Raw genomic sequence first — 72,089 nt, forward strand, 5'->3', positions numbered from 1 at the left:
TCACGCACAATTAATACTTTTCTCTAACTTATTTCTGTAATTTTCAACAAACTACGCTCAAAGAGCGCTACCCGGTACGCGAACTGGAAGCTAACCGCCCAAAATTATTTAAAAAATGTTTTTTCTCTGCACATATGGTCCTCCTCAGCCACCCTCAGAAAACCTGGGGGGTCAAAATACTTGTACCGTGTCCCCTTCTACCCTTTCTGAACATTATTTAACCTCCATTTTATATGTTAATTCGACCGAAACACAAAATGGTGGACTCCCGTTACGCTTCTAGTTCGCGGACTAAACTGCTTCCCGGGAAGCGGCCCAAAGAAAAGGTGGGAAAGTAATTCAAAGAAAAAGGACTGGAGACACTCTCACCAAATATAGATTAACTCATACTACATAACAATCCCTTTCATTTTCACAAATTTGATTGAAATTCCATTTAGCCATTAAGCCTGTAGACCTCTCTAAATACCTTGAGGTAAATTACTTCACAAAACACATCTGAAGTGTTGGAATTGACAACCAATAAAAATCTTACTTTCATTTTCTACTTTTATTACCTGATATTTGATTGGTTATATACCTGAATATATATAAAGGAAGAGAAGAAAACACAGCCATTTTGACTGCTACTTCTTGTTGTACATCACATTTCAATACTTACCTAAGACTTCAACTTGTTTCTGAAGGTAAGTTGTTATTTTTAAAAATGAAGTATATTGTACACTATAACTTGATATGGTAGACTTTTTCTGATACATATACACTATCCCTCTGTAGTAGTTATGGATTTAGATAGACTTCTCTGTTATAGTTAGGAATGGAGTTAGGCTTCTCTTCGTTAAATTACATACACTTTTTTATAGTTATATTTCCACTCTGATACTATACACTGCCAAAAGAAAAATTCACTGATAAAAACTACCTATCTAAAATTAATCCCAACAGTGCCCAATCTCTACTAATATATATTTTTTTATTCAAAATTTCAGGCAAAATGGAAGGCGAACAACAAGTTACATTTTCAATTGAACTGAAGGAGAGCAGCCAAGACAAAATTGATGACTTTATGGATGACAGTAGAGACCACGAACTTCTACAATGTGTTGAAGCAGTGGACAACCTGCTTCAAAATGAAAAACAATTACACCCTATAATAAATTATGACATTTCTGACAATGAAATGTTAGAAAATTTAATAAAGTATGAAACACAATCATAATAAAAAAAAAAAAAATAAAGAAAACAAAAAAAAACCAACAAAAACAACAAATAATTAACATACAGTATTAAAAAAATCTATCATTCTTTTATCCTTATAGTACGCTGCCCAGAGCGCTACCCGGTTCGCGTACTAGGAGCTCACCACGCATAAATAATTTTTTTTTTTTTTTTTTTTTTCCCCTGCAGAAACCTTTTACAACCTCCACATAAAACCTAGGGGGTCAGGGAGGATCTACTAGGCCCCCTTATCGAAATTTCCCCCTTTGTTTTGGCCTCCTCTTATCTCTCGATCCTACCGAGAGACAAGATGGCGGCCGCTCCGGACTGTTTAGAATGTTGACAGGCACCGGAGAGCCAATCAGCTTCGCTTCGCAAAGTTCCGATAAGCGAAAAGTACGCGAACCGGATCGCTGCCCGGAGCGCTGTTACAGATATATATCTTGATTTAAACGTTAATTTCTCAAAATCCACTGAAGCACATATACTGAGACCTAGCAAAGGCACATCGGGCTAACAGTCCCTACAATTTTGCCAAGTTTCGTGCAAATCCATTCAGCCGTTCGAGCTAAAAGTGAGGCCAACCGCCCTATGGAAAACTCAATGTTAAAAACGCGTTTTGGGACCCCCCTTTTTTCTCAGCCCCCCCTTGACGAAACCCCCCCAAATTTCTGGGAGCTGCTCAGAAACAAAATGTGCCATTTTCCTGAAAATTTCAGCCGATTCCGTCCACAAACGCCAAAGTTATTAGACATAGAATTTTCAGAAATCCCATAGAGAAAAAATCCTAACTATATATACCTACTGGCGACCGCCAGTAGGTAATATATATATATATATATATATATATATATATATATATATATATATATATATATGCATGTATATGTATATCTGTATATATATTACCTACTGTCGGTCGCCAGTAGGTATATATAGTTAGGATTTTTTTCCTATGGGATTTTTGAAAATTCTATGTCGAATAACTTTGGCGTTTGTGGACGGAATTGGCTGAAATTTCCAGGAAAATTGCACATTTTGTTTCTGAGGAGCCCCTGAAAATTTGGGGGGGTTTCGTCACGGGGGGACCGAGAAAAAAGGGGGGTCCCAAAACGCGTTTTTTCCATTCATTTTTCCATAGAGCGGTTGGACTCATTTTTAGCTCGAACGACTGAATGGATTTACACGAAACTTGGCAAAATTGTAGATATGGTTTGCCCGACGTGCCTTTGCTATGTCTCAATATATGTGCTCTAGTGGATTTTGAGAAATTAACGCTTTACAAAACAGATATATTGTCACAGCGCTCCGGTTAGCGCCCCGGTTCGCGTACCTGACGCGTAACGGAACTTCGCTAGGAGAAGCGGATTGGCTCCTCGGTGACTGTGAACATTCTAAACAGTCCGGAGCGGCCGCCATCTTGTGTCTCGGTAGGATCGAGACACAAGATGTGGCAAAAACAAAAGGGGGAAATGAGTATAAGGGGGCAGAGTACATCCTCCCTGACCCCCTAGGTTTTATGAGGGGGCTTTAAAAGGGCCCCGCGGGGAAAAAAAAATATAATTTTTATTATCGTTTTTTTTGCGGGGGGAGCGCTTGGTACGTGCACCGGGAAGCGGTCGGGAAGGGTAATATTGGGAAAATAGGATGAAAGAATGTTCAAATATTGTATGTTTATTGATTGTTCTTTTTGTTTTTTTGTTTTTATTTTTTGGGCAGTGTATGGTATCAAACTGGAAGTAGAAATATAATAAAATGTATGTGATAAAGTCTAAGTCAATTCTTAATTATACAAGACAAGCTTAACTCCATCCATAACTAAAACAGAGAAGTCTATCTTATTCTATAAGTATTACAGAGGCATAGTATATATCTATCAGAAAATGTTTTCCTAATTAACTAAAAGTGCAGAACATACTTCAGTTTTTAAAATTACATCTTACCTTTCACAAAGAAGTTTAAGTTCTCAGTTGAAAAGCACTTGATATGTACTTCAGGAAGTAGTAGTCAAAATGGCTGTGTTTCTCTCTCTTTTTTTATATATATTCAGGTACATAACCAATCAAATGTCATGAGATAATAGAAGATACTGAAAGTAGTATTTTGATTGGTTGTCAATTCTAACACTTTATAAGTGTTTTTGTTAGGTAATTTACCTCAGGATATTTAGTCAGACTTACAGCATAATTTTCTCAATGGAATTCCATCAAATTTGGGTAAATGGTAGGGACTGCTATGTAGTAGGGCCTATTCTATATTTGATGAAAGTGTCTCTAGTGGTTTTTCGGTAAATTACTTTCCCACCTTTTTTTATCGAGCGCTTACCGGTGCGCTCCCCGGTACGCGAACCGGCAGCGTTACGGGAGTCCTCCATTTTGTGTATCGGTAGAATTGACACATAAGATGAAAGACAAACAATGTTAATGGGTTGAAGGGGGCTCGGTAGACACTTTGTGACCCTCTAGGTTTTCTCAGGGGGGATTAGGACGCTGATATATGCAAAAATTGAAAAAAAAAATTAAAAATTTTGCGGCGGGAGCGCCCGGTACGCGCACTGGTAAGCGAACCGGGGAGCGTACTTTGGTGAAAAAAAAAAAAGTTAGAAAAAGATAAACGTTTTGAATGATCAGAGGTAGGGTAGCTCTGAAAAGAGCTATTGGGTTCTGTGGCTAATTTAGGTACCTACAAGTAGGTTCCAATGCACACTTTTAAGTAAAGGACGAATATTCTATTCCCTTCATCGGGGAAGTGCACACCATCTCTTCTGTACATGTCTTGAATGTTGTAACGCAAGTTATTGTTGTATATTAAACCCATTCCATAGTCTCTCATGTAAGCAGAAACAGATTTATTCACATGTTTCCGTTCTTTCTCAAATTGTGGAAAAAAATGGTTGGACCACTTACATTTCTGTCTTTGACATATATTGGAATATACCAAGGCAGTTTGGGGAAAAAGTGTCATCAATTGAAGAAAGGTGTTCTTTAAAAGCATTTCCAGACCAACCCCAGTCATAGTGCCCAAATCATTTCCACCACAGTGCACTATTAAGAGGTCAGGGTTTGGCAGATGCATAATGTTTTTTTATTAAAAACATATAAAATATATTTTTGAATTAAAATAAGAATACATTTTACAGCTTTTGATATTTACTATTAAAAAACCATTGAAATTCACTGAAAAAACCATAGGTTATAGACCATATTTAGTTAGGAATTAGCATTTACAAAACCTTAAAAATTCACTGAAAAAACCATAGGGTATAGATCATATATAGTTAGGGATTAGCATTTACAAAACCTTATTTTACTCGCACAAAACCATTGAAATTCGCATGTATAGTTAGTTCCACTAACTATATATCGCGCACCCGCAATCCACTGCTAGTGATGTCACATATTACATCATTCATGACATGGTCAGTGACATCACTGATGACATCACTGATGACATCTCAAATGACATCACTGATGACATCACTGATGACATCTCATTTGACATTACTGATGACATCACTGATGACATCTCAAATGACATCACTGATGACATCTCATTTGACATTACTGATCACATCACTGATGACATCATTCATGTGATAATACGATGAACCTATGGGACTTAACATGCATGAGGACTTGGCTGTCCATTTAATATAATTGAAATGATATATATGATATGTGTATGATTAACCATATTCTTTGCTTCCTTCTATGTTCTAGTTTATATGATGAATTGTTGAATGTTATAAATAATTCGGTTGATATATTGTACCATCACATTATCTCGACAGGGAGGATCATTAGCCCATACAGGGCAGTATAACAGCACCGTTGGTGCGGGTCTGAGGATAGTAGTGTATACATTGTATAGCCCATCCTGGGCGTGATACGGACAGTACACGTTATTGAGCCATAATACGATCTAGTTTGATTTTGAGATACTTATGAATTGCATGTATCTTGTGGTATTCTTTATATATGGTATATCATTATTTAAGTACAGACCAACTCTAAGATGGTGGCGATCTTTCCATCATCGAGTCCTATTTCCATGTCGAGTTGATTTGACACGTGATGGTTTACATGGAAAGTGTTTACCGCGTTTCCCGTTTCATTACTGAGGAAGGCCGAGTGCCGAAAGCGCGTTTTGTGACAATAAACAACTGTGAATTTACCCTGTGAGTGCTGCTTCCTGATTCCCGTTTGATCGCGAGGAGGGACTTTGGAGCTGATATTGTTGTCGGGTGCACCCCCGACTAGCAGGCACCAGCCTATGAGTGCGACAGGCAGGTGCAAGTGGAGCGTGGATATATCTATATATATATACCTGAACGTATATGCGTGAACAAGGGCTCTTTTGCTCGAAACGCGTCGCTGGTTTTCTTGGATTAAATAAACAAACATCTTGCTGACTTCGTTGGTCCGCTCCTCATTCTTGCTGGCGTGGAAGCGGTGTCTGCGAGCGCAAAGCGTGCTGAGGAGGAGCTTTGTTTTTCATATATATATCTCATCTTTACAAGAAGTCCCCCTGCAGGGAGGCACTCAGAAACAGCCGAGTCCTGCATTTTTGTAACAGCACTCTTTATTAGACAAACAGGTAAGTATGGGCGAATTGTGAATTTTGCAGATTTGCGGTCCGCAAATTCAGGCGAAATTGCACAAAAATCTGCGAGTTCGCACAGAAGACTGTACTTCTACTGGCTTATCATTAAGTGCTGCCTCGTTGGGTATAAATGTATAGTGCTTTTCCTACACTACAGCTGTGTAAAGGGCCAGAAGAGTTGTCTCCAGTGACCATGTGTGTGTTACTATGCCACCGCGCGGAAGGGCGCAGGGGTCCCTGGAGTGAGCTGTCCATCATAATTTTTGTGACAGGAGCATCGTGCCAGAATGAACCCTCCCCTATCTTATTTATCCAATTAGATGCCATTGTTTTGCGCAGGGGTCCCTGGAGTGAGCTGTCCATGATAGTGGGTAAATAGCGGGAAGATGGTGCATACAGAAAGTGTGTGGGCGGGGCCAAATGGGCAGGGCCATACAGGCGGGCTTCTATGCAGGTTCACATGCCTCTTGTTGTATGGTCAGAGACCAATCAGTGCAGCAGATGAGGAGAAAGAAGCCCCTGGTCACAGGAATTGCACAGGGATTGGCCTCGTGAAAGTCAAGGATGCAAAGGCCTCTATCCAGCATGACAGCTAATTTTCAAAGGTTGATATGGGGAGAAAGCACACCTGCCCAGCCTCGACAAAGCTCACAATTGTTTTTGGGCTGATGAATGCGTTACTGAATTTGAGCTTTAACTCGAGCACCTGCTTTATATATATCTGTAAGTGCCCTTCATATTCATCCAAGAAGACGGCACCAGTTTGTGCGATACCTCTACTCAACACTGTCCAAAATCCGCCCGAGAGCGGATTTGCAAATTTTTCGGCAATTTTGCGAGATTCGCAGATCACAAAATTGCCAAAAACCATGAGCGGAACAGATTTTGCGCCCACCCTTACAAACCGGCATACCAGGTCAGAGTAAAAATTAAAATAAAAAGCACTACGCGTTTCAGAGCTCCTGCTCCTTTCTCACGGGCATAGTGCAAGCAAATTGGTGGCACAGGACAAAACCAACCGAGTCACTTTAAACAGTCAATTTTATCGCCCCCTGGTGGGCCTCATGAATTTTCAAAATTACACAGCTTTCTGGGACTCGTAGTGTTGTTACTCCACAATTACGTCCTCCAGTGGACTGCGACCCATTTGCAGAATTATCGCTGAATTAACACTCTCCGGTGAGCCTCTGAAAGAGAGTATCCTAGTTCCATTTCTTTAGAACCACTCCTCCGCACACACAAACACAGTCCAGTCTGTGCAAAGCGAACCACTTTTCTTTCAAGGCAGTGCGATCCCCTGGTCGGAGCTGGTCGGATTATATCATCTTTGCCAGGTGGCCCCCTGCAGGGATTCACTCAGGAACAGCCGAGTCCTGCATGGGGGACACCTCGTAAAGATGATATGTATATATATATATATATGGCTGTTCTTCTCAACATTTGGGAACTGTTTCAGGAGAGCGCTCTGAAGTTTCTGGGTGGAGCGGACTACTATCCAATCCGGAGGTAGCAGGACATTCAAAGTTGTGTAAGCGCACAAACCTCCTGCTTATTCCCGATGCTGAAGAATGCTACACAGCCGGAATGCATTCGCCGAATTGTTGAATTTGGGAATAAAGATTCTTCATGGTGTCCCCTACTGTGGCCTCTGCTTTTTCTTCGAGGAAGGTTTGCTCTTCATATTTTGCACGTCAGCCAGAATCGTGCTACAGAGGCCCCCGCATGGTACGTTGGCCTGGTCGTCACTGGCTTTGCTTTGGCGAACTCTGTTTGGCTCCAAGTTATTGGAAGGACCAGTGCCCCCACTGCATCCGGGAGGAGAGGAGGCGGTGTTGGGGTCATTTAGCTCCACCCTGGGCGAGAAGCATTGTCTCTTTACCTCCGCCAAGAATACACCTGGATGCAATGGTCATGCGGTTTGGGGACCAAGGGAGGTTTGAACTTTCTGTTTGCAACACAGGATATGGGTTTGATTGAATAATGACATCTTGCTGCCCATATAACCACTGTGTTTTCCCCGCATCACTTACCTGGTTAGCACTACTGCATTTTGGGACTGGCAGTTCTTCTCAACATTTGGGAACTGTTTCAGGTGAGCGCACTGAAGTTTCTGGGCGGAGCAGACTACTATCCAATCCGGATGTAGCAGGACATTCAAAGTTGTGTAAGCCCCCAAACCTCCTGCTTATTCCCGGTGCTAAAGAAGGCTACTCAGTCGAAATGTATTCGCCGAATTGTTGAATTTGGGAATAAAGATCCTCCATAGTGTCCCCTACTGTGGCCTCTGACTTTTTCTTCGAGGAAGGTTTGCTCTTCATATTTTGCATGTCGGCCAGAATTGTGCTACAGAGGCCCCCGAATGGTAGGCTGGCCTGGTCGTCACTGGCTTTGCTTCAGCAAACTTTGTTTGGCTCCAAGTTATTGGAAGGAACAGTGACCCCACTGCATCGGGTAGGAGAGGAGGCGGTGTAGGGGTCATTTGGCTCCACCCTGGGCGAGAAGCATTGTCTCATTGCCCCCGATAGAATACACCTGGATGCGATGTTCATGCGGTTTGGGGATCCAAGGAGGTTTGAACTTTCTGTGTGCAATACAGGATATGGGTTTGATCGCATCATGAGGTCTTGCTGCCCGCATACCCACTGTCTTTTCCCCGCATCACTTACCTGGTTAGCACTACTGCATTCTGGGACTGGCAGTTTTTCTCAACATTTGGGAACTGTTTCAGGTGAGCGCACTGAAGTTTCTAGGTGGAGCGGACTACTATCCAATCCGGAAGCAGCAGGACATTCAGATTTGTGTAAGCACCCATACCTCCTGCTTATTACCAGCGCTGAAGAAGGCTACACAGCCCAAATGCATTCGCCGAATTGTTGAATTTGGGAATAAAGATCCTCCATGGTGTCCCCTACTGTGGCCTCTGACTTTTTCTTTGAGGAAGGTTTGCTCTTGTGGAGCGAAACTCGTCTTGGATGGACATCAGTCCTTTTATTTGTTTGTAAATAAATGTATCACTCTGCTACCTATCTGAGGTTTTATATCTTTGTGCTCTGATTGCTGCGAGCGCGGACGGTGAATGTGAGGTCTACACCTGATCTCCTTGCGTTGTGCACTGGCGAACAGGAACATTGTTTGATATATATATATATATATATATATATATGTAGATGCAATTCACCCCTCACAGGATGAATAATTAGGACGAACTCTCGTGCATCAACGATTTTACTCTTTTTTTAATACATTTCCGCCTTCAGATAGATGTTATGGCAAGGTAAAGCAAACACAGATCAACACGTTTCGGGAGCCTTCTCCCTTGACCCTTGATGTCATTTGAGATGTCATCAGTGATGTCATGAGTTATGTCACTGACCATGTCATGAGTGATGTAATATGTGACATCATCAGCAGTGCATTGCGGACGCGCGAGTTATAGTTAGCTGAACTAACTATCACGGGGGAATTACAATGGTTTTGTATGAGTGAAATGTCCAGCTAACTATAACATGTGTGAAACCTATGGTTTTTTCAGGTGAATTTTTAAGTTTTTTTTATGCTAATTTCTAACTATAACGTGTGTGAAACCTATGGTTTTTTCAGTAAATTTGCAGGGTTTTTTAAATGCTAATTCCAAACTATAACGCGGCTCAAACCTATGGTTTTTTCAGTGAATTTCAAAGGTTTTGTAAATGATAATTTTTAAATGTATTAATTATTATATATCTTTCTTTTTATACTAATTTCCTACATTTTTATTACAACTATTTATATATTTTTATTTCTTTAAGTTACATTTCATATTTTTAATGTAAAATAATAACAAAAGTAAATTCAAAAAGTTTTTTTTATTAATGATTTTTTTTCTCAATATTTTAAAATTAAATTCTATATAAGTCATTTTTCATTGGGTTTTTTTGGTTAATGGTACAGTACAGTGTTTGCACTATACTTTGTATGGCAAATCGTACTCTGCGCGTACCCGTGCAAACGTTACGAATGCGCTTTGCCGTTACATGTAGCATCCACGTTTCCATGTGACGTCATATACGGCGCCCCATACGCGTACGGCGCGAAAGTTTCTAATTGTTCAAAAACATATATTTATGTATTTAATGTACATATTAAGGGAAGAGGTTATCTGACATTATAAAGCCCTGCGCCAAAAGGCGGCTTTCCTGCGCGGGGGTCGTTCTGGCTCTTGAACGCCTCCTAAAAGTGACTGAGTGAAGTCTATAAGATTTCATGCAGTCCCTTTTCAGCTTATGCTGCGTCAAAACCTTGCACCTGCTTGAAGCAGGTGTCAGGATTGACACAGCATTGTGAGCATAGGGCCCCAAGAGCTTTGCTGGAGCTGTGTTGCGCTTGCAACACAAGTCATGCAATGCACCGCCTTCACAACACAAATACATCACATATCTGTGTTGTTTTTTCCCCATACTGCACCACATTGTAAATACTGTGAATCCATAGTGCTGATGTCACAGTGCACAATATCTGGCATATCTCTGGGAATGTACTACTTATTGTACATCTGTTGATTAATGTTTTAATGTGCTGAATGGAATACTACACACTGATCAATTAGTCACTACAAAACTATAACAGGAGTGACAGAGTGTTTAGTGACAGAGACTGGGGAATTGAACATACAAAAGGCAAATTTGTAGGTTCATAGAACAGTGCATGTATAGTTTATAGGGGTTTAAAGCAGTCTATGCCCTAAGGCCCACTTTGCACCATGAGTACTTGAGTACTAGCTGAATGATTAAAATTCAGAAAGGAGAGTGTCTGCCTGAATGTATAGAAGCTTAACTTTTAGAACAATGTATACATAAGCACATACTGCTCCAAGATTCATTACAATACTGAAACATTAGTGTGAGAGTGTTTGATGAAACTGTAACAATGCAGCGGGAGCATGGCGGCCGCAGGCTAGTGCGGCGCGCGTGTCATACGCCGAGCTCTGCACCACGGAGTAGCCCTTCCTCACTCTGACCTGCTACCCTGTCGAGGTCTGCTTCGCGGGAATATGCCCTTTTGAAATCCTGTCAGAGCTTTGTGCTGCATCTTTTCAAACCTGGATCGTAACCTGAAGTTGCCGATTGTTGGTGGTTCCTTCCTCGGATGTGTCACGGATGTGTCACGCCTCGCTACCTCCTTCCGGCAGCTCTCCCGGCAGCTCTTCGCCCCTTCGGGGCCCGTGACACAGAGCAGCCGTAGAGCTTCGACGGGGCCGTTCTGCGCGGGGTCAGCTGCGAGGTAGGTTGGGCTGTGCTGGTTCTGGGGGAGCGGTGATTCAGTTGCTGCAGAAGCAGGCTGGATCCAAGTCCACCGACCGTAGCGGACGTGAGCAGGAGGTCAGGACCGGGGAATCAATTACTCTCAGGGAAGGGACTCGGGAGGCTTCTGTGTGCCTTGAGGGCCCTGCGTGCAAGAGTGGTGTGAAGGTTAAGGAAATCTCTCGTGGAAGGACAGACACTATAAGTTTTAAACATGTAATTAAAAACTTGAAAGAGATACAAAGGGTTGGCAAGGAAACACTACAACTCCCAGAGTCCCCTGTTTCAGGGAAAGTGGCAGCAATTGAGCCCTCAACCAATACTTTTGCAACAAGTGAGCCCTCTACTTTCACCTGTAAAACCTCAATAAAGGGAAAGTCAAGCCAGAATCTTAAGCCTAAGTCCAAACCTAAAGGAAAAAGAAGCAAAAAAAGCAGTAAAATCATTCTCCAAGAGGGGTGCAAGGCTCTGAATCCAACTTGTAGTGCTGGGAGAGTAACCCCTTCTTTGCGCTCTTTTTTCAAGGTGCTGCCCCAAGTATTAGACCTGACACCAGTAAACAACCTGGACGAGAGCATCAGAATAGATACCCCTCCTGTCAGTTTGATTACTACCAACATTAACTCGAACATTTTTGACCCTACCAGAGCTCCTGATATTTCTGCCCCAGCCCCTGCCCCAGTATCCGACATGGCCGACCTACTGCCTCCACCTCCACTGATCGAAATAGCAAACGCCCCGGAAAATGATGGTGAAGTGCAATCTTCGACTCACACAGGTCTTTCACACAATCTAGTGGCTAGTGACAAAGAAGAAGAAGGAGACATCCTTAAGGGCTCTACTAACACCGAGTCCGCATTGGTGGCCCTGGCAGCCTCATTTGCTTCAATGAGAGAAGAGATTCGTAATGACTTTCTAGTCTCCAAGACAAATCCGAACGACATTCGGACATCCTGCGAAGCACTGGAGAGGAAAGTAGATGGCTTGGGGGAGAGAACAGAAGCTTTGGAGAGCTCGATTGGAGAAATGAAAGCAAACCTAGATGCAGCCGAATCAAAAATCCAAAAATTACGGAGGGAAGGGGACACAATGAAAGATAGAGTGGAATTGTTAGAGAACTATTCACGCAGAAATAACTTGCGCCTTCTTAAGATCCCGGAGGGAAAGGAAGGCGGAGACCTTAAAGGCTTTATAGTTAAATTATTGAAGGAAGCCTTAAACCTCGAGGAGTTGGATAAAGACATACAGAGAATCCACCGCGACCCGTTCCGATTAAACTCCGGCAGGACGAAGCCTAGGAAAATCCTTATAAACTTCTTGACGTATGCCCTGAAAGAGAAAATTCTCAACGCTGCGCTTAAACTTAAAACCACAAAAGGCCCTGATTTCCCCTTCGAAATCCGCTCCGATCTATCTAAGACTACGCTTGATAGGCAGTGGGAGCTGGGCCAGAAGATGGATAAATTCAGAGCAGCTGGTGCAACGGTCCAGATGAGGTTCCCGGCTTTCTTGCGCATTATGTATAACAATAAGATGCACAATGTCAGATCACCTTATGAGGCAGATGAACTCCTGGAATCCATTTGTAATCACTCTCAGGGTAAACTTTAAGTGAGCAGAATCATCAATCATACTCTTCTCTTTATTTCCCCTGTTTACCTCATTCTCACTTGACTTGATGTATTATTGTTGGGAATGTAGTTTGAAGTGGGCACAGTATTAGGGGGTGCTTTATAGGGCTTTAGGAAAAGTTCTAGGAAAAGAATTGGAAGGGAAGGAAAGGGGAAGAAGAAAAAAAAATTTAAAAAAGTAAGAGGTGAAGGGGAAAAAAAAAACCCTAATAAACAAATAAACAGATAAAGAAAGAAAATAAAAAGAAAGAAAAAAAAAGGAAAAAAAGGGAAGGGGAGTAAAGAAAATAATCATACAAATAAATAAATAATCGAAGATTACTAAAAGGGGAAGCAAATATATGTAAGACCCTACACAGGTTAATGCACAGGGCATTTTTTTTTTCTCTTTTCTTTAAGAGGAGCACTCCGTGGTGTGGGAGGAGAAGGCGCAGCTTGGCGCGAAGCCGGCCATACATCTGGTCGGAGTAAGTATTTGTGGGTTCTCCAAGGGGGGGGGGGGGTCGGGAGCTGGGGGGGGGGAACACAAAAATGCAAAACTATCCTCAGGAATCTGGCCCTCAAATTCAGGTTTTTCCTTTAAATCATTCAATTGCCACTGATAAGACAAATAAGGCTAATAAAGGTAATAACATCACAGTGAGCAGGAGGGAAGCTTATACTAGGGAGGATGTAGAAAGATGACCTCAGTTCAGTTCCTATCTTGGAATGTTAATGGTCTGCGTGTGCAAGGGAGAAGAGAACGTATTTTACAATACTTGCGGGACTCCCCAGCGCAGATCATTATAATCCAAGAATCACATCTTTTAAAAAGTGAGGCCAATTCAATACTAAAAAAACAAAAATGGATTGACAAATTCATCAGTACTGACCACAACGCTAATATAAGAGGAATCCTTTTAATCTGCAAAAAAAAAGCAAAGGTGCAGATCCTCAACTTTAACGAGGACAACAGTGTAAGATGGCTTCTAGTTAAGCTGTCCATCAATGGGAGGGTGTGTAACCTAGTCAGATATTATGGCCCCAATATAGATGATCCGTCCTTCTTAGAAATAGTCAGGAACAACTTAATGACCACTACGGAACCTATAATATGGACAGGGGATTTTAATGTTATCCTGAATCCAAGACTAGATAAATCCACTCACCACAGCAGATATAGAAGTCATATCCCCTCTAAAGCTAGACAGTCTCTCAAAGGGATTATGGAACAAATAGGCTTGGCAGATCTATGGAGAGAAAAAGCGGGTACCAACCAAGGTATATCCTATAGGAACTTAAAGTATAAACATACCTCAAGAATAGACTTCGCCTTGTTCAGCTACTGCCTCCAAAACTCTATTCCTATAATCAAGTATATACCCTCCCACCTATCGGATCATTCAGCTCTCTCATTTACGCTAAAACTTCCAGATCAAATTAAACATCCCTCTTGGTCATTTGACCGTACTATTTTACTGGAGCAGGAGGAAGTGACATACTTAAAAACCGAAATTAGCATGTTCTTGGATATCAACCTTGGCTCAGCCTCTCTTGATACGGTTTGGGAGGCTCTAAAAGCATACTTGAGAGGTTGTATTACAAACAGAGCCTCCTACCTGGGGAAAACTTATATATCGAAAATTCAAAATCTCGAACAAGAACTAGAAATAATCGAGCAGAGACTCGGGGGCTCAATTGGGTCACTTCAAGATCAAAAGAACATCTCCGATCTGAGGAATCAGCTAGAAAACATTTTACAAGAGAGAGTAACAAAGAGATGGGAGGCGAGTAAAATCTCAAACTTTGAATTTGGGGAAACAGCGGGTAAGATCTTGGCTTGGAAGGTTAAGGCTGATCAAGCTAAAAGCCATATAAGAGGAATCAAGGTTGAAGGTGAAAGTGAACTCAGGACTGCAAATCAAGAAATTAGTACAGTCTTCAGGGAATTCTTTGAGGAGATTTACAGGGAAGATATCCTTGACAACCAACAGGCAAGAGATACATGGTTAAATCAGATCGCTTTACCATCCCTTTCACTCGCATAACGCGCGGGGATTGAGATGGATATCTCCGAAATAGAAGTAAGGAAGGTCATCTTGTCACTTAAACATGGCAAAGCTGCAGGTCCTGACGGACTTCCTGGAGAACTGTACCCTACCTTGGTCGATGCAATTGTCTCCACTTTAATGGCCCTCTTCACTGATATTTTGAGGGAGGGTCACGACCCCCCTCGATCATGGAGCGAGGCCACCATAGTATTGATTCCCAAACCTGGCAAAGACCCAAATTTATGCGGGTCATACCGCCCAATATCACTACTGAATAGTGACTACAAGATTTTTGCTTCCATTTTAACAGCCAGAGTGGGTTCAGTAGTGGGTGAAATTATACACCAGGACCAGAAGGGCTTCATCAAAGGTCGCCAGCTTTCCGATCTAACGTACGACCTTGTGGGGGCAATTGACATCGCCTCATCCTTCTCCCTTCCGCTGGCAACACTCACCCTAGACGCGGCTAAAGCCTTTGATAGGGTAAATTGGCCCTACCTCAATGATGTACTGAGGAAGTTTAACTTTGGGGAGAAATTTGGCCGCACTATAGAACTCATGTACAACTCACCATCTGCACGGCTCCTAATAAATGGAACACTGTCTGAATCATTTGGGATGTCGAGAGGCACTAGACAGGGCTGCCCGCTTTCCCCCCTCCTCTTCAATCTGTATATTGAACCATTTGCGGAAGTCCTAAGAAGAGATGAACTTATTCCATCCTTCAGATTTGGGGGGTGGGAAAAGCGGGTAGCTCTGTATGCAGACGACATCCTAGTTTTTACCTCAGATCCGGAGATTACATTCCAGAGGTAATAAGGAGAGCTGAAGAGTTTGGCCGGATCTCGGGCTATGAGATTAACCCACGCAAAACTGACATCATGGCTTGGAACATCCCTGATTTACGGCTAAAAATAACCAACTCAATGAGATACCTGGGTATTCGGATAGTGCAAGATGTCAGCAAAATCACTCAAGTTAACCTCGAGAGAGTGTCTAATGAAAGCAAGAAATTACTAAAATCTTGGTCCAATCTCCCACTGACTATCCTTGGTAGAATAAGTCTGATGAAGATGTCCATCCTTCCCAAATTTACTTTCATTTTTAACACCATCCCCCTTGCATTCGATAACGTAGCCTTGGAGAAATGTCAGAGAGAGCTCAATTCCTTTGTTTGGTGTTATAAATCGGCAAGAGTGGCATGGAAGAAATTGAGAAGGAGGAGGGAAAAGAGGGGCCTGTCTTTGCCCGATTTGCAATATTATGCGTGGGCATTCTAACTGTCTCACTCAAGAATGCTCCTAAAAAATCCATCTAATAACTCTATTGGTCTCATGTTTAACGCCATGCTGATTGGAGCTGGTTTACCAACTAACGGATACATGTTTAAATATGGCGATCAGAAATATTTCAAAAAAGTAAAATTAAAAATTCTTATGTCCCAAGCAAAGATATGGTCACATATAAGAAGGAAACTAGGCTTACCATATTACTCTAACTCTGCGCCCATTTGGGATTCTCCAGGGTTGCCGCTTTGTCTAGAAGACAGGCTTGCAAACTCGTTGAGACTAGGAGGAATATCAACATGGGGAGATTTATTGGTAGGCGAATCCTTGAGGCCCTGGGAGGAATTACGGAATCAACTGGGTTCAGAGTTTTCGTGGTTTAAGTTCTTACAATTAGACAGTTGGTTCAAAGCACTGGTCCGGTCTGGAGTAACTCTTGGGAAGTGCAGTATCACTGAAGAGAAATTGGTAGCTAGATCAGGAGGAGGCAAAGAAGTCTCGCAGTGGTACTGGAGCCTGTTAGAAGAGATAGATGGAGAATTCATCCTCCCGGAACAACTATGGGGTACAGAACCTGGAGCCCAGAGTATCAAATTCTGGCAGAAATCCTGCACCCTGTTATATAAATGTGTTAAACCTGCATGGCTTAGGCGTAATCATTTTTTTACGATACACCAAGCTTATTTTACACCCCTAAAACTGTCTAAATTCATCCCAGGGAAGAAATGCAATAAATGTAACTGCATCGCAGCTTCGGACATCCATATGTTTAAAGAATGCCCAAACATACTACAGTTCTGGAATGAGGTAAAAGTGACTTTGGACTCTATCCTCAATATCTCGATTTCTATTTCACTCCCCTTGATTATATTTGGATGGGATAACAGCATTAAGGGTCATGCAAGGACATTTCTGTTTTATGCAATACTGCTTGCAAGAGGGGAAATATGCAAGGTCTGGATAGAAAACTCGGCACCAACACATGCAAACTGGTTATCATCTCTCTATGCAACCTCTAAAACAGACATGTTGAGATCAGGTGGCCCACGCAACCGGGCTTTTTGGAATTTTTTGGTTCAGTGGAGACAGTAACCGGGGTTTTTTTTTTGTTTTTTTTTTTCCCCGGTCCAATGATTATGCCTTAGAACTCCAAGAACTAGGCCCCCCTCATTGCTAGTTCAACTGGTTAAACATCAAGTTTGGAGTCATTACCCGCTTTCTCTTCGGGCCATCTCCTGCCGATTCTCATAAATCGCGTTTTCAGGAGCAGTGGTAAACTTGCACCTTAAGTTAACACGTGCATGGCAGTTGGAGGCTGAATAAGAGGAGGGTCCAGGCAAATGAGGATATAAAAAAAAAAAAGAAACTGTAACAATGCAGACTGGGGAATTGAAGGTATAAAAGACAAGTTTGCCGGTGTATAGAACAGTGGATGCATAGTCTATAGGGATTTGAAGCAGTTTATGTCCTAAGGCCTACTTTGGTGCATGAGTACTTGGGAACCAACTGAATGCTTACAGTTCTACAAGATGACTGTCTGGCTGAATATATAGCATGTTCACTTTTAGAACAGTGCATACATAAGAACACTGCTGCATGACTCACTAAAGTACTAAAATAGCAGTGGCAGAATATTTGGAGGGAGTGTAAGGATACAGACTGGTCAATTGAAGGTTTAAAGGACAAGTTTGCAAATGCATAGAAGACTGCAAGCATAGTCTATAAGGGTTTAAAGAAGGCCATGTTCTAAGGCCTACTTTGCTCCATGAGTAGTTGGGTACTGACTAGATCATTACAGTTCTGCAAAGAGAGTGACTTACTAAATTTATAAGAGCTTCAGTTATTGCACAGTGCATAGATAAGGACATTCTGCTGAATAACTCAGTACAATACTGAATCAGCAATAACAGAGTGTTTTCTCAAAGTGTATCGATACAGACTGGGGAATTGAAGGTACAAAAGGCAAGTTTGCAGGCGCATAGAACACTGCAAGCATACTCTACAGGGGTTTAAAGCAGTCCATGGCCTAAGGCCTACTTTGCTCCATAATTACTTGAGTACTGACTGCATAATTACAGTTCTGCAAGGAGAGTGTATAACTGAATTTAAAAGAGCTTTATTTTAAGCACAGTGCATAGATATGCACATTTTACTGAATAGCTCAGTACAATACTAAATCAGCAATCACAGAATGTTTGCTGGAAGTGTAAAGATACAGACTAGGGAATTGAAGGTGTAAAAGACATCTTTGCCGGTGCATAAAAGACTGCATGTAAAGTCTATAGGGGTTTGAAGCAGTCTATGGCCTAAGGTCTATTTTAATGCATGAGTACTTAGGTACTGAATGGATGATTCCAGTTCTGCAAAGAAAGTGCCTGACTGAATTTACAACAGCTTCAGTTTTACCACAGTACATAGATAAACAAATACTGCTAAATGCCTTACTACAATATTGAAACACTAGTGTGAGAGTGTTTGGTGAAAGTTTAATGATATAGACTGGGAAATTAAAGGTATAAAAAACAAATTTGCAGGTACATAGAAGACTGCATGCATAGTCTGTAGTGGTTTAAAGCAATCCATGGCCTAAGGCCTAATTTGCTCCATGATTATTTGGGGACTGACTAGATAATTACAGTTCTGCAAGGAGAGTATGTAGCAGAATGTATAGCAGATTTACTTTTACAACACTGTATAGATCACCACATAATGCTGTATGGTTCACTACAATACTGAAGCAGTAGTGCAAGAGTGTTTGATGAACGTCTAACGATACAGACTGGAGAAATTGATGGTAAAAAAGGCATGTTTTCAGGTGCATAGAAGACTGCAAGCATAGTGTATACGGGTTTAAAACAGTGCATGGCCTAAGACCAACTTTGTTCCATAATTACTTGGGTACTGACTGCATGATTACAGTTTTGCAAGGAGAGTGCATGAGTGAATCTATTAGAGCTTCATTTTTTGCACAGTACATAGTTAGGCACATTTTACTGAAAAACTCAGTACAATACTGAATCAGCAATCACAGAGAGTTTGCTGGAAGTTTAAGGTTACAGCCTGGGGAATAAAAGGTACAAAACACAAGTTTGCCGGTGCATAGAACAGTACACGCATAGTCTATAGGCGTTTGAAGCAGTCTATGTCCCAAGGCCCACTTTGCACCATGACTACTTAGGTACTGGCTGAATTATTATGATTCTGCAAGGAGAGTCTGTCGTTGAATGTATACAAGGTTCATTTTTAGAACAGTGTATAGATAAGCACATACTGCAGAATGGCTCACTACAACATTGAAGCAGTAGTGTGAGAGTGTTTGGTGAAAGTCTAATGATACAGACTGGGGAATTGAAGCTATAAAAGAAAAGTTTGCCGGTGCATAGAAAAATACATACGTAGTCTATAAGGGTTTGAATCAGTCCATGCCCTAATGCCCACTTTGCACCATGAGTACTTGGGTAGTAGCTGAATGATTACAATTCTACAAGAACAGTGTCTCAAACTATTACTATTTTATAATAATACATTTATTATTGTAACATCTCATAATTTAATAGAGCTTCTGAAATAATTACATCAGGTATTTCATTTTCCCGGTTATCAATTTCAAAAGTCATCTAATGAATCTCAATGTCATCTAATGCTTCCACAAAAGCATCATCCAAGGTTTCATCTAGAAAATCACAGCTGATATCTCAAGCATTTATTTCTTCCTCTTCAATGTTGCTGCTCGTAAACGGTATGTTCATCTCTTCTACGACACTGCTATTAATTTCGAAATCTTCTTCCATATTGTTTTGTAGATTTTCCATATTGAATTTCTTATGTTGTAGGTCCTTGCACAAAATCATAAACACTTTATTTTATCATTTTTCCTAATACAGAACACAAAACTAGCTTTAACAACTAATTTGCCCTTTAAAAAATTATTATACAAATACCATTATCAACTACTTTATAACATTATATAAATATCATTATTTATATGAATGTTCAGTTTTTAAAGTTTCTAAAATTATCAAACCAGTCACTCCTTATCACTATCGGAAAAAGCCCAGGCTGTTATTATAAACTGCAGTACTAAAAAAAGTACAATATGTCTATTCACCTTACCTGGTCTAAAGTAGTAGATGTGTTGTAGTAAAATGCAAACAATTCTGGTACACTCAGTATATTTATATTTTAAGTTTTTCACATGTATATAAAAGATACAACCATCTTTGAACACTTTTGTACTCCATCCATGTTTTGTTATTTCACCTCTGTAGAAGCATACTCCATTGGCTATTCTTAACAGTTATTTATACTTACCTTAAACATAATAAATAATAATAAAATTATATATTATAAAATTAGCATCTGTGGAAGACAAAAAAATATATCGTTACAATATATCCTTTACAACTTCAAATAATTTGTAAAGCATTTCATTTTCCTTTTTTGCTGTTCTCAGAATATATTGAATTTCACTAGAAATAGTGAGTTCAATAGTACTCATCACGTAACAGCGTACAAAAAAAGACAATCAATAAGATTATCTTAAAAAAAACATTCAACATTCTCAATAACAATCGAAAAAATTGAAATAAAACATATGTTAAATGTTTTTTTCAAACAGCAATTTCTTACGTAACAATGAGATATCTCAAAGAATCTTAAAATACCAAAACACTATCATTCATTTTCATACAGTGTAAACAAAGTTACGTTTAAATATATGCTAAGAAAATATTCAACAAATAGTCCTTAATAGTTTTATATACTTTTCCAAATGGCCAAATAGTATATCTCAAATTTTTAGTAATGAAGTTCCTCAATAGTAATCCTCAGCATCCGTCTCCCACCTTTCTGATACAAAACCACGGACATCATTTGCAATGCCCCCCAGGGCTAATCCCTCAAATGAACTCTATGCAACATCTACATGGCACCCTTACACAAGTGGACCACCATCACAACCTCAACATTATCTGCTAAGGCAAAGACACCCAACTCATCTTCTCCCTCACCAAGGAGCCACACACCACCAAAAGATGTAGTCAACTCTCTAAATCTCAACTCGGACAAACACCTACAACTAGTCCAACAAGTCCAGAACACCTCCGCCCGACTGATCGTCAATATCCCCTGCCACAGCCACATCCCCCATAACCTGAGACACCTACACTTGCTCCACGTTGACAAGAAGATCACCTTCAAGCTCCTCACATTCACTTACAAAGTACTCTACAACACCAGTGCAACCTGCCTTAACAGCAGTAATCCTGTAAGGCCAAATTTTGTTTTTAAAACTTTGGCTTTAAAAATATTAGGTAAGAATTTGGTAACTCTTTAGGCAAACGTTGTTTAAAAACCAATTGACTATCATTACAATGTATCCAACATTTCAGACATTTTAAATAAACAGTGTAATGTCCAGATGTTGCAGAAGGTCCATCATGAAAAACAATTGCAACAGCTACAAAGGTTCTTCCTGATATTGATACTTGAGCAGCTACAAAATTTGTAATTACATTTTCCAATTTTCTTCCATCAGCTCTACAACTTTGCAGCATTAAAATTTCATACTGTCCATATCTTTGTATAAATAATGTTGATGACATTTCTGATTTACATTGGCTACACTCCATTTTTTGACTTGCTCCTCTAATTAGATTGTTAAAAGACACTGATTTACAGTCAGGTAAAGTCAAATATATGAATCATTCACTGTCAATGTTAATGCTACATGTAATCACAGTCATTTTGTCATTTATACGAAAGGCCAAAAAGGTATTCAATATCCATACCTTCATCTTCCAATACAACAAGCATATACATTAGAAATTCCTGACAATCTTGCTGAATATTCTGCGTAAATTGAATAGAACCAGAACATATGTATATAACATTTCGAATATCAGAAACACTTTGTATTTTACTTGTATCACTACTACGTTTCTCATAAACAGAATATAAAAAAGAAGAGAATCTCTCCGATTTTCAACAATTTGTTGTTGCAAACTTTCAAGAAAAAAAAACAACATTAACAACTACATTAGCATAGCAGTTTATACCAGAACTATTTTCAAACTGATAACCGACATTCTCTTCAACACTGTCCTTTTTCTTTTTGCCTCCAATCACAACTTCATCTTATTTTTTTCCTTTCTCTAAAGCATCACTACAGATATTCTCAAATCTTCTTTTTCTGCCTACCACATGCTTTTCAAATACTGGACATTGACTTAGATTGGGGGCTTATGCTTATTCTCTTCTTAACCTATTATATTATTTCACATAACTTGCATCTGCATAATCTTTGTCTCATCAAAATCAATCAAGTACAATCCAGATAAAGATCTGACTCGAGACAAAGCAACATATGCCAAACCCTCTGTAAACACAGTACTTCCAATATTCACTAAAGCACTATCTACACTTAAACCTTGAGATTTATGAATGGTCACCGCATACGCCAAAGAAATAGGAAACTGTTTTCTGCAACATACAAATCTTTTACAAGCAAAAACCGAGCTGAACAACGACTAAATTGTTGTACTTCCCTATTTACATAATTAACAAAATCAACAATTTTACCCATTGCTCCATTTACTAAGCCTTTTTCCACATGCAAATTACCTTGTAAAATTACTCTACAGTTTACACATGCATATAAATTGTTTTCTAAACCAGCAGTTTTACTTAGCGATTTCTCTAAAGAATCCAATTTACTCTTCAACTTTTCAGTCAAAATAATAGTGATTCCTTCATGTTCTATTTTATCAACAGCTTCCAATCTTATAATTTCTTCATTTTCCAAATTAACATTTCCTCATTTATTTATTTATTCATTAAAAGTTTTATATAGTGCGAACAAGACCCGTGGGTATCAGAGCCCTTCACATACAAGTATGATAGAGATATTAACAGCATGATAACCATTGAATAACACAAAGATATGAGGTAGATAATTATATAGTTTTGGAGAGTGCTTAGGTACTAGCTTCCATTTAAGGTATTCTTTTAGGTGCACAGACAAAATATCGACTCCAAAATATCGAATGGACAAAATATCGAGTTAAAAATATCGACAATAATAAAATATCGATAACAAAAATATAGTTGGTCAAAATATCGAATAAAATAATGATTAAAAAATATTGAGTACAAAAATATCGACTTAAAAAATTGACAAGACAAAATATCATTAAATAGTCAAAGTAAAAAATATCAATAATATGTAGAAAAAAGGTTAAAAAATGTTTTTTTTTTATTAATAGTAATATAAATTGTAGTTAATGTTTAGGAGCGGGATGCTGGGTTAATAGGGGATAAGGGTGGGGAGTAATTTAATAATAATTAATTAATTAATATATGTTTGTAAATATTTTTAATTAATAATTAATTGGTAATTAATCAATATTAATTAGTTAATTAATTAATATAATTTTGAGCATATTTTTAATTAGTAATTAATTGGTAATTAAATAATATTAATTAGTTAATTATATTAATTAGAGTAATTTATTTATATATATATATAATTATTAGTTATTGTTAATTAGTTAATTTGGGAACAAATAATATTAATTATTAAATTAAATTAATTACAGCTAATGTGCTAATGTATTTACTTTATTGGTATTGTTCATTAATAATTAATTGGTAATTGAATAATATTAATTAATTTTGGGTAAAGGAGTATTTTTAGGGTTCAGGGTAAGTTTTGGGTTTTTGGGTAAAGGGGTATTTTTAGGGTTCAGGGTCAGTTTTCAGTTCCTGGGTAAAGGGGTATTTTTAGGGTTCAGGGTCAGTTTTCAGTTTTTGGGTAAAGGGGTATTTTTAGGGTTCAGGGTCAGTTTTCAGTTTTTGGGTAAAGGGGTATTTTTAGGGTTCAGGGTCAGTTTTCAGTTTTTGGGTAAAGGGGTATTTTTAGGGTTCAGGGTCAGTTTTCAGTTTTTGGGTAAAGGGGTATTTTTAGGGTTCAGGGTCAGTTTTCAGTTTTTGGGTAAAGGGGTATTTTTAGGGTTCAGGGTCAGTTTTGGGTTTTTGGGTAAAGGGGTATTTTTAGGGTTCAGGGTCAGTTTTCAGTTCTTGGGTAAAGGGGTATTTTTTGGGTTCAGGGTCAGTTTTCCCTACTGTTGCACCCACTGGAGTTGGAATAGTAATTTTAACCCCTACGCTATCCAATGCTTTCCCTACGCTTGCACTCTTTGGAGTGGGAATAGTATTTTTTACACTTCTGGTATCGTACGGTAATATAATAGTATCTTATTTAATTATAGTATGTTACTATATATATATGTTTTAACAAATAAGATTGTAAAAAATTATTTTTATTATTTTCATTTATAATTGAATTATTATAAGTTAATTTAAGTATTTTTAAGTATATTTTAGTAATTAAATTTGAAAATTATTTTAATTTAACACTGTTTTTAATAAAGTCAATATTTTTTACAACTATATTATTGTAAACGATATTTTGTACTCAATATTTTTGTACTTACCTGTTTGTAGATACAAACTCGATATTTTGACTGTCGATATTTTGTCCACGATATTTTTGCAAGTCGATATTTTGTCCCTCGATATTATTTCAGTGATCCATTCTTTTACACTACGCAGTAATTATACAGCATGCAATACTAAACATATAAGTAACTACTTCCATTTGAGTTATTCTTTTACAATAAGCAGCAGCTATAAGCAAGCAACACTAACATCAGTCGATTTCGACAAATGAATGAGGTAAGAGGTTATAAGGTTTCGGGATGTGAGATAACTATAAACATTCACTTTGCCATGAGGTATCATTTGGTATATAGTTTAATCACCAGGGAAGTCTGCCATTTCGATCCGCAGTTTATCTTTCATATAATTCACGTTGATCCTTCTCTTTCTGATGACATGAGTGTTTTGTTTAAGGGCAGAATTAGATCCCAAAGTGATCCATTAGCTTCTCTATGTGAGGTATTTGCTCATTAGGAAGCTCTTCGCTTCTCGCTTGAAATTTAAGGTATTAGCGTTCTTCCTGATGCTTGGAGGGAGTGAGTTCCAGATTCTGGGGGCAGCTCCTGAAAACCATCTGTCATAAGTTTTTTTCTTTCTAAAGATGGATGGACACAGCAAGAACTCCTTGGCACTCCTAGCTGGTCTGTTGCCTCCTGACAGCTCGATTTTCTTGTGTAGGTATCCAGGAGTGTTGTGGTGGAGCGCTCTATGGGTGATACATGCTATCTTTAGTTGAATTCTCGCCTCATAGGGTAGCCAGTTCAATGCTTTCAAGTGCGGGGATATGCGGTCATATTTTCTTGATCCCGAGATGAGTCTCGCTGCAGCGTTGAGGCAAGCTTTTAGTGGTGCTGTGGAAGTTTTTGGTAAACCTGCTAAGGTGGTGCAACCGTATTCAATCCTAGATATGACTAAGGATTGGATTGCCAGTTTCAAGTCTGCTTCAGAGATAAATGGTTTCAGTTTTCTCAGGTAGTTCAGGTGGAAGCGGGCGCTTTTAGCCATTGAATTAATGTGAGCTTTCATGTCAAGGTTATCGCCTAGAGAAATTCCTAGCGACTTAGCTGAATTTACTAGAGTCGGGGTGCAGTTGAGCGCAGTCAACAACTTGGTCCATTCCTTTATTTCTGTAGCGCACCTTGGTGGCGAAATTAGTAAGAACTCTGTTTTTTGAGCATTTAGCTTCAGATGGTTGGTAGTTAACCATTGCAATGCCATTTTTAACGATTCATTCATTAGCTCAATGTCTTCAAGAGAGGCGATCTTTATGTAAAATTGCGTATCATCCGCATACATATGATAGGATATCTGTGAGTCTCTGAGAATTTGATGTGAAAGGTTCGACATACAAGTTAAACAAATCAGGAGATAGTGTCGATCCTTGTGGGACTCCGATTGAGTTGGGGCATGGTGGAGAAATGTTATGGTTGACCAGGAATCGTTGAGTTCTGTTCCGTAGGAAAGAGTCAAACCATTTCAACACATTTCGAGATACTCCCATCCTGTCCTGTAGCCTGGCCAGTAATGCTTCGTGGTTTACTGTGTCAAATGCCGATGACAAGTCCAGGAGAATTAGTAAGCATGCTTGATTTCGATCGAGAGCCTGGAGCGCGTCATCAACAATGTGGAGGATCGCTGTATGCGTGCTATGCCCTGTTCTGAATCCTGATTGGCATTCATCTAGTAAGGAGAACTTAGTGATGTGTTGGCTCAGTTGGCCTTGCACGCATTTTTCAATAAGTTTGGCCAGTACAGGGATGTTAGTTACTGGTCGAAAGTTATTCGGATCTGTAGCATCCGCCGTTGGTTTCTTGATCAATGGAACCACTTGACATTTTTTTAGGCAGTCTGGGAGGAACCCTTGTGACAATGATGCGTTTATTATTTTGGTCCAGATTGGCACCACAATATGGCTGATTCCTCTTAAGCATTTCGCAGGTAGAGGATCTTGGTAGTGGTTGTTGGGTTTGATTTTCGATAGCGTTTTGGCGATCGTGTCCTGATCATATAATTCGAATGTGTCCCATTTTGCCTTGTTTTTTATCTTGCTACACACTGACGTCGAGTTATGATCGCTCGTATTCCCTAGTTGAATGGGGAGGTTACTCGCAGCGCTTAAAAGTTCTGTTTCCAGCGTATTGGCCTTCTTCGTAAAAAATGTTGAGAATTCCTCGCTGCTTAGAGATATTTTTGAGTTTTCAAGTGCTGTTTTGGCTAGTTTGTTAGATTGTTGCTTCAGGATTTCAAAGAGTTTCCGTGGTCTGTTTTTGGCGTTATCCAATTCAGATCCTATAAATTCGTTTTTGGAAATAATGATCTTTTTGTTATATTCGTTTCTAATTTTTCTGAGGACTTTCAGCTCAGGGGATGAAGGGTGCTGCCTCCATTTTCTTTCGGCCATTCTCAGTTTGCGCCTGTCTTCGTTCAGTGATCCATCAAACCAAGGATTTTTCGCCTTCTCCGTGGTTCTTTTTAGTTTCAAAGGCAGGGTGTTGTTGACGATATTCCCGACTGAGGTTAGGTAGTGATCTGTCAGCTCATTTGCATTCTGCAGGTAGCTAGGTGGCTTTAAGTCTCTCTCACAACTTTCTACTAGTAGCTCAATGTTAGCCTCTCTTGTGTCTCGGATCCATTTTTTGCTGTTGGCAGGTTGAACGGTCTTGCCCTTTCTCAACATGGGTATCAGGAAAGTTATTGCATAGTGATCCGACCAGTCACATGGGGCTATTGGGAGGATTGTTGAATTTTTGTTACCCGAGATAATCCAGTCCAGTGTTGCTCCTGTAGAATGTGTGGGTTGTGTGGGTTGTGTGCATGCTTGGTTGAGGTTTCGCTCGGCAAGGAAATCCTTGAGCGTGTTAACTAGTTTGTCGTTGCAGTCATCCCAATGTAAGTTAAAGTCTCCTAAGAAAATGTTGTTGGCATCCGTGTTAGAGTTGGTCGTAATGATCTCCATTAACTGCTCTATGAACTTAGCGTTCTCTCCCGGTGGGTGGTAAAATGCATGTAAATTGCATCTTTGGTTGGTTGCCGATCTTATATTGAGACCTAAGTATTCACAGGATTCTAGAGGGTCAGCTTGAATTTCGTTGACCTCGATATCAGATCGGTGTATGCAGGCAATTCCTCCTCCAGACTTTTTTGGTCTATCTAGTCTCACAATGTTATATTGTGGTGGTACTAAGAGATCCATGGTTGGAGATGATGCTTCCGAAAGCCACGTTTCTGTAAGGATTGCCAGATCGATTTCCTTGTTAATGATGAGGTCTGCTATGTCTGACGCATGTTTGGTAGCCGATCGACAGTTGAGTAGGAGGCAAGTCAATTGTTTTCTAGCGTTATTACTATTCAGATTCTCATATTCGGAATTAAGTTGGACTTGTTTTAAATTTTTGTGGTTGAGTTTCCTATCCTTCTTTCTTGATGTTCTGTTAGAATCGATCTGAACTGTTTTGATGTTCTCCTCTTTTTCACCATCTTGTGATTCATAGGTTCGGAGTAAGGCCAGGGCTTCCTCCTTCGACAGGGCCTTCGTCCTATTTGGTCGGTTGATCCTATTCGCTAATGACATGTCCATCTCGTTGCTCTTTCTATGTAAGGAATGTACGTGATTTTGAATATTCGTGATCTTGGAGTGAGTGCTTGCCGTCACTTCCAGTATTTCTTCGGTCACTTTTAGGGTATTCATTGTGACTTGTGTCAAGTTGCAGACTAGTTTCTGAAGATCTTTAATAACCTTCTGATTCCTTGGTGAATTCTTAGGGATGGTTAACCTGTGTGTCTGAGGGTTGTATATTGCTCTTCTCTGTTTTTGATCTTTTTTTAGTGTCCCAGTCAAATTCTTTATATCCTTTGCTTGGTTAATTACTCCTAGCTTATCTGTTTCTTGATTCACCTTGGGTGATTCACTCGGCGCCCCTGTATGTTCTACGTGGGGAGGCTCGTCGATCGTAAGCAGTGTCAACTCTGCCTTTTGGAGCTGGTCCTGTTCTTTATTCACATGGATGAAATCTCCTATCTTTGCCGTTTCTTGATTCCCCTTGGGTGATTTACTCGGCGCCCCTGTATGTTCTGCTTGGGAAGGCCTGGCTTTTGGGAGCGGTGTTGACGCTTCCTTTTGGATCTGGTCTAGTTCTTTATTTTCATGATTCGTAGACCTCTCTGTACATTCTGACTCATTTTCCGAAATATTCGCTTCTGTTTCAGTTTTCTCTCCAGTTTGATTGGCGTCTTTGCTAGTAATATTCTCAGGGGTGAGTTCTGGTAAGATCAGGTGTGGTTGGTTTCTTAAGCCCTCTAGTGCTTCTTTTATGGTAGGGAATACCTTGTCGAACTTCATAAGTTCACGCAGTGTTAGCATTAAGCAGATTACAGATTTGTTTTCTGCAATTCTCATATATATTTTCTCTGGGACAATATTTTCATTTGGAAACAAATTAGAAAGTAATCGTCCCTGTAAAGTTCTTTGCCAAGTATATTCACTTTTCAAATCCTTATATCTTGAAGAATAGTTCCATAATCAGCATCATTTGCCTGTCGCATATTTGTAATAAGTTCCTTATACTCCAAATATGACCACATTTTTACATTTCCAATGCTCCCCAAAGACTTTCTGGTATCTTCATGCACCAGTGTTTTAAACACTGGTTGTCCTTTTACAGGAGTAAGTTGTAGTAGATCTCCAAAAACGATGACGTTTTTTCCTCTAAATAATATGTCATACTCTGTTTTAACAATTTGCTGCATTCCTAAATGCACAAAGCCAAGCATTAGGTTTGATACCGTGCTTACCTCATCAATAATGAGAAGTTTCATTTTCCTTAAGACTCTTGAAACTTCACAACAAGCTTTTCCAGATAGCTTGTGGTATTCTAATTTGTTTTCATGCTCTACTGGTAGCATTAATAAACTATGTAAAGTAATTTCTTTAATATTGTGGGCTGCTAATCCAGTTGGAGCAGTGACAACACAAGACAAATGCGACTCAGTTGCTTTCTGTAGAAAAGTTGTGATTACTTTAATTAAAAAACTTTTGCCTGTTCCAGCTTGTCCACTCACATACATTCGGATAGGTTCAAATGATGAGCAAGAGCACTCTTTCTTCTCATGAGAGTAATCCATGGTCTATTTGTTCTCTCACTTGCTCATATATTTGTTTCTGCTCAACATTTAGTTGTTCTTCCAAGTTTCCTAAGTTTGTTACATCTCCTTGAGCTTGATACATTGCTTTTTCCACCTCTTCCATATCAGTTTCTGCTTCATTTTGAATAATTGGTTCTCCTAATGGATCCTGACTTAACGGAGCAGAAGTTTGACTGTCTTGAGAACTGTCTCTAGCAATCTCAGCTGCAATTGTAGCTTCTTGCTCAATTTCATCGTTCAACATTTTCACATAATTAGCAAAACCAGGACATTCTATAGAATCTTTACTTGCGTTGAACGAATCTTCATAGCTCTCAAAATCTCCAAGTAATTCCAATTCTGAACGCCACGGCTTGAAAAGTTGCAAAATAGCTAAATAGTAAAATTCCCTTTTGTCTGGAGTTTGGCAACTCAGTTTACGGTGATTAATCAAATGTCCTTTTCTTTGTTTCACCAAACATCCTTCAGAACCAACCACGGCATATATACCATTATTGATGTTTTCTATAATATTCAGTTTAAAAATATAGTTTTTGGAGCACTTCATAGAGACACATGTTCTCAAGATGATGACTTCTATTTTTTTTTTTTTTTTGGTGTAAGAATTTTATTGCACTTTTGTTCATTACATACAAGACAAATCAGGTAACATCAATAGCTTGCCTGCCTACATCCTCATGGGCCGGCGTACAGCAACCACTATCAACAGCCACATTGCGAGATGCACACAGCCCATCAGCCGACATCCAGAGGACCGGCGGCGCCTTGTTAGCAAGAGTCCAGTCGCACGACAGTGCCATGGCCGCTGTCTGTTACATCAATAATCTTACTTTTTCAGTTTTTTTTTCCTTTAAACTTATATGTAACTGAACTGTACATTCCCCAACTTGTAGTTCCCTCCCTGCATCCTCCCCCCTGCATCACAGCATCCTCCCTCCAAGGTGCCAGCACTTTACATTCGTTCGTCCTATGTTGTCTCCATCAGAAGACCAATTACATCGCTTCCGATTCTGAATCTGATTTTCCATGTTCGAGTAAATAGTCACGTAGGTACCCCCAGTAGTCTCTGGGCCTAGAGCCAATCGGTAGTTCCTCCTCGTACGTGTTGAGCGTGTCTCGGCAATATACCATGTCTTCAATCCAGCGTTTCACCTCTGGTGCCCTTTTGCTATTCCAATGGATGGACACCCTCCTTTTAGCTAACAGGAGGGCAACAGCACAGAATTTACGCCTCAGGGCTCTCAAATTCGGAGTTATACCCAATAAACAAATTTTTGCTTCGCACGGCATGTTAACCCCCAACATTTCATTCAAAACCTGCATGACTTGTTCCCAATATCCCGCCACCTTTCTGCAGTGCCATGCTAGATGCATGAAGTCCGCATCTGCTTGTCTACACCGGCAGCAGTTGGAATCTTCCCGCAGGCCATGCTTGTGCAGCCTCTGGGGGGTGTGATAGACCTGGTGTAAGTATTTGTAATGTATAATTTTCAAATTCCCGTTGGGTGTCAGCATACCCGTAAGCATGCATGCTGTGTCCCATTCTACTTCTGTCAGGGGTTCTGCTAGCCCTGCACTCCATCTTTCCCTGGCCTTTTGTGTATTGTTTCCCACCGCCCCTTGTGTACTCGCATACAGTTTGGACACCATGTGTGATGCTTTGGGCGTAGTCAAGAGCAGTTGTAGGGGCACCAGGGTTGTTGGCTCCTCTGGATATGTTGGGTAGTGTTCTCGTATTGCTCGCTGCAGCCTGTAGAAGTTAAAAGTAAACAGCGGAGATGGGTTTACGATGTAATGCAGTTTATCTAGTGTCTGGAATTCACCATCTTTGTATAGGTCCCCTACTGTGTCTATTCCGGCCTGCCTGAGTAGATCCATGCCAACCCTTTCCTGTGTCACCGAGAGGGCTGGATGATGTGCTAGTGGGAGCGCGGGTGCGTACAGTGGCAGGCAACTTGCTTCCTTGCCTATTAGCCGCCAAGCCTCAGTGGTCGCGTTGACTGTATTAATATCCCGATCGTGTAGTCTGGTACGTTTGTGTGTGAGTATATTGGCCAATGGAATCGGGTCCGTGTCACCCGCCTCCACCGCGACATGAGTCAGGAAGGGCACTTCATGATACCAAAAATGTGCGTATTGCGCTTGCGCGCACAAGTAATAGAGGTAAAAGTCTGGTACCATGAACCCCCCCCTGGCATATGGCAATGTCATGGTGTGCAGGTCCATCCGCGCCTGCTTGCCCGCCCATAGTAAATTAAGCACTAGCGTTTTGATATTGCGGAAGACAGCGGCGGGGGGTTTTATTGGGATGTTGTTAAATAAATAAAGAAATTTCGGCAAGAGCACCATTTTTATTATCGCTGCCCTGTCCGCTAATGAGAGAGGCAGTCTGTTCCATTTCTTGATTTTATCCTCCAGGGTTGCAATTGCCCTCCCGTAGTTCGTCCTAATGACCACCTCTGGGTCTCTGTGGAACCATACACCCAAATATTTAGTGGGTTCGTCTTGCCATTCCAATGGATAGTCTAGTTTGATTGGTTTCGTGCTGTCAGTTAGTGCTAACACCAGAGACTTATCCCAGTTTATCTGTAGGCCTGCTTGGTGACCAAATTTTATATATTCCCTCAGTAGGGGATTGAGGTGTTGTTCCGGGTGTTTAACATATAACACCATGTCATCTGCGTACAATGAGATGTGTATGGGTCGGGAGGGCATTTGAATCGCTGAGTGGTGGTAGTGTTGTCGGATTTTGCAGGCTAGAGGTTCTAGCACTAGAGCGAAAAGCATCGGTGAGAGTGGGCACCCCTGTCTGGTACCTCTGCAGATTTGTATGGGTTCTGATATGTATCGGTTCACTCTGATGCGTGCCGTCAAGTCTGTGTAGAGCATCGCTATCCACCCTCGAAATATCCAGGGGAACCCCATGCGCGCCAGCACCGCGTGTATGAAGGGCCAGCCTATTGTGTCGAATGCCTTAGCAGCATCTAGGAGCACTGCCACAGCTTTCGTTTCCGGTGCCAGATAGTGTGCCAATGCGAACAGCGTCCGGGTGTTGTGTGTGGTGGCCCTGTCTGGAATGAATCCTGACTGGTCGGGTCTAATCAAAAGAGGCATGAGTGGCTTCAGCCTGTCTGCCAGCAGACTCGCTATAATTTTGGTATCCACATTTAACAAAGATAACGGACGGTAGGAGTCGCATTTAGTAGCGTCTTTGCCCGGTTTTAGTAGCGTGATAAGCAGGGCTTCCCTTAGTGAAGCTGGCAATTTCTGGGCCTCATGTGCCATCCCGTACATTCGCACTAAGTGCGGCGCAAGGAGGTCTACGTATGCCTTATAGAATTCCGCTACAAAGCCATCAGGACCCGGTGCTTTGTTGTTTGGTAGGCGCCTGATGGTGTCCGTGACTTCCTCTACCGTTATGGGGCGTTCTAGGTATTTTCTATGCCCATCTGCTAACCACGCCATTTCAATGTCTTCCATGTATTCCAGTAAGTCAGGTTGGGACGGCGAGGGGCGTGCCTCGTATAGTGTGCCATATGTGCCCATGAATGCTCGCAGTATACCCTTAGTGTCCGTGACCAACTCCCCGGTGCTAGTGGTTATGGATGTGACAGTATGTGGTGTTTTGCCTGCGCATATCTTTGCGGCCAGCTCCCTGCCGGGTCTACCCCCCTCTCCATACCTTCTCGCCGTGGCTCGTTTAGTGACGTAGTTAAGTTCGTCCGTTGCAAATTTAGCATGTTCCGTCAATAGCGACTGGATATCCCCTAGTAGCTTGGTGTCTCCCGTCTGTGTGTAGGATTGTTCTAGCGTTTGAATGGCCTGTTCCCTCGTGTGCAATTGGCGTCTGATATCCTTTAGGATGCCCGAGGCCGTACTGAGGCAGACTCCCCGGATATTAGCCTTGAAGGCCTCCCACAGCAGACCTGGGTCTTCCGTGGTCGGGCCGTTTAGATCGAAGTAGTCCCCTATCGCCTTGTGTATGGTGGATGCGTATACTGGGTCTTTCAATGAGGCTGCGTTAAATCGCCAGGTGAAGGGTGGTGGGTCGTAGTGTGGGATGTTGACTTCCAAAAGTACCGGACTGTGGTCTGACAGCGTACGTGGCAAGTGTGTGATATCCACAACCCATGGGAGTATTGCTTGTGTGCCCAACCAGTAATCTAACCTGGACCAACTGTTGTTTGCTGCGTTTATGTGCGTCGCTGCTGCCACTCCTGGGTTGCGAACCCGCCATAGATCTACCAACTTTATGTCCTCCATCACCTCTTTCACCATAGCCCTGGCATTTCCATGTTGTTCTAAGGTGTGAGCTGCTCTGTCTAGAGTGTCCTGCAGTGTAACATTAAAATCACCTCCCCACAGTACCTGCGGTGCCTGCATGTTAGCAATGTTGTGCCAGACCTTGCTATAAAACCCCGGGTCATCTATATTTGGGCCATATGTGTTCACCAATAAAATCTGCTGTCTCCTAAGTCTGCCCGCTAGCATAACGCTCCGCCCTTCTGCGTCTCTATTCACATCTGTGACTACAAATCCCGTACCCCTCCTGATCAATATGCTCACTCCCCGTGAGTACGTGGAGTAGTTAGAGTGAACCACGGTCTCAGCCCACCTATCCCCCAGCGTGGAAGTGCCGTTTCGGTCTAGGTGCGTTTCCTGCAAGAAAACAATGTTAATGTGCATTCTATCAAAATATGCAAATAGTCGTCGGATCTTCCTTGGGTTTCCCAGGCCCCTAATATTCCACGTTAGGAATTTCAGCGCGTTACTACGTGACATGAGCGTGTGTTTGGTGATGATTTGCACACTTCAGTTGGTCAGACATCATGTTATATCCTGCATGTGTGGTGCCATGGTGTGCCTCTTGCAGCATTGACAACTTTTTTCGCTGATTGCAAACAGTAAGTACCTTCCAGCATAGCCCCAAGGAGTTCGCCATGCTTCTTAGATACAGAGGTTGCAGTCGGTTAGCTTCTGATCCCCCCCCCCCCCCCTCCCCCCACCCACTTCAGCGCCCAAACTGTGCCAAAGCCATCCCTGAGTTAACTTTAACTTTAACTTAAGCAGTAACTTATATGTCCAACAGAGTTCGGGGTACACCCGCCTGGGGGTGTCACCAGGTTCACACATCTCCACCCACATAGTGGATGTGGACGGTCGTAAGTGTGTGTCAGAGTATAGCGTGATTGTGACATCCCCCAACCCCCCGCCTCCCACTAATCATAATGGCATCCCTACAGTGATACATCTCAATGGGTCCAGACTCCCCCATGTCTCTAGTTCCGGCGTGTACATGGGCCATGCCGCTTAATGCGTGTTATGTCCCCTGTATGGGGATCCGTTGCGCCACCAGGTCGGCTATGGTCATGGCTACTTGTTCGCTGCCCCACATCCTGGCAGCCGGCCACCCCGACCCTCCATAGCAATAATGTCGTTTCGCATACTCACAGTTGACGTGCCACTTCCTCGGCTCTACAGCCATCGGGGCCACACTTACTGTATGTCCGCAAATGCCAACCTCTCACGACCTGCGCCACCAATGTGGCCACTATGGTCCATGCGAATGTCTGCAGGCCAAACTGTTTTTAGTCAGTCGCTACGCATTGGCGAAGTCCTTAATTTCATCTTGCTGGTTAGCGTCCTTCCCCGCTCATGCCACGTCACTGGTTGGTTCCGTTCTGTCGTGCTGTTTTCTCCTCTTGCCTTGTTGTTTGACAAAGTCCTGTGCTGCCTGCACCGTTTGTAGTACGACTGGTTTCCCGCCAGTTATGACTTTGAGCTTCGCCGGATATAGCATGGCGTACTCCAGTCCAAGTTCCCTGAGCTTCTTTTTGACAGGAGCGAATTCCTTCCTGGCCAGTTGCACCGCCATAGTGTGGTCTGGGTAAAACTCTAGCGTGTTCCCCTGGTGCGTTATTTTCCCCATTTCTCGTGCCAGCCTTAGGACCGTGTCTCTGTCCCTGTAATTTAGCATGCGGGCAATAATCATGCGCGGGGTAGCTCCGGGTTTCGGCACAGGCGCCAGTGATCGATGCGCTCGTTCCACCAGGAACACAGAAGATAGTTTGTCGGCACCAAAGATTTCTTTCAGCAGGGTCTCTATATAGGTCTCCATCTTCCCTGTGTTTGTGGATTCCGGCAGGCCCGAAATCCGCACTTTGGTCCGCCTGGACCTGGCTTCCTGGTCCTCAACCCTCGCTCGCAGGTGTTCTACTGTCTTCTCCAGGCCATCACAGGTCTTGGTTGTGGTTCTCTGGTCATCTTCCAGCTTTGAGATCCGCTGCTCCGCCTCAGTGAGGCGTCCGTCATGTTGTTCGATTTTCGCCGCCATGTTGTCGACTCTTTGCACCACGTTGTCGAGTTTTCCGTGCATTTCCTGCAAACTTTGCTGTATTGCTCGCAGAACTGACTCCATGCCTGCCCCCTCCGTTGAGTCCTGGCCCCCTTCCACCTCCAGGTCAGTCGCGTTACTTTTGCCCTGGATCCGCTTTTCAAACTGGAGCTTGGTTTGATTCCGGTCAGGTTTCCCCATTTCAGGGTGCTGTTTGGACGGGTGCAGTTCAGTTAATTTTGGGCTGCTGCCCGATGTTGCGCTGGCTGCGGAGATAGCTCGAGGCACTGACACTGCCGCCCCCCCTCTGGTCGATCTGGTGGTCATCTAGCGCCTGGATGTAATTCGGCGCCCAACCCAGACACCTCCGTCCCTCTCTGGAGGCGGTTTCGCTGTCCGGGCTGTTGAGGCACTACAAGGGCGGTATTCCTTAGCCACACAACCCGCTGTGTGTAGGGGGGCAGACCCTGCGTGGGCGGTGGAGCCCGTGCTGTGTCGAAATTTATTTGCTGCTGTGCATAGATCACAGGCGCCCCGCGTATTGCCTGGGCAGTCCGCTCACCTCCGAGGTTGATTCCTCCTGCGTGGTCCCGCTGATAGCGCCGGTGCAAGGCATGTACTTAGGTCAGCGCCGGGAGCCTCCCTTTATCGCCGGTTCACATTCGCGCCCCGCGCAGGCTGCTTACTTTGAGTTGTCGTCCGGCGGGAGCGTCCGCCGCCGCCTCCAGTCTGGTGCGTTTCACGGGCGCCGCCATCTTGCCTGTGGTGGAACGCACGCTTGTCTGTTGTGGCGCTGTGTCCAGGGGGCCTTCTCAAGCTTCGCCGTCATCGCGTTGGTGGTCAGTGGCCACGCATCAGGTGGCGCTGGGTGTGCACCTTCGTTGCACTGCCTCTGGAGCCTCGGTAGGCACCGATCCGCCAGGTGTCCGGAGCGGCCATTTTGGTGATGTCGCAGCCCGGGGTCCGAGTTTTCGGCTGATTCTCCCTTTTACCGCATAGATCGCCTTACAGCGGTTACTCGGGACGATGTCCTCACCTTCCGATGCCCATATCTGCCATCTCCGCTTATTTTTGTGGGGTTTCAAGGGGTTAAATGCCGCTAGTTACGCGACCGTCCGGCGGAGCTGACAAGCTAGCCAGCCATTCCGCAGTGCGCCCTCTAGCGCCCCCCCGATGATGACTTCTATTTGGATATTATGTATGCAACATATTTTTTTCACAATATCTGTACTTTCTGGCTAATTTTCAGCTAAATATTCAATTTTTTCTACAGATTTAAGTACTCAATTTCGTGTTGCAGCAAGACCTAGGCTCACCCAAATGATTCTTCTAGATTTGCAGTGAATACTTGCAGATGATAAGCGATCTAAACATTCATATGCTCCAATTTCTCGATGAAATAACATCTTCAAACTGTAACTGTATAATTTCTTATTTAGACTCTTCTCGTGGGAAATCTCTTCCCACATCTCCTTCAATTCTGTCTTTTCTGATTTTGTTATGTATGATTTTACTTATCGAGGAACAGCAATGGAATTGACTGCAACATATTGAATATACATGTTAGCATTCCACATGGACAAAATGACTGGGTTGTAGTCATTTATGTAGTCATTTTAGTCATTTATGTATTTTGACTCTTCGTTTCTTTTTAAATTGCACATATTTTTGGGAGACTTTCTAGTGATAGTATGTCGCAAAGATGACATAAAACCGTTTACTCTTCCTTTCGATATAACAGGACCTTGAAATCCAAAACAACATTTGGTGTACAACTTGTCCTTAGATTTGTACTTTCGACGACAGTATTTCCCACAACGATGGCTTTGGAATCATAAGACTTGTTCTCTTAAGTCTTTATCTTGTGTACTTTTGGGTATATCACATGTAGCATATTCTTCAATAAAACACAGCACAGTATCATCTGAGTCTGTTCCAAATTTGGGAGCATCTTTAATCCATATTAGCATATGTATGCTCCAAAAGAAATCCAGAACCTCTCCAAGAGGAGGATTTTTTTTATTGGTGATAAAAGACATCATAACTTCGAATCTATGATTGAAATACCTGCATACTTTAACTGGATCCAAAGAGCACAATTCTCTAGGTGTCTTGTATTCAATATTTAGTATATTTGGATTTGCCTCTCGAAGAAATTGATGTCAATCACCCCAAGCATATTCAGCACAGCTTAGAGTAAGGAACCATGTTGGAGTTCCTAGGTTCCTTAGCATACATTTCAGTTCTTCATGACGAAGGTACCAGTACTCATTAGTACCATGCTGACATACCATGAGATTAATCAGCTGAGATTCCAAAACAATATCTTTCTGCAGTACTTTATCCATAAATTTATTTGCCGAAACATTGTGCAGATGTACATCGGTTTTCAATATATAGTTCACTGCATAAGAAAGTCCAGACAAATCACTCTCAAACAAAAGATGAAACCAATATGGAATACATTGTCGAAATCTTGGATCTTCTGCATACAACTTCGATATCCGGTATTCAGGTGCAGGAATCTGCAAAGGTCGGTCATCATATCGTCCTCCTTTCCCTGTTGGAAACAACTGAGGGAAACAACGAGCTTTCAAGCTTTTTTCCCATACACTAATGGGACTTCCTTTTGCTTCTTTCATTTGGAATAACTGTATATTATTCCCCATCACTTCTTTAGAATGAAGTGGATGAACACTGTAATGTTCGTAGATTTCTTTAGTTCTGGACACATCCACTTTTTCAATTTGTCTAAATGGCGAGTCACTATCTTCTTCTACAGTTACTTCTTCTTCTTTCACATACACATTGTTATAATATTGATTATTTTTTACCAGATACATCGTTGCCTTTTTTACTTTCCTAACATCCACTAATTCTTGCCAGATTTTCTTACTCTTAGTAGGAACGCCATTAACAAGAATAACTAAAGGTTCATCTTCTACATTTTCTACACCAATTGTTTGAACATTTTTCTTTAAATCCAGAGGCAAATATACAACTCTTCCCTTTAATCCTCTCTGTAAATCTGAAGAAGTCAAAATTCCTGTCTTAGGCTCCATACGAACAATAGCCAGAAATGAATGCACACATTGAATAAGAATAGACTCATAGGTATTTAAATCCATCAGTTCAGAGGGAATATTTACCAACTCAAGATTATCATGCACAGATTTAGCAGGCATTTTGTTCTCATCTAATTTGGTATAACAATATTTACAAATATGCTGATCATAACCCAAATCAAAACAATTGTCTACCAACAAATAAGTTGCAAAATCCTTCCACTCATTAATATTTTCCTTTTCACTTTTTGAATACAGATCAACAATCCTGGTCTGATTTTTATAATGAGTTCGTCGACAACAGATACAAGAATGATTTTGCCTTTCACCTGAAATCACCTTAAACTTTTACGTTTCTTCTTCTTATAAAATGCAGTTTTTTTAAGTTTCTTTACTTCCTTCATCAAATTTGACACAACTCTATTTTAAAACATTTTTTTCCTAATTTCCTTAAGTAGGGGTTTTCTCCTTTTACTATACAGAAGTTGATTTTCATTCTTGTTTTTCTTTTTCGTTGCAGATACACTAATGGTATGTTGCTGTATGTGCACACTAATCTTAGTGTTTAATATTTTCCTCAGAAAAGTCTTCATTCTCTTACCAGAACTTTTTTTCTGTTTGTTAACACATTGTTCTTCATGTAAATATTGTGGATGGCTTCTCTTTAAATAAACACCTTTCTTTCGTTGTTTCCTCTTTTGAGCTTTTGTAGGCATGGTGAATTTTTTAGTGTTGATAAACAGAATCTATTATAAAAGAATATATATAACATTACAATAATAAATATATGAAATATACTATTATATTATTTATAAGAAGAGAGGTAGTATTATGAGGACAAAGGAGGGACTATGAAAATAGAAGGACTTACAACAAGAGAAGAAGGAGTATGAAACAAGGGAAAATGTGAGTAGAAAGGGGAGTATAAGCAGACACTGCAATATAAGGGGATAAAGGGAGTATGAACAGACGGGAAAGTATGAAGAGGTAAGGGGGAGTATAAGGAGAAAGGTGGAAATATGAGGAGAGAAGGAAGAGTATAAGAAGAAAGGAAGAGAGTGTGAAGAGAGAGGGGGTACTATAAGAAGAGAGAGAAAGTCTATAAAGAGAAAAGAAGGAATATGTGGAAAGAGGCGCAAGTATAAGAACAAAAAAGAAATACAAGTAAAGGATGGTGTATATAAGGAGAGAGAGGAGCGTACCAGAAGAGAGGACGGAGAATGTGAGGAAAAGAGGAGAATAAGGAAAAAAGGGGTGCACAAGAACAGAGGATACAGTATGAAGAGAAAAGAAGGAGTATAAACAGATGGGGGATTATGAATAGTGAAAAGTGAATTTGAATTTTGAATTTAAAATTATTTATAAAGCGCACGTACACCAGCGGTTTCATGGCGCTACAACTAACAAAAGATCTGGGCAAAGGGGCCGGAGCTGGATGAAGGAAAAACAAACTGCTAGTGTGTTAATTGAAGGACTTCGTGAACAGATGAGCTTTGAGCTGCTTCCGGAATTGCGGATACAGGGTTTAGGCTCTGAGCTCGAGAGGCAGGGATTTCCAGAGGAGCGGGGCAAGGGTCGCAAATTTCGAACCTCCCCATTTCTTTCTCCGGAACCGTGGGACTGTAAGAAGGGACTGGGTAGATGAACGTAGTTCCCTGGTGGGAACATAGGGGGTGATCTCAGAAGAGATGAAAGCCGGTGCCGTGCCCAGTCGTGCTTGAAAGGTGATGGAGGCGAGCTTAAACTGGACACGGGCACGAACAGGGAGCCAATGTAGAGACTTTAGGAGGGGAGTGATGTGGTGAGACTTCGGGAGTTTGAACACCAGGCGGGCCGCCTGGTTTTGGATCTGCTGCAGACGCCGTAGACTATATGCAGGTATACCTGCATATAGGGCGTTGCCGTAATCCAGGCGGGAGACGACCATAGCCAGGGTGATCAATTTGAGGGCAGCAAAGGAAAAAAACGGGACACCCTGCGTATAGTGCGCAGTGAAAGGAAGGAAGAAGAAACCACAGAGCTAACCTGGGAGTGAAGGGTGAGTTGAGAGTTGACTTTCATGCCTAATGTTTTGACTGAGGTAGAGGGGATAGGTGGAGAGCCTAGGGAGGGGGGCCAAAATAAAGAAGACCAGGGGCTGGATGAACCACCCATCAACACCAGCTCGGTCTTGTCTGGGTTGAGTTTCAGATGGTTGTGGTTCATCCAGTCCCGGATATGGATCATAATAGATTGGAAGTTAAGAACAGAAGAGGGGGAAGAAGACAGATTGAAGACAAGCTGGAGGTCGTCTGCGTAATTAAACACGGCGACCTCCATTTGTTGCAGTGAGAAGATAAGAGGGGCGATATAAAGTTTAAACAAAACAGGGGAAAGGGAGGAGCCTTGGGGGACCCCGCACTGAACTTTCCGAACGTCCCCAGTAAAGTCACCCAGGCGGACTGCCTGGGTGCGGTCCCTCAGTAAGGAGGATAACCAGACCAGTGCGGTGCCCCCGATCCCCGCCGCCTTGACACGGGAAAGCAAGATGGTATGATCCACCGTGTCAAAAGCGGCTGAGAGATCGAGGAGGACCAAGGCCTGGGGCTGGTTGGTGTCCATTCCCTCCCTGAGGTTGTCAAGGACCAAAAGGACTACGGACTCCATAGAGTGTGCGGGGCGGAACCCGGCCTGGCAGGGGGCAAGAGCTCCGTGCTTCTCCACAAAAGAGCTCAGAGCTCAGGTGACATGGCACTCGAGCACTTTTGCCAGAAATGGCAGGAGGGAGATGGGGCGAAAATTGGCGGGGATTGAGGGGTCCGCGCCCGGCTTTTTCAAGATGGGTACAATTACCGCTGATTTGAGTGGATTAGGTACCACGCCTTGGGAAAGAGAGCTATTGAGGAGGTGAAGGGGGGGGTCTGGACAAGTGGTAAAGATATGACAGAGAATATGAGCAGGGCAGGGATCTAATGGGGAGCCGGATTTGACAAGGGGTATTATAGAAGTCAGAGATTCCTTAGTCAGAGGGGGGAGGGTGGTGAGTTGTCCCTTGGGAGGGGGACACTGGGGATCCACAAAAGTAGGGGAGGGGGGAGGAATATTGGCCTTGATGGTGGCTATTTTCTGAATGAAATAGTTATTGAGGGAGTGACAGAGTTCCTTGGAAGGGGCGGGCTTTAAAGATGTTCTGTCCGAAAACGCCAGATTGTGCACGATCGAGAAAATTTCATTCGACTGGTTCTCTGTTACGAGGATTTTGGAGGAGAAATAGGTAGTTTTGGCCTCCAAGATATCCTTTTTGTATTGGGTCAGGATGTTAATGAACTCCAATCGCAGTGAGGGGCAATAGTTTCTCCTCCAGGCCCGCTCCGCACGACGTACCGCTAGTTTGGTGGCCTTGAGATCTTCGTTAAACCACTGATTGGCGTCCTTCTCACGCTTAGAGGTGACCCGTTTTAGAGGGGCAATGGAGTCGCAGCCTGAGGAGAGCCACTGTTCAATGGCCTTGACCTCGGAAAGGGTGGATAGACCTTGTAAGGAGGGGAGGGAAGTGGTGAGTAGGGAGGATAGATTTCCGAATCAACTCAAAGTGTATGAGGAAAGAGGCAGAAGTATGACAAGAGAAACAAATATAAAGAGAGAGGTCAGAATGAAAAGACGGGGAATATGAGGAACGTGCTGCAGAGTGTATGCAGGGAGTCAAGGAGGAGTAAGAGAAGAGAGCATCACTATGAACAGAAAGAAGAAGTATAAACAGAGAGGACAGAAAATGAAAATTGAAAAGGAATATGAAGAGATACAGGAAAAAATGAACACAGAAAGAAGGAGTATAGGACAAAAGGGAATATAAGAAAAAGGCAGTAGTATGAGGAGACATGGAAAAGTAAGAGAAGAGAGATGAGAATATGAAAACAGGGGGAGTATAAGGACAGGGGGGAGAATGAGGAGAGGAATGTGACAATATGAAAAGAGGGCAATATCGATAGAGAGAGTGGAGTATAAGAAAAGAGAGGACAAGTGTGAGCTGAGAGAAGGGAGTATAAGAAGAAAAAGAAAAGTATGAGAAAAGAATAGGGAATATGTGCAAAGAATAGCGAGAATAAGAAGAAAGAGAGAATATAGAGTATATATGAAGAAAGTGGAAGGAATATAAAGAGAGACAGAGACAAACATTTGGAAAAAAGACAAATATAAAGGAAGACTGAGTATATAAGTAGAGAGGGAGTACTATGAGAAGACAGTAAGCACTATGAGGACAGTGGTAAATATAAAGACAAGAGAGAATATAAAGAGTAGGAGAAATATGCAAAAAGAGGACCAAGTATGAAGAAAGAAATGTATAAGAATAGAGGAGAATATACGAAAAAGAAGGTAGTATAATGAGAGAAGAAGGAGTAAGAGGAGAGAGGAGGGAGTATGACAAGAGAGTGTAGAAAATATGGAAAAAGTGGCGAATATAATTCCTTAATGTAGACAGATGCACAGTGTGATATAAGACAAAAAAAATATAACAATGCATTTTACCAAAACACATTTACTACTGTAAAACATGTAAAAAGGGGCGAATATAATTACGTAATGTACACACATGCACAAAGTGATATTAGACAAAAAAATGAGACCATGCCTTTTACTATTTACTACTAAAAACGTTTAAGTGACTATACACATTCCATGTATATAATTACTACATTTCAGTGAACAACCCTGACTCATTTTCCAAATACATATGCAATTTACTACATTATTTCTGCCAACATTACATCAAAAAAACTGACACATTAAAACAAGAAAGACGCACAAAGGCTTGTAAATTAGCCCAGAGTGTATACAGAGGGAGAGAAAGGAGAAAGAGGACAGAACAGGGAGTATCAAGAAAAAAATGAAATATGAAGAGAGAGGGAAGAAAATGAGGAGACAGAAGGAATAAGAGGAGAGACAGGAAAATATAAAGACAAAGAAGGGCAGTATGAGGACAGAGGAAACTATAAGAAAAAGAAGTTAGTAACAGGTGAGAGGAAGGAGTAAGAGGAGAGGGAGGCGAGTATGACAAGAGAAAATATGGAAAAAGGGACAAATATAATTCCTTAATGTACACAGACGCACAATGTGATATTAAACAAAAAAATATGAGACCATGCATTTTACCAAAACACATTTACTACTGTAAAACGGTTAAGTGACTGTACACATCACATGTATATAATTACTACATTCCAGTGAACAACCCTGACTCATTTTGAAAATACATATGCAATTTACAACATTATTTTTGCCAACATTACATCAAAAAAAGTGACACAATAAAAACAACAAAAACGCACAAGGGGCTTGTAAATCTCCCCAGAGTGTATACAGAGAGAGAGAAAGGAGAAAGAGGAAAGAACAGAGAGTATGAACAGAAAAATGAAGTATAAACAGACAGGAGAGAAAATGAGAAGACAGCTGGAATATGAGGAGTGACAGGGAAATATAAACACAAAGCAGGGCAGTATGAGAACAGAGGAGAATATAAGAAAAAGAGGGTAGTACATGAGAGAGGAAGGAGTAAGAGTAGACAGACTGAAGTATAACAAGAGAGGTTAGAAAATATGGAAAAAGGGGCAAATATAATTCCTTAATGTACACAGACACAGAGTGTGATATTAGAAAAATAATATGAGACCATGCATTATACCAAAACTCATTTACGAATGTAAAACATGTAAGTAACCATACACATGCCATGTATATAACTACTACATTTCAGTGAACAACCCTGACTCATTTGCAAATACATTTGCAATGTACATTATTTTTGCCAAAATTACATAAAAAAAGTGACACAATAAAATGACCAAAATGCACAAGGGGCGTGTAAATCTACCCAGAGTATATATAGAGAGAGAGAAAGGAGAAAGAGGAGAGCACAGAGAGCATGAACAAAATAATTAAGTATGAAGAGAGAGGTAAGAAAATGAAAAGACAGCTGGAATATGACGAGAGACAGGAAAATATAAACACAAAGAAGGGCAGTATGAGGACAGAGGAGAATATAAGAAAAAGAGGGTAGTACCAGGAGAGAAAAATGAATAAGAGGAGAAAGGAAGAAATATGACAAGAGAGGGTTGAAAATATGAAAAAAGGGGCGAATATAATTCCTTAATGTACACAGACGCACAGTGTGATATTAGACAGAAAATTATGACACCATGCATTATACCAAAACACATTTACGAATGTAAAATGTTTAAGTACCTATACATATTCCATGTATATAAGTACTACATTTCAGTGAACAGCCCTGACTCTTTTTGCAAGTACATATGCAATTTACAAAATTATTTTTGCGAACATTACATAAAAAAAGTGACACAATAAAACAACCAAAATGCACAAGGTGCTTCTAAATCTGCCCAGAGTTTATAGAGAGAGAAAGAAAGGAGAAAGAGGAGAGAACAGAGAGTACAAACAGAAAAATGAAGTATGAAGAGAGAGGTAAGAAATGAGGAGACAGCGGGAATATGACAAGAGACAGGGAAATATACACACAAAGAAGGGCAGTATGAGACAGAGGAGAATATAAGAAAAAGAGGGTAGTACCAGGAGAGAGAAAGGAGTAAGAGGAGAGAGGGGGAAGTATGACAAGAGAGGGTAGAAAATATGAAAAAAGGGGTGAATATAATTCCTTAATGTACACAGACGCACATTGTGATATTAGACAAAAAAAATGACACCATGCATTATACCAAAACACATTTACGTATGTAAAACGTTTAAGTAACTATACTCATTCCATGTATATAACTACTACATTACAGTAAAAAACCCTGACTCATTTTGCAAATACATATGCAATTTACAACATTATTTTTGCCAACATTACATGAAAAAAAATGACACAATAAAACAACCAAAGTGCACAAGGGGCTTGTAAATCCACCCAAAGTATATATAAAGAGAAAGAAAGGGGAAAGAGGAGAGAACAGAGAGTATGAACAGAAAAATGAAGTATGACGAGAGAGGTAAGAAAATGAGGAGACAGCTGGAATATGATGAGAGACAGGAAAATATAAACACAAAGAAGGGCAGTATGAGGACAGAGGAGAATATAAGAAAAAGAGGGTAGTACCAGGAGAGAGAAAGGAGTAAGAGGAGAGAGGGGGAAGTATGACAAGAGAGGGTAGAAAATACGAAAAAAGGGGCGAATATAATTCCTTAATGTACACAGACGCACAGTGTGATATTAGACAAAAAATATGACACCATGCATTATACCAAAACAAATTTACGAATTAAGGGCCTTATGTATCAACACATTTTCCCATAGACACAGAATGGGCAAAACCCTTTGATACATCTGGCCCGTAAAACGATTAAGTAACTATACACATTCCATATATATAACTACTACATTTGAGTGACAAACCCTGACTCATTTTGAAAATACATGTGCAATTTACTACATTACTTTTGCCAACATTACATCAAAAAAGTGACATAATAGAACAACAAAGACGCACAAGGAGCTTGTAAATCTGCCCCAAAGTATATGAAGGCAGAGAGAGAAGAGTAAGAGGACAGATCAGGGAGTATGAAGAGAAAGATGAAGTATGAACAGAGAGGCGGGAAAATGAGGAGATAGAAGGAATATGAGCAGAGACAGAGGAATACAACAACGAAAAGTCAAAAGGGGCTTATAAATCTGCCAAAAGTGTATGCAGCAGTGTATGTATACTGACTGTAAAATTGTAGATTTAGAACACAAGCGTAATTCTAAACAAGCAAAACTATTAACTACACTAAAACTGAAAAAGTGACTGCACACATTCTACATTTTTTAGAACTGCGCTTTATTGCACAAAGGTGACTCACTAAACAAATAACTTACCAAATGATTTTATCACAATAGTTATCCAAATGCAGAGAATACATTACTCTTACTAAAAACAAAATGACCCACATACATTCCCATACAACTTATCAGCTCACCTTTGAAATTGATTTCTAGATTAAGAAGAATAACACTCACACAGTAGATATTCTTATACAGAATCTCTCTTGTTCAGTGTTTGCAGCAGATTCAAGAAATGGCACATTTTCCCTCTCAATTTACACATATATACATGTAAATAACAAATTAAAATCCTTCACACATTAATTCAAAATGAAACACACATTTCTATTGGTTCAACATTTTAAACCTTTCCAACTGCCATACCTTTCCACCCTACCACCAACAGATCATACAAAAGTCAACTGTCAAAAAAGGTCAAAAGTTAAGCACACTATAAGACACTGCTCCTCAACAAATTTAGACTATGCATAAGCACTTGCTTATAAGTACCAATAAAGAGAAAAGGTCTCATTAGAACCAACCAACATATAAACACATAAACTTGATAGATATCTGTAAAAAATATATTTTTTTATTGATTTTTTCTTGCTTACGTACGCTTATGGAACGACTTTCAGAATTTGCACTGTACGTCGTACGTATGTGAATGATACGCGTACGGTAAATCTCCTGTAAAAAAAAAATTGCTTCTATCACAATTTTTTTTCAATCCCCGGGGCCCAAATATAACTTTCAGGACCATGGGCGGAGCCCCAAAACCCCCACGATCCCAGCCAGCTCTCTGCATCCTTCGGGAGCTGCCATTCCTTTTCATCAGAGAGAGCAGCTTACATGCTGCTCTCTCTGACGAAAAGCAATCTGCTTTCCTACTTGAAAGAGAGAGCAGGTTAACCTACTTTATCTTTCAAATAGGAAAGTGGTTTGCTGTGGTATGGTGGGAGCTGCGAGGCTTTCGCCCTACGATAGCAAACAGCAGTCTCCCGGGGATAGGCACCCTGGGAGGTGGTGGTCCCCAGGGCCATCAAAGGCTCAACAAAGGCCATCAAAGATTTTGACCTTGGGGATCATTGTAAAACCCCTAAGTAGCCCTAGGGGGCCAGGAAGTCCTATAACAAATAGCAAACTTTTCCTGTTAATCCACACACTCAATCTACACACATATACAAATAAACAAAAAAACAGATTTATTCCCACATTAAATCAAAGCAAAACACACTTTTCTATTGCTTGAACTTTTGAACCCTTTCCAACTGACAAAACGTTCAACCCTTCCCCCATTCCACATTCTGCCATTTACTATAGAAACACTTCAGGGAACACCTAACTGAGCACACAGCTCATAACTTCCAAGAAGGCCTGTGTTTGAGGGCACAGAGTTTTCTCCAAGCGGAAATTGAAGTCACCCAGGAACCTAACCCTGGAGCTAGCTAGATAGGACTCTATAATCGACTACTGAAATTCTGGGGAAACAAGGTTCTGGGTCCTGGAGGCCGGTAGGTAACCACTCCAATGAAACTTTTGGTGGGTAACGCCTTCAAAGAGAAATAAAGGGCCTGATAGGGATCTGAGAGAGAAGTGAGGGCCTCAGTAAAACAGAAATAAATTTCTTTATACAATACCCATAAACTGCCGCCCACCCTCCCTTCCCTATGAAGTCTAGCCAAAGCATACCCGAAGGGAATGGCCTCCACTAAACCTGGACCTGAGCAATCTCTGGCCGAGGTTTCAGTGATGAAAACCCAATTGAGTTTTCGAAGGGACACAAAGTCAATAAATTCCATGGCATGTTTGATCAGGGATCATACATTAAGGAGATATACCATAAAAGAGTGTTTCAAAGGCAAGGGATTGAGCCGACAGCAATCCTCAAGGGGATTGTGAGCTGCACCCAATGAGAACAATGCCTCACAGTTGAAACACTTAACCCTCTGACCGTTACCCAGAACCTCAAGGTTCATAGGACTGCAATGCCCCTGACCCAGTGATTGAAGCTCCAGGAGCTGTTCCCTGGAGTAGACCAGGGGCTTACCAGAGTTAGAGAAAAATTGGCCTGAGCCTCTGATGCAGGGTGTTGGCTTGGCGTGGACAGGCGCAGACAGGTTTGCCTTCAGAGTGCCTTCGGCGTGCCCGCTGTGCGCGCGCTGCGTGTTCGGCCCAGCATGCTGAATAAATAGCTGGGACCAGTAAAAAGACTAGAGTGTCGCCCATAGCGCTGCGACAGGAAGTGAGGGGGAGGAGCCAAAGTAAACTACTCACTTCCCTCCACACAATCGGCAAGCCATGGTGAACCGGGGAAGGAGCGGGAGACCTTCTAAAGACCCCCAAGCCAGCGAGCCAAAGAAAGAGATTCCCTAAAAAAAATAGGAATGGCAAGCAAACAACATCCAGAATATCCCCTTTATCTTATAAGCGATTAACATCAGGTGAGTATTCCGCTTTGAATTAGGAGACTGAAAGTCCTGATTATTTACCCCTAGTGGGTCCCCGCTATTCCTCACAGATTAAAACGGAGTTCTCCAAAAGAGATACTAGTGTTGGGCTCCAAAGCTCTTGTCTGTCACACAGCTGCCACCTGTTCCGCTCAACGCTGTCTCACAGCCGCGGACCCCCACAATTCTCGGGGCGGTACGTCCTCGTGACCTGGGCCGGCCAAATAAACAAATACGGAGAGGTTACCCTACCGATGAGGTGCACTCACTGGCGGCGTGCAGCTGTAAAACACAAGGGCATTCGGCATACGAGTTTATATATATATATATATATATATATATATATATATATATATATATATATATATTCACTGAAAAAACCATAGGTTTGACACCAGTTATAGTTGGCTGGAAATTTTACTGACATAAAACCAATGAAATTCCCATGTTATAGTTAGTTGGACTCACTATAACGTGCGCGCCTGCAATGCACTGCTGATGACGTCACATATTATATCACTCATGACATAGTCAGTGACATCACTCATGACATCACTGATGACACCATCCTTGTGACAGAGTGACAGACCACCTTTCAGTGTAATGTAATCCTTGAAACACATATTCAAAAATAGAAACTAAAATTTTCAAAAAAATGGAGATACCCATACCAGTTACAACCACCAATTCAGTAATTCCACCATCTATATACACATCCACTCATTCACCAACAGTTCTATATAGTCACTCATACATATACTCACTCATCATATGAAGTGATACACCTATACATCCTGTTACATCCTAATCAGACTGATTCATTTAATTGAGGCCCCCAAGTGGGCCTGGACCCGGAGGCATTGCCAGCAAATATATGCAGGCCCAGGAGGGCCCCCCAGCCCTGGAGACCGCCATCTCCCCAGGACTATGTTTAAAATATGCAGGAGGGCAAGCGACCATCCCATAGCCCTGGGGGCCGACACCTCCTGATGCTTCCTTTTTAATGTGTGGGGGGCCTCCAAGGCCTCCCCAAGCACCAGGGACCACCACCCCTGGGGCTTTTCTTAATTGTCCCCCTGCTGCCCTGTGTGACTGGCTTGAGTCCCCGCCACAGCCCATGGACCTCCACCTCCATTGAACGACAAGAAGGGACACATTGACATTGAAACATTGACATTGACAGATTGACTTGAGTCACTTTTTCGTGTGTTCATTCAATTCTAGTAGACATCATTCACACCAACAACATAAACACCAATCACTCAGAGTCAGTGTCCAATGCATGCCATCATTTACCTTATGGGACAGAAAGGAGGATTGCTATAGTCAGGTTTCTTGGAGGGACTCGACGAGGCAGGCACGCATGACATTTCGTGTACTAGTAGTATTCTGCATCCAATGTCTGGCTTGAGGGGAATGGATTTAGGGTGAGTCAGAACTCAGGAGTGGACTGGAGCAGGACTCAGAGTGGAATTACTTCTTCACTGACTGCACACAGTTGGAATTCCTGTCTGGCCATTAAAGAGTAAGATGGTGGTAATGGATTTGTTGTGATTCGAATCAGAAAGACAGACACACACAAATATTAAAAGTAAATAAGCAAGACAGAAATTAACAAGTCGAAAACCTAGTTGTTGTGAGGGAAGTAGAGCTTGTGCTTAAACTCTGGTGGTTCACCCAGCAGCAGGTCATCTAACCCATTACTTCCATTAAGTAAATCACCGTCATCATCTTCCTGCTGTGCTACTTCAGGTATGGTGTAATCTGGTGGTATAAAGTGCTGATTCATTTTGATCATGGTTAACCTCTCCACATTTTGGGGAGAGAGACTGGTCTTTTTCACTGTCAGAACAACACCAGCAGTACTGAAAACAAGAGACTCTTGTGACAGGGCTAGTCAGAGAGTTTATCGCCAGCCTGCTGAGCACTGGCCATTGGTGCCTTTTCCCATACCAATACAGTAATGGTTTTGATCAATGAAGACCTCTGTTGGGTAATCCAGATAGGCCTGGACCACCGGCTCAATGCTCATGCTGGTCCCCTTTGCTCGGCCTATTTTGCCTTTGCCTCAACCCTGGACCTAAAAATCCCTTGCTGTAGAAACCATTCCTGTGCCGATTTTGGTGGAGCTGATGCTCCTGTTCTTGTTGTGGTTGATGTCGTTCTTGGTGTTGTTGGTGGTTTGACTACTGTGAGCCAACCGCACTGCCCAGAGGCTCTGAAGTTGAACTTGACGCTGGCTGCACCGCAGTACTTGTTGTGGCCTGGAATAGCAGGCCTCTAATTCCCAGCCATTCTTGTTCTAAGCGACTGGCTTCCGCAGCTAATCATTTTTGTACTTGGCAACATCCCCTTCTAAAAAAGGAATCAATGTGTTCACTACTTATGTGTACCGTGGATCCAGAATTGTGGAAGGAAGTAACATGTCTGTCAGGCATTTAACTAGGCCCCATTGGCCTATCTCAATGATCATGCCTTTCATAGTAGCATCCCCTCTTTGAGAGACATATTATTCATTGATTGGTCTGTAATTCCCAATCAGACTTTCAAGCATGTAATAAGGTAAATTCCAATGTGTTGGCACCTCCTGGATGAGTTCTTTACCTGGCATTCTATGCTCACATTGAATGATCAGGAGCTGCTTCTGGGTTATAAAACAATGGCTGAAATGTTTGCAGATTCTTCTGCAGGTGGGCAGTAAGTTGCTGACTTAGTTTTCTTTTTTCAGAAAGTCTTGAACAATGATGTTAATGCAGTGATCCAACCACATGACCCTGAAATAGCTACCATCGAACGTAGCTTTAACTATATTACTGGCATTGTTAAGTCCTCTTGGGTGCAGCCATTCAAAGACCTTGCTGTCAAAGTCTTCCAAAATGTTTGCAGCAGAATGATATTTCTCCATGGCGAACGTGGCTAAGTTGCATGTTTCCGAGTGGCATTGAAAATCTCAGCAGTGTCAACAATACCTGCTTCAGATAATATTTCTCTAAACCCCACAAAAGAGATCCATTTTGCAGTGATACACATGTAATTAGTGACTTGGGAACTGGTCCACATCTCTGTTGTCAGGTGGATGGTGTGAACAGCACTCTGCTGCAAAGCTTATCCAAGTAATTCCAGCACATCGTGATGTAGTGCTAGAACAGCAACTCTGGTGAAATAGGACCGGTTGGGAACCTTCCATTTTGGGCAAATGGCTTTCACAAATTCAAGAAAACACACCCCTTCCACAAAAGAAAAAGGGATGAGGTCCAGCGCTAACATTTTAGCCAGCTTCGCACTGTACAAACGTGCCTTTGGGTGGTTGCAGTCGTACTGTCCCTCCAATCTAAACATGCTGTGAATAGTAGGCTGGATGTTTTCCTTTTCTGGTGGCACTGATGCAGGTGACTTTTTGATGTCAGATGTTGTTAGGCTCAGCGCATTTTTTGCTGTTGCGGTATTCTCTTACCTGGGACCCCTTGGTGTCTCAGTCTGACTCCTACTCTTGTACCACTGCGATGTTGCTAATGAGGATGAGGGTGGTACCACTGCACTGCTGGGGACAGAGTTACTTTGTTTACCACAGAAAATGTCTCCCACTTGTTCACCTTCCACCGCTATTATATCTTCTACTTTTTAATCCCCACCAACAGCAATGGGTACATTTTTTTGTCCACTAAGGTGCACCTCCCACTGGATCAAGTGATTTTTCAGATGTTATGGTTGGCCTCCGGTACCATAGTTTGTACTATGCTGACCCCCACTAACACCTTGTCCACACAAGTAGCATATAGCAATGTTCACCTCCTTTGTGTTAACAGAAAAGAAATCCCAAACAGGGAAGGTCAACTTTCTGGCACTGCTGCTGGTACCACTTGCAATGCCGGATAAACTTGTAGGAGGACGTGAAGTTCGACTCTCAGCAGTACCTACTTCAACTGAGGTGGTTCTTGTGGTGGCTGTACGTGGCTGCCGGTAAAACATGGAAGCTGGAGGTGGAATGTATGGCATGATCTGTGTTGGTGGTATCCCTGTCACATCACTCACAGCAATTTGGGATGGGGTAATATCAGTGTCCACTGGGGTGGGACTAATGTCCATGATGATGACAGGCTCATCATCATCCTCCTCGTCGACATCTACCTCCATAACTCTAAGGTAATCTGCCTTGTTCCGTGGCATTTCACACTGAGGTGGTGGGATCCAAATGGCGTCTAGATCTTTAGAATGGGGGCTTGCAGAAGAAGTTGACAGACTAACCCTCCTTTTCCTTTTTGGGGATCTGGAAGATAATTGATCTTCTGAAAAAGTTGCTTGCTCTTATTCCTCTGCAGGAAGCTCTATCTCACATACAGGTAGGTTACTTTTAAAAATCTTATCTTATGCGATCGTTATACTAGACAAGTGGTCGTCGCTACCTCATCATGCTTGATTGCAACTTTGCACTCGCTTGAGTTTATTATGTAAGATATCTTAAGTTAGGTAATGCAGACTAGAGAGACTCCTTTCCTTTGTCCTGTCACTAAGATAGTGATAGTTAGTTAAATACTTAGTATTAGTAATTAAGCGGCCCGCATCCTCTCACTTCAGTACTTTGTAGAACCTTTTTTGTAGTTCTTATAGGGAGTGACTGGCAACAAACCAATTTTGTGTATGCGATATGAATGCATCCATCTATGTATTTAAAGAATGAATGCAGTCACAGAGGGTCATTACTATGGCGAAAGGCCTGCCAGCACCAGCAGTGCCATGGCTGGCCTACCACCATTGGAAAGCAATTTTCCTCCGCAACATTATGATGGCAGGGGATTCTGATGGCAACCGTGGCGGGCACAAAGACCGTCCGCCGCGGATCCGCCACAGGCAATCGTTACAATTGCCTGGCAGAGCGGTCAGCATCAGTAAAATGGTGGCCTTGCCTAGCAGGCACCGTCTGCCAGATAAGGATGCTGGCCGCAGCCAGCCTTTCCGTGGCGAGTAAACCACCATTAAAGGGCTGGCAGAAATTGGTTTCAATGGGTCCCCCTTGTGTGGGGGCAGGTGCTTGTGCACTAGGGTCAACTACAGTGGGCCTACATTGACTAGAAGCCCTGTGGAATGTAAGGGAGATGTCTTGTATATAGCCGCCGTGCATACCTGCCAGTGTTCGTAATTATTTGATTTTCCTGAAGCCCGCTCAGCGGGTTTTTCTTTGTCAGTGGTTCTCTGAGTTTTCCTGGGTTCTGTCCTTGAACCTAAGTGCATTGAGTCAGCTTCACCTTTCCCTGTTTTCCTAGCAAGGAGAAACAACCTGAAGTTGAGCGTCGACAATTGGTCAAGCCTTCCTTTGCATCGTAGTATTTCCAGCTCCTGTACAGTTCTGCGGGGCTGCCGCTTTGTCTTTGGCTGCCACATCACTGTGTCACAGAATCTCTTTGTGTTCTGGTTTACTTCCTCTACAAGACAAGAAACCAGAAGGGGTCCTTGGAGAAAGCCTTCATCTCTGGAGCTTGTCAATACCTAACACCAGTGGTAAAACGGATTACCACTACGATTGTATCAACTGTAAGCCACATATTATCATTATCCTCTGAACTGGATGAACAGCATACTTCCAGGTTGGAAGTCGGATTCTGCATTCTGACGAGGGGCATAACTGTTTATTCTCTACCACCCTGGTCAGTGAGTTATAGAGATAGAATCCACTAACTGACTAGTATAGATTATATTTATTTTGTTTGCCTATGGGTTATTCTGACATTGGGAAGCCTATGGATTTTTGGTAACAGACATTGCTATCCTGGTCTATGAAGGAATATGGATAGCCTATGGAATACCTGCTCCCTGTGCCTTATCTTTTATGTTTTGGATTGGTTCCTGTTTTTGGATAACATATTGTTTGCACAGAGGTACGTTTGAATGTTGGTTGAGTGTTGGTGACTGAGGGGATTAGGAGAACGAGGAACATTTCTAATCTTGTCTTTTTCTGCCACAGGAGTATGCCAAGAGGAGAGTGAGTCTCAGTTAATGTCAGAGGTGTGTTGCACATATACCACAGTATGATTCAGGTATGAATCAGTTGCAGCGAGATCATATGAGAATAGTATTTTTTCTACTTGTTTTTCTCAGTCTTCATTCTCTTCCGCATGTCTCCTCTTCCCTGCTGCTCCTTCCCTATACCCTTCCCTTGCTTGATCGTCCTAATACTCTGTTATTTATTATCTGAGTTTGGGATGTCAAGAGGTGAACATCTTTGTGCATCGCCCAGATTCTGAGGAGTACTCTGTGGGGTTTCCAGAAACCTGACAGAATTACGCACCAACGTATACCTACTCTTCCCGATCCGGGCGTCTCATTAGGATGGCTTCCTTAGAAGACGTGCTTCACGCACTAGTGTTTGTTCAGCAAGAAATGGTTATGTCCAGAGCCAAAACAGCAGCTCTCGGGCAGAGATTTGAGAAGCTGAATCAAAACCCTTTTGATGCTTCTGCCCCAGCATAACAAGTACAAGTGGTATTCCCGTGATCCCCACCAAATACAAGTCTTCTTGACACAAATGATGTTGCATTTGTTGGTGGAAGCCTGCTTCTTTTCCACATAATCACTCTAGGGTAGCGTTTTCCATCTCTTATATGGTTGGGATGAAACCAATTGGGCAGTACCTTTAGTGAAAAATAATGACCTAGTACTATAAGATTGGAATGCATTTCGATGTGAATTCAAAAAGGTTTTAGACTATAGAGCTACTATCTTTAGTGCAGATGAAGAATTGCTAGACTTAAGAGAAGGGAAGCATGATTTAGTAACCTATCTAACTTCTTTTAACCATTTTATTAAATGAACGTCCACAGCCGCTTGTTTATTATTCACTGCTCATTGAAAAATTGTGAATGTCCCGATCCCACATTAACATGGATCTCTGGAAATTCGTGGCAAAACTTTTAAAAACATGTTTTGGGCCACAGACAGGGTCCCACAGGGACTAGTGGTCAGGGTATCTATACCCTGCCCCTTATGTCTTTTTTAAAAATTCCTTATTATGATTCGGGACCAAGTCCTATGATATCTGCCATCACTTCCTGGTCAGCCTGGTAGCAGCCAATCAGGTATCAGCAGGAGATCAATCTGATCCAAGGAGGCTCCAAATTCAGAAATATAGAATCTTTTTGAGCACGAATTGCTCCCAAAATACTGAATGAATTTACAGTAAAACACAAAAGCACTCTTTCTGGGTCAAGATCTACTTACTTCCAAATGTAGTGTAAATACGTTCAGCGGTTTGGGCTGTACCTGTATATAAAGTTCCTGTGGAAAAATGAATGATGTAAATGCGTTTTGGGATACCCACTTTTTCTTGGCCCCTGCTTGATGGATCACCCCAAAGCTTTCCATGTGCAAACCAGTTATAAAGTACCACTTTTATCGAACGTTTCATGGAGATTCATCAAACAGTGCCAAAGTTATTAGAAACACAAAAAAAGGCCTTTACTATGGAAACACAATCCTAATTATAACCGTAATGGAGTGTGCATGTGTGTGTGTCTATATATATATCTATCCAACGATGAAGGTTCCCTTCATGGAGATGCCCACACGGAGAGTTAAATCACCTCTTTATTGCAGTCTGCCACAGTATAAAAGTTCCATCTTGGCTCCCAAATAAAAGGCAAACGCGCTTCGGAATTCACATTCCTTGATCACTGGCATGCAACAGGAAAACAACAGCAACTGTGAGGAACTCTTTTCAATGCTCTTAAGTCCCGCCCAGGTGGGCGTGTGCAGAAATGCCTCATGGTACTTGTAGTTCCTCCTTATATCAATCCCAAGTGGGTGTTCATTGTGTCCACATTTTTTTTGCAAATAACTACCCCAGTGGGATGGTGCCGGTTTGAAAACATGAATCTGCTGCCATTCGAATGTCTAGCAATGTGTGGCTCCCCAGTCCCTTTGCATCTGGGTAGTTATTTGCAAAAATATTTTGAACTGAGAGAGCGTTGTTACTTGGACTACATAATAATATATATATATGTCTGTGTGTGTGTGTGTGTATATATATATATATATATATATATATATATATATATATATATATATATATATAAATATATATATATATATATATGTATATATATATATATATATATATATATATATATATATATATATATATATATTACCTACTGGCTATCGCCAGTAGGTATATATAGTTAGGATTTATTCCCTATGGGATTTTTGAAAATTCTATGTCTAATAACTTTGGCGTTTGTGGACGGAATCGGATGAAATTTTCAGGAAAATGGCACATTTTGTTTCTGAGCAGCCCTTGAAAATTTGGGGGGGTTTTGTCGAGGGGGGGCCGAGAAAAAAGGGGGGTCCCAAAACACGTTTTTCCCATGTTAATTTCCATAGGGCGGTTGGACTCACTTTTAGCTCGAACGGCTGAATGGATTTGCACGAAACTTGGCAAAATTGTAGGGACTGTTAGCCCGATGTGCCTTTGCTAGGTCTCAATATATGTGCTCCAGTAGTTTTTGAGAAATTAACGTTCAAAACAAGATATATATCTGTAACAGCGCTCCGGGCTGCGGTCCGGTTCGCTTACTTTTCGCGAAACGGAACTTTGCACGCAGAAAGCTGATTGGCTCTCCGGTGTCTGTCAACATTCTAAACAGTCCGGAGCGGCCGCCATCTTATCTCTCGGTAGGATCGAGAGAGAAGAAGAGGTGAAAAACGAAGGGGGAATTTAATGAAAGGGGGCAAGGTATACTCCTCTTGACCCCCTAGGAATGTTGTTGGGGTTATTAAAGGGTCCCGTGGGGAAAATAAAAAAAAAAATGATTTTTCACGGTAGAAGCGCTTCACGGGCCGCGAACTGGGCCGCAAACTGGTAGCGAAACGGGAATTCGCCATTTTGTGCTTCGTTTTAATTAAATTACTAGGTATAAGGGGGTGCGGGAGACGTATCCTAATCCCCTATGTTTCCTGAGGGTGGCTGAGGAGGCTCATATATGTTGATACATCTCTTCCAGCGGCTGTGCGTGAGCTTTTTTTTTTTTTGCTGCGTGACGTCTGTTAACGTTCGATTCGATGGAAATCAGGAAGTGTTGACCGCCAATTTGTCACTGCGATAAAATATTTGGTTATAAATGAATCCTTATTGATAAACATTGTCTGCGCCATCTTGCCTTTTTTCCAATGCCACAATTTTGTTGTGCACGGCAGCCATTTTAGATGCCAGGCTGGTCCCAGGCTATCACCTACCCCTGCGGATGTAGTTTATGGCCCCAGCTGTAGAGAATCCAGACATGCCAACCCTCCCGATTCAGGCGTGAGACTACTGATTTCAGTGCTAGTCTCCCGCCTCCCGATTTCTGCAAGCAAAAACCCGGGGGCATATTACCAACAACTAGCGTTAATTTTTGTCTCTAACTTGTTTAGAGACAAAAATTATCGCCGCACATCGGCGATTTTTATCGCAAATAAACCTTGCTATTAGCAAGGTTTATCGCAAATGCGATAAAAAACGGCCGCAATGCATGAATATCGCAGAAAAGTCCGCGATATTCATGTATCATCGAGCAAATGCTCTTAGCCATGTTATCCACCTCCCATTGGATAACATGGCTAAGAACTGCTCAGGTCAGGTGTTAGCTTTTGGAGATATTCGCGCTTAGCGCGAATATCTCCAAAAGTTGGTAATAGGAGATAGCGATGTTAGGGACTGTTTCCAGTCGCTAACATTTTGGCACGCCCACTTTGCATGTCATTAGTGATAAATATCACTGACATGCAAAGCGGGGCCCAAGATGGTCGCTATCTCCTTTTAGCTGTCACTAACTGGTGTTAGCGACAGCTTGGTAATAGGGAGATAATTTTATTTCCGCTTTTTGGCTTTTAAAGCCAAAAAAGCGGAGATAAACCCCCTTGATAATATGCCCCACGATTCCTCGGGGGTTTCAGCTGACAAGGCTTGGTATTGTGTTACGTGGTAATTCTTCCAGGAAACGTCAGAGGGTCGATGCAGGGGTTCTAGAAGGGGTGATAAACCATTTAAGCCTCATGAACAAGCGCATGGTCTTTTAAAGATCTGTGAAGTACTCGGGGCGGTGGTGTGTGTGTGTCCTCTTTCAGGAGCGGGCGGGGGGGGGGGGCACTGCCAGCAACTTCCAGGCCAGGCAGTGTTCAACACTTGCATCACCCTTTCTCTGCCTGCTATTGCGCTCCATGCTTCGGAAAGGTAAGAAAAAGAACGTGCATTTGAGTTTGAAATGTCCGATCCTGTAGCAGTACACTTGCAAAGCCCACACATGACAATAACCCGATTCAAGGCCCCATTCACCCCTTTTTAAAAAAAAAAAAACACTCCAACAAAGTAGGATTATAAAACTTTATTAACTTTTAAATATAACGAACGGAACAAAAACTGTAAAAACATTTAAACATTTTTCACAAAAAAAAGCAACAATGGTCAGAAGCTGTCTTTTGTGCGAATAGTCCCAAGGCAGCACAACGTGCTGAGTTCTGGACGGCACCCAGGTGATGTCACCTGGGTGCCGCACTGGTTTTGGTATCCTACAATGCTGCTCCGAAAATTGGCGTGGGGCGGCCCGGGGGGGGGCGTGGGGGAGGCGGCGTGAACGGGCCTCCCCAGGTGGCAGCCATCCAGCTGTTTACCGCCCGCTCTTGCGACTACAGCGTCTCGCTCACCATGTTGTTGAGTTGCTCCCACTCTTGCAGTGCAGCGATAGGCGGCTGCCACATGACTCTTAAAATGGCGGACGGCTCTTCGGTTTTGGGCCTGGTCCACTAAAATGGCCCTGGGACACCTTGGAACTCGGACGCTTGCCTGCTAGGGCTTGGGCTCCATTCTCGAAAAGCGTCCCCTCAGCCGTGAAGATTCTACAAAAGTCTTGGGGGCCCTCGACTCCTGCAGGCTTCCGGTGGGGAGCGGCTGCCATGATTGCTCGCGGAATGACCATGACGGAGCCACGAGATGGTGGTGCTCTCATGCTGACGCCAGCTTCAGTCTGAATCATCCAGAAACAAGGTGGGGCTTTCATCGTTTGGGAAAAAAAAATGTTCTAAACCAATGAAAAGTGTTATTTTTAGGTCATATGACCAAGCCTTCCATCTTTAGGAAACCAAAAGTAAAATGAACCAATGAAAAGTTTTATAAACAAGTCACATGACCTGTTATGCGGCATAGGGCTACAAAAAGCGTAGAAAATCCGTTGGCACGTGAGGCGGCGTCAGTAGCGGACCGATGTGCGAATAGGCCGAAGGCAGCACAACGCGCCGAGATCCGGATGGCACTGAGGTGGTGTCCAGCAAATTGCCGCACTGGTGTGGCCATCCTACAATGCTGCGCCGAAAGACGGCGTGTCCAGCTGAGTTCCGGTCACTCTTGCGGTACAGTGACTCGAACGCGCCGAGATCCGGATGGCACCGAGGTTGTGTCCAGCAAGTTGCCGCACTGGTGTGGCCATCCTACAATGCTGTGCCGAAAGTCGGCGTGGGGTGCCCCGTTGGCTTATGAGGTGATGTCAGTAGTGGACCGATGTGTGAATAGGTCGGAACCAGCACAAGGCGCCAAGATTCGAATGGCAAGTCCTGGATGTTGAGTGCCATAGTTGAGAGTTCTGAGCAGTGCTTGTAAGACTATCTGAAGCTTATTTGCACCTGCTGCAGCTTCACTATTGCCCAAGGTGGTGTCCAGCAAATTGCTGCACTGGTGTGGCCATCCTACAATGCTGCGCCGAAAGACGGCGTGTTCAGCTGAGTTCCGGTCACTCTTGCGGTACAGTGACTCGAACGCGCCAAGATCCGGATGGCACCGAGGTGGTGTCCAGCAAGTTGCCGCACTGGTATGGCCATCCTACAATGCTGCGCCGAAAGACGGCGTGACCAGCTGAGTTCCGGTCACTCTTGCGGTACAGTGACTCGAACGCTCCGAGATCCGGATGGCACCGAGGTGGTGTCCAGCAAGTTGCCGCACTGGTGTGGCCATCCTACAATGCTGCGCCGAAAGTCAGTGTGGGGTGCCCCGTTGGCTTATGAGGTGATGTCAGTAGTGGACCGATGTGTGAATAGGTCGGAACCAGCACAAGGCGCCCTGCACTGTTGAGCTTTTTTCAATGCCTGTTTTTTGTTGTTTCCCCTCCATCAAAAACAAAAAAAATATATAAAACTGTGCAAAAATACAAATTTTTTTTTAGAAAAGCAGTGCTTGTAAGACTGTCTGAAGCTCTTTTGTACCTGCTACAGCTTCACTATTGCCCTGGTGTGGCCAAAGATCGCCCATGACATAGGCGGCCGGCTCCCAAGGTCCGGCGGAACTTTTTTCCTTTTCCTTTCTGCTTCTTGTCCCACAATCCGTTTCACCTGAAGACACGACCAGGTTCCTGAATGTGTGCAGGGGGACGCTATTGATTGAATGAAAATGGCGGCTTGACACAAAGCTGATTCAAGCGTTGCTGTTGATGCTATACAGACAAAAATTGGTTTTCAGTTTGTACATTCTTCAGGATTTTTTTTTCCATCCAAGGCTGATTGAGAGTTTGTAGAAAAATGGCTTCAGATTTTCCACATATTACTCTTCAACATTCTTCCTAAATGTAACAATGTGAGACTCACTAGGAGAACGGCTGTTTATCTTTCCTTTCAAAATGCTGCCAACAATATTTTCTGAATGGAAGACACCATCTTGTAGCATAAAGGGCCGAAAGGGGTTCTGGTCTGGCCGATTGTTGGTGGAGACATTTTGACTATATCTTGGACCTGCCCGGCCTCGCCCAAAATGGCGCCGGTATAAATGGGACTCGTAACTCCTTGCCCGCAAATGTATATCTAGAAAATTTTATTGTAAGTGGCCCTGTCTTATTTTAATTACAAAATGTACGTCCACCGATTCCGCAACTGTTAGACACCTTAGTTCTTGCAACCTAATGGCCCGCTCGTTACGTTCCTCTACAGTGTAAATGTCTCCTCATCATATACGATTTCAGTTTGCTCCGTGGCCGGCCCACGTGGTTATAGGCCCGTATTTGTATACTGACATTTTCACAATAAAGGTTTTTAAAACAAAACACGGTAGTAGTATTTACATTGGTAAAGTTTTTACTTTTAGTCACTGTTTTCGAATCAGTAAAAGGCAAGTGAAATAAAGTAGTCCAATTACATGACGGATAAAAGGTATAATATGTAGGAACGTAGTAAAGATAAATGGTCAAGGGCAGTTGTGTTTTCCACTCCTGCAACATAAAGTGATCGATAAGAATCTGATAATCAGGCGTATCGGTGACTAAGACAGCAGGCCGAGTCTCTTTTACTCAACGGCTCCGTCATGGAACGAAGAAACGCCCTTTTTCTCGAAAAAGGAATATGTTTTACTTGCAGGACAGTTGTAAATTTTCCGGGAAAGTACATTAGCCTGGAATATTATATCACTTCCGGGTGCGCTAACGCGGCGTGTCATATAACGCATTACGCGACAACGTAGGTCAAGAATATAGTCAAAATGTCTCCACCAACCAGCGTTCGGAACACAACCCCTTTCAGCAGTCCAAGAAGTTCTGTTAAATGACAACAGAGGAGACAGGCAACAAGAACCATCAGTCAAAGAGGGGAGAGCAAGTTCTTCTCTTCCGGGTCATGTTGGGGCGCTACCGGAACTGATCGAATTGGTAGTCTACAGTGTTTCTGGATGTTTCAGAATAAAGCTGGCGTCAGCATGAGAGCACTACCATCTCGTAGCTCCGTCGTGGCCATTCCACGAGCAGACATGGCAGCCGCTCCCCACCAGAAGCCTGCGGGAGTCGGGGGCCCCCAAGACTTTTGTAGAATCTTGACGGCTGAGGGGACGCTTTCGAGAATGGGACCCAAGCCCTATCAGGGAAGCGTCCGAGTTTCAAGGTGTCCCAGGGCCATTTTAGTGGACCAGGCCCAAAACTGAAGAGCCAGCCGCCATTTTGAGAGTCCTGTGGCAGCCGCCTATCGCTGCACCGCAAGAGCGGGAGCAACTTAACTACATGGTGAGCGAGACGCTGTAGTTGCAAGAGCGGGCGGAAAACAGCTGAATGGCGGAAGAGGCACAGTGTAGCAAAAGCGGGCGGAATGGCAACTAAAACGGTAAAGGGGCGCCCCACTACAGCGTGTCTTCAGGTCAAACGGATTGTGGGACAAAGTCCAGAATAGAAGAGTCATCAAAAGGCAAAAAGTTCAGCCGGACCCCGGGAGCCGACCGCCTATGTCGGGGGCGATCTCAGGCTACACCAGTGCTATAAGACTTGGGGAGGGGGTCGGAGCCAAGCGTCTTCTCCGAGTCCGTGCCATCACACCGCCCCTCGGGGGCCTCCGTCAAGCGGTTTAGGGAGGTACCATATAACATTGTTTTCAAATGCAGTCAGGTCCACAAACGACCCTCACTTACTTTGAGAATAGTGAAGCTGCAGTAGGTGGAAATAAGCTTTAGACAGTCTTACAAGCACTGCTTTTGTAAACATTTTTTGATTTTTTTGTATTTTTGCACAGTTTTATATTTTGTTTTTGTTTTTGATGGAGGGGAAACAACAAAGCACAGGCATTGAAAAAGGCTCAAACTCAGAACTCTGAACTATGGCACCCAACATCCAGGACTTGCCATCCGGATCTTGGCGCCTTGTGCTGCTTCCGACCTATTCACACATCGGTCCACTACTGACATCATCTTATAAACCAACGTTATGTAAATAGTTATTTAATAAAATGTTTTACCCTGTTTCTTTGCTGGTGTGTTGTCTATATTTTTAATATTTGCATAGGGTTTGTCGTTATTTTGGGCGGGATGGGTGACGGAGCCGAGCTGTCTTGCAGCCCTCATGGTGTGGAGCTCAGTTCATCTCACTATTTTCGTATTTCTCATGAAGGGTTGTTTATAAGATTTCTATTTTAGCGAGGTCAAAAAGAGATCCAATTATTGACCTACTGATTTTGCTCGATTACTTTTATTTTTTTACACGATTTTTCACGATCTGCAAAGACTAAACAGAGTATTGCGACTTTGTGCTTGTTTGTAAATAGAGAATGAACCAAAGAGAATCAATTGTAAAACAGTAAATGCTTGGATAATAATCAATCAAATGGAGAGACAAGCAGGCAGGACGGATTACAACGGGGGTAAAGGCCTGCGTTAACTACTCTTCACTATCTGCAAAGAGAGAGTACTACTAAGAGAAAAGAGGGGAGGGGGGCAGCGTTCAAAGCACATCAGCGTGCATAAACACGAAAAAGTTTTTATCTATCACGTACTTGACATTTTAAAGCTTTTCATATTTGCTATTAAAAAACCATTGAAATTCACTGAAAAAACCATAGGTTATAGTCGATATATAGTTAGGAATTTGCATTTACAAAACCTTGAAAATTCAATGAAAAAACCATTGGTTTTAGGCCATATATAGTTAGGGATTTGCATTTACAAAACCTTATTTTACTCGCGTAAAACCATTGAAATTCCATATATAGTTAGATGCGCTAACTATATATCGCGCACCTGCAATCCACTGCTGATGATGTCACATATTACATCATTCATGACATGGTCAGTGACATCACTGATGACATCACTGATGACAACTCAAATGACATCACTGACAACATCACAGATGACATCATTCATGTGTTAATACGATGAACCTCTACAGACTCTGATATAACCTTAGATACACTCAGTGAAAACAGACACTCACAGATTGTCACTCATCCATGGAGTTACTCATACACCTAGACAGTCATGCAAAGAATCAATCACACCTCCAATTCCTCAACTATACAGTTATACACACCTTACTTATTGAAACATATTCTAACACATATTTACTCTCTTATACAATCACTGATACAAGTTTTCAATGATCCATGCAGCTACTCACACATTCACTGGCTCTTAAACACAGTAATTTATATATGTCAACTCTCGCATGTACTGTGTTTTACATATGTACTTACTTTGACATGTAGCATTGAGATATCCAATCACTCACCAATACACTCATGCACACAGTCAACCACCCATACAGCTGTTTCCACATGCAGTTTTGAACCCATACATCTAGTGAATCAGCTGTTCACACATCTATGCACAGAGTCACACATTTCCCAGCCACTCACACACATACTCAGTCTCCCATACAAATACTTGGGCAACCAATCAATAACCCATATAGTTACTCATATAGCTACTGATCAACACATGCAGCAGTTTTCAGAACAACAGATATAATGATGCACAAATTAATACAGTTTAATCACTAACCCATGCACTCAGTGAGACACATTTAATCACTCCCTCATACAATCAGTTGCACCTACTAAATCCTTCATCCAGACATTTATACATCCACTCATTCTTCAATATGTAAGACATATTTTAACTTTACAGAAACATACAGTCACTGGATGTTGTCATCAGTGATGTCATCAGTGATGTCACTGACCATGTCATGAATGATGTAATATGTGACATCATCAGCAGTGGATTGCGGGTGCACGATATATAGTTAGCGCATCTAACTATATATGGAATTTCAATGGTTTTATGCGAGTAAAATAAGGTTTTGTAAATGCAAATCCCTAACTATATATGGCCTAAAACCAATGGTTTTTTCATTGAATTTTCAAGGTTTTGTAAATGCAAATTCCTAACTATATATCGACTATAACCTATGTTTTTTTCAGTGAATATATATATATATATATATATATATATATATATATATATATATATATATATATATATATATATATATATATATAGCTAGATATAAAAATATACACATATACATATAAATATATACATATATATATATATATGTGCGTGTGTGTGTTGAATATTTTTTATTTCTGAACATATTGAAAAGGTAGCAAAGATTCGTTTTTGAAGTTTTGTGAACTAGCACTCGGATGTTGCTTGATGCCTGCATAAAATCTCGTCTGTTGTGATAATTTTTTTACTTGTTTTTCAGAATACCATGTTCTAATGAATAAATCAACTTGCTAATTAACTGAATTTGTGTTACATGATGAATAATGAATTAGCGTAGTGGGAGGATAGAAATAGTTTCTGTATCTTACCCAGGTAAATTAATTACATTCTGCTATTAAAAATTTGCATAAAATAGTTGTTGTATTATATACTGCTTTTAAATTAAATCAGCGTCTCAATTAAAATGGGCTCGAACACAGGACATTATTTCAATTCGGTATCTGAAAACCCATTTAGCACTGTTTATTTGAATGGAATATTGATGTGCCTATAGAGCTGTTCAAAACAAATGTAAATTATTAAACTGCCAATGAATTAACAATCAAATGTATGCATCTATTTTGGTTATTGTCACTGGAAATTCAACTTAACAAATATAGTTTAAGCCGAATAGTGTTACATTTCTTTATTGTTTTCTCTCCTAATTTGATGCAGACAAGGCATTAAAGAAACTGACAGCCTCCTGATGCCATTCTGTTGTGAAAAGATAAGGCAATCGCCTGTCATCGATTGTAAACGCTTCCCCTGTGTTTTGCTGAGAAGAAATGTTTCCTGCTGCACTGTAGTTTCGGCTCCTGTTATGTTTTATCATGGTTATCCCCAGGGTTTTGAAACGTCAATCAGAAAATGAATCAGGAATAGCTACAGCTGATATATCAGCCGTGCGCAAAGTGGAAAAAGCACATCATACATTCAGGACCTCATTTATGAGGCTTTGGCATAGGGCAGCACCACAAACCTTCTTGCTGCGCTGCCCTGTGCCAATATGAAAGGGCAGGAACGCACCACATTTATGAAATGTGGTGCATTCCTGTCCTTCCCTCCCTCTGCTTGCTCACAATTTGGGGCCTAGCACCAACGTAGGTACCCTCTGTTGCAGCCAGGAGTATTGTTATGCAGGAAGAGGCACCTTCCTGCACAAAAACAATCCGAAGAGGCGCTCTCCTTTTTCTATATATGTTGCAAAATGCAGAACACTTGAAAAGAGGAAAAAAACGAGGAGAAATAAAAATATTTCTCCTAGTTAATCATGCTCTGGAAAGGCGTAAGGTTGTGGTGCCTCCCCTAGTTTCCCTGATTAGGTAAATCTGGGGCAGCGTCAAAATCCATGGGTGCTGCATGGGAAACCACTACAATGCCCATGGATCGCCTCCTTGATGTACATTAAAGGCAAGGCAGCTAATTATGCTGCTTTGTCCTACTCCATATCTGTGAGGACGAGCAAAGCCACGGAGAGTGGCTCAGTGTCGCCTCATAGATATAAATGAGAGGCCTACGCTGCTGTAGTGTCAAAAAATGCGAAGTTCCAGTGGTGCAAGCCTCTCATAAATAAGCCCCTCACATTTTTCATGCATTGGTTAGGGAATGGCGTTAACTATGTTTCAAGTGAGATTAGAGACCCTGGTAGCTCTCAGAGCACGTTAAATATAAATCACTATGGCTGCTATTTTGGTTTGAACGTGCACTAAGGCTTGACTCCTTTTCTTTTGTCTAGAATATTATTTGCCTACGTGACCAAAACCTGTGCCCAATTTATAAAGAGTCAGAAGAGCGCAACGAATACTTTTGTCTTGTGTTTTGTTAGTGTCCATTTTTATTAAAAAACAGATCTGTAGTGTGTTTGGAGAGTATGGAGACTAGGGAAATATAATGTCAGTGACATTCACTCCAGAAGGTAACTAGAAGATTTAATATCATCTTCGAATTGATCTCTGTTAATGGTGTTTCGATATAGACTGATAAGGACTGATTCTGAAACTCATTTTATTTTAAAGTTAATCCATACATTGTTTGCAATTTCTAACGAAATCCTGGGAAGCAGTAACTGCCACTGCTTACCAGTAACAATCACATATGTAATTATGCGTGGTCACCTATGCTTAGAGTTTGTGAATACATTCTATGTTTCCTTCTTGCTTGCTTGTTAAAGTTGTGTGTATAAATCTGTCAAGTGGAGGCAGAGATTGCTTGTTGTTGCTCGTTAGATGGAGTGAGAAATTCAGAACAACAGTCGATGTTGTTTCACAACTGAGGACCCTACTGAATCCAGATTATTGTGGTACAATATAATTCAAAGAGCAGCAAGGGTAGAGGTGAGAGGGGGCAATTCCTTTACTTACCCTGAGGCTCATAATACACTGGCTACCTGCTTTGTAATGTGAATGAATGCTAATGCTTTGTTTTATTTCAAAGCATTTTTTATACTAATAAAGATTAGATTTTTGTGTGTTGACAGGTGTTGCTTATGCAGCTAGTGCCGGCTGGAGAATTGATTGCACTTGTTTTGTTCATAGACCCTTTACCTCAGTGCTTCTTCCAGTTGTCTGGCATGCATTGTTGATTTGGAGGGTGCACAGTTTTACCCCACTGTCACTTTTCACTCTATGTGCCATATCATGACTAGTGTTGGGTAAATAATTTCATTCTGCTTGGAACATGGAGTTATGGCAAAACTCCACAAACCACATCCTGGCAGAGTTTTTTCTTGAGCACGACCCACTAATGTTAAGTTGGTGAGCGTGACCAAGAATTTGCATCCCCCTGCACGAATTTTGGATGCTAGAATGCCTCCCAGCAAAATGTCTCAATGCGGTCTGTCGTGGCAAGTCACAACCGTTCATGTTGCTAAAGCTGTGAATTGTGTAGAAAATCTACTTTAGTGGCAGAAAGGAGCAGCACCCTCTGGCACAGTGTGGTGCTATTTGCACTTATATTACAGTGCAAAAGTATCTTCCAGAGTTATAAATCAGTGCAAGCAGCATGACTTGCTGAATTCTGCCCACGGAATCTCGCAGAGTTCATATGTAAGTCAGCAAAATTCTCCGCTCACCCCTCATCATGCTCACTTTTCTGATATGTCCTGGTGCAGAAGTGATCTGTGTGTTTGTTTAATCTCTTTAACACATTTACTGTCTCTAAATATTTCTGACAACAAAACTTGTAAACACAGGGCAGTAGTAGTCTATTTCTGCATCTGACCTCTGCTGTCAGAATTTTTTTTTATCTTTGATATATTTCAAGTTAATGTGTATGTGCTGCGGAAGCCAAATATAAATGCACATACTCCTTCCTTGCTGGTGAAACACAAGAACACTTAGACAAGGAATTGAAGCGGGTAAGCCTCAGACTTGAGAGCACAGCAATTGCTGGAATGGCGGCGTATTTCAAAAATCCACAAATTTAATCAAAGTTCAATCCTTTTATTGAAACTGTATCCAATTCGTTCCTCAGTTGTACTGGTTACATGGTAAACGAGTGGAAAGTATAAATGCTTCTACATGGCAGCTGTATAAAAACATCTTGCTGTCGTATGCCCATACTTTTAAAAAAATCATTCAGTGAATCTTCTTATTCCCAATGCATTTTGAGCTTTTACTGTTGCTCTTTTTCAGGGGGTCACTAACAAACATAGCCGTCATAATTTAACATGAACCAACCATATATTTCACATTACATAACTGTTTTCAAAACGTATTTGTCTGATTAACATTTTCCCGCTATGCGCCATATTATGGCACTACGAATTTATACATGAAACAAATCGAACATCATCGTGCTTTTTCTTACATATAGATCGCTCCATTACCCTCGATGTTGAAAAATTACGGGCTGATGTCCATTATGAAACAAATTAACACGCGTAATTCTCTTGTGCCTACCTTCGATCATGACAACCTCCTATTTTTCAAAGTTTTTCGTTAATGTATGACCATCTAACATCTTGAGTCTTAATAGGTGTAGCCCGGGGCTCCTCCCCCCTGTGATAACCAATGTACATTGACATACTAGGTAGACCTCGCTTTAAACTCCAACCTCCATAATGCCGTCTGTTAACCCACAATTTACCCGCCACTTTCTGCACAAAATGTATATTCGACATGCTTAAATTCTGAAGAATCGGTCAAGAATATTTAAACTCGTACACCCCGCCCTCCCTTGTTAAATGTTACTACTGTCAATCAGAACATGGTGGTTTAAGGTACCGATATGTACCACATTTAAAGGATTTAATACGGTAGTTACACGCAAAGTCCAACGCGCTATGTTGCCAACTGCCGGATGATGGTACAACTTTCCTGTCTGCAAATAGTACGTGAGTTCTTGTTTTATCCTTAGTAATCATGGGTGCAGCTTGTTTAGGACAAGGATCTATAACAATATGATAAATGCAAGCGCACTCCTGGTGTCAGACCATAATGTTTACTCCATTTAACAATGTTCTGAATTCTTGGCGTGCTCTCAATGTGGTCTGTCCTGAGACCACATGGGTGAATACTTAGACAAGGAATTGAAGCGGGTAAGCCTCAGACTTAAGAGCACAGCAATTGCCGGAATGGCGTATTTCAAAAATCCACAAATGTAATCAAAGTTCAATCCTTTTATTGAAACTGTATCCAATTCGTTCCTCAGTTGTACTGGTACGATGATGTTCGATTTGTTTCATGTATAAATTCGTAGTGCCATAATATGGCGCATAGCGGGAAAATGTTAATCAGACAAATACGTTTTGAAAACAGTTATGTAATGTGAAATATATGGTTGGTTCATGTTAAATTATGACGGCTATGTTTGTTTAAACTTATAGTGATCCTCTGAAGAAGAGCAACAGTAAAAGCTCGAAATGCATTGTGAATAAGAAGATTTACTGAACGATTTGTTTAAAAGTATGGGCATACGACAGCAAGAGGTTTTTACACAGCTGCCATGTAGAAGCATTTATACTTTCCAATCGTTTACCATGTAACCAGTACAACTGAGGAACGAATTGGATACAGTTTCAATAAAAGGATTGAACTTAGATTAAATTTGTGGATTTTTGAAATACGCCATTCCGGCAATTGCTGTGCTCTCAAGTCTGAGGCTTACCCGCTTCAATTCCTTGTCTAAGTATTCACCCATGTGGTCTCTGGACAGACAACATTGAGAGCACGCCAAGAATTCAGAACATTGTTAAATGGAGTAAACATTATCGTCTGACACCAGGAGTGCGCTTGCATTTATCATATTGAAACACAGAACACACCTGTATGATCACTGTTGACTCCAGTGACCGACATACATGGTTAGATCCGGGTTCCCTTCACTGACACACATTGCTGGCTTTTGAAGGCTATGGGGCTCATTAGGATAGCGGGCGGAAAACCACCCCGACCGCCATGGAGGCGGAAAACAACCGCCAGCCTGCACCGCGGATACACTGGCGGCCACATTAGGATCAACCGCCACTAAAGGCCTACCACGGCGGTGGCGGGCCAAGCAAAGCCATCCGACGCGGGCGGTGAAGGCCAAAAAACGACTGTGGCGGTCGGAAAAGCTGCGGAAAAGCTACAACCCGCCACAAAGACAGCAGACACACCGCACAGGAAATTATGATAACCCTGAGGGTGTCACGGTCTGAACCGCTGTTACCGACCGCCGCGGTCGCACACAGGAGTTAATGGGAAAAATAGCGGAAGAGCTGCAGCATAGACACCGCAGCGGACGGGACATGAAAAACTTGGTGGATGATGCCAATACACCGCAGTGATGCCAAACAGTGCACAAATAAAATCAGCCATGCCCCCCAAATACTTAACACACATACAAATAAAACAAATAAGGCAAACATTCAAATAAAAACCCTGGATAACTCCTACAACAGACCTGACACCCAAAATCCACTTGGACACACCCACACAGCTGAGTATAAAGCCTCCCCCTTCACAAACCACAATCCTTTGCAACACTCCAGAATAGAAGGCCATACCCCACATCTAACAGGAGAGGCAAAAGAG

This window comes from Lissotriton vulgaris, chromosome 6, assembly GCF_964263255.1.
Source record: "Lissotriton vulgaris chromosome 6, aLisVul1.2, whole genome shotgun sequence".
In the NCBI taxonomy this organism is placed as follows: Eukaryota; Metazoa; Chordata; class Amphibia; order Caudata; family Salamandridae; genus Lissotriton; species Lissotriton vulgaris.